The sequence below is a fragment of the Tribolium castaneum genome, chromosome 7 (genome assembly GCF_031307605.1).
Source record: "Tribolium castaneum strain GA2 chromosome 7, icTriCast1.1, whole genome shotgun sequence".
Lineage (NCBI taxonomy): Eukaryota > Metazoa > Arthropoda > Insecta > Coleoptera > Tenebrionidae > Tribolium > Tribolium castaneum.
The window spans coordinates 10,732,045-10,803,211 of NC_087400.1; the positions used below are offsets into that span (position 1 = coordinate 10,732,045).

The 71,167-nt window shown below is 30.2% G+C and overlaps 2 protein-coding genes, 2 long non-coding RNA genes and 1 other non-coding gene across 5 annotated transcripts; 2 read left to right on the forward strand and 3 right to left on the reverse strand.

Moving 5' to 3' along the window:
* Nucleotides 1-10,212: 10,212 nt before the first annotated feature.
* Nucleotides 10,213-13,765, reverse strand: LOC135266833 (uncharacterized). The gene is made up of 2 exons (XR_010335043.1): nt 13,392-13,765; nt 10,213-13,350 (listed from the first exon to the last, which is right to left on the reverse strand). It is a non-coding gene; the product is annotated as an uncharacterized LOC135266833 (long non-coding RNA).
* Nucleotides 13,766-24,797: 11,032 nt separating this feature from the next.
* On the reverse strand, nt 24,798-26,345 carry LOC103312936 (luciferin sulfotransferase). The gene is made up of 5 exons (XM_008194858.3): nt 26,120-26,345; nt 25,920-26,016; nt 25,671-25,851; nt 25,503-25,623; nt 24,798-25,298 (listed from the first exon to the last, which is right to left on the reverse strand). Exons 1-5 carry the CDS (start codon nt 26,286-26,288, stop codon nt 24,910-24,912), a joined length of 957 nt encoding a protein of 318 aa, XP_008193080.1. The 5' UTR covers nt 26,289-26,345; the 3' UTR covers nt 24,798-24,909.
* Nucleotides 26,346-50,122: 23,777 nt separating this feature from the next.
* Nucleotides 50,123-50,709, forward strand: LOC135266752 (uncharacterized). The gene is made up of 3 exons (XM_064358007.1): nt 50,123-50,162; nt 50,214-50,600; nt 50,684-50,709. The coding sequence occupies exons 1-3, from the start codon at nt 50,123-50,125 to the stop codon at nt 50,707-50,709; spliced, it is 453 nt and encodes a 150-aa protein (XP_064214077.1).
* Nucleotides 50,710-51,005: 296 nt separating this feature from the next.
* On the forward strand, nt 51,006-52,172 carry LOC135266805 (uncharacterized). The gene is made up of 2 exons (XR_010334976.1): nt 51,006-51,428; nt 51,494-52,172. It is a non-coding gene; the product is annotated as an uncharacterized LOC135266805 (long non-coding RNA).
* A 4,371-nt stretch (nt 52,173-56,543) lies between these two features.
* Nucleotides 56,544-60,421, reverse strand: LOC103313332 (uncharacterized). The gene is made up of 3 exons (XR_010334912.1): nt 59,455-60,421; nt 58,954-59,403; nt 56,544-58,894 (listed from the first exon to the last, which is right to left on the reverse strand). It is a non-coding gene; the product is annotated as an uncharacterized LOC103313332 (transcript).
* Between the last annotated feature and the right edge of the window lie 10,746 nt (nt 60,422-71,167).

A 71,167-nucleotide genomic window follows, 5' to 3' on the forward strand; every position in this document is an offset into this window, starting at 1 on the left:
CACTTGTAGTCTTATCGCCAATGTAATCAGATATAAAGTAGTTTTGTAGAAACGTGAATAAAATTTCTAAGTACAAAAAGTCGATCTTGAATTTCCTAGCAACATATTTCATGAAAAATAATAGTAAAGAAAAGGAAAGTAATCGAGAAAGAAGACATAATGAAACCATGAAAGCCCGAAACAATGCAATAAACGCAATTAGTGCAAAAATTGTCTAGCTAATTAAAACTTTAACCAAAAAATTCAAATTCAAATTCTATTCAAATGGTAATAACTGCATCACAAAAGTTGATTGAAAGAGTTAATAAAAACTAGTTTTTTTAAACAATATAAAGTTATTGTTCCATAATTGAATTAAAGTTTACTAATGAGTTTAATAAGTACTGTTTTTGATGAAAAAAATATAAATTTATTTTTCCATAATAAAGTTTATAAACATTATACGTTTCTAGTTGCATAAATATGTCTATATATTTCATTTCGACGATTTCTTCCTTCTACGACAGTATCTTCAATATTTTCTTAATCTTTATTGCCGTAACACGATTCAATCCTTAAACGTAATCTTCAACCATCAAGTGATTAGAGTTTAGACACATTATGCAGTACACATGCCGCTGTAACAGTTGCCAGTCACAGATCATTGCGGTTCATGTCAAGGAATTTGAGTCGTCGAAATCTACCAAACAGTAATGTAAAGGCTAAACAGTATTTAGGTCTATAAGAAGATTATAGGCCAAAATAGATTACATTTACCATACTTATGTAAAAATTGCCACACGCAAACCGTCGTTAACTTACCCTTACCTGGTTTTCAGCATACGCAGCTATCCTTCTCTAGAGTCTATAATACATCTAGAATGAGACCATGGTGATCGAATGAGTGCAATTCAGTTGTCAATCTTAAGTAACTAGTTCGCAATTTTATCATCCGTTAAATCTGTAGTTAGAAATACATTGTTATGTCATTCCCATTACTGATTACTCTATTAAAACCGCTTTTTTAATTCCTGCTAAATTCTGTAATTTCATTTTGGTGAAACTAATATAAGTATAAGATTTAAAGTTAAGTTTTTTTAAGTTTTAAAAGTTCGTTAGTGTTAGATTATGTTAGCGTAGACATTTGAGTAATTTACAATTTATAGTAAATAATTACAAAGAATTAAATAATATTAGAGAGTGTTTATGTTATTAACAGATTATGAATTTCTGAATTTTGTGTCTTTTATATCTCTTTGAGTTATTATTATTTATTATACAAAGCGATCAGATACTCCTTCTATCAAGTAGGCGTATCACTTGAGTACGTGTGTCCGATGTCGTGTATTGGTTCAGCCTGCTGTCAAAATTTAAACTAAAATTACCTCAAACGTAAACTCTTAGATACCGTGAATCCGTGACACAAATAACACCCGAACGCTACACAACCCGTAAATGGCGTCTATGGGGCAAAACTAGATTACAACAATAATTTAATTTCATCCAAATGTATTTTAAAATATAATTAAATGCAATGTAATTAGTTTGTACAATTAAGGTTAATTGTAAAATGAAGTGTTAGTTAAGCATAAGCCGATGCTGGACTTAGTTCGCACCCTCCTCAATCGTGACGTTAGAACCAAGCCAAATTTCCATCAAGTGTGAGGCAGCACTTGACTGACGTTACAAAATATCTACAGATTCAAGTTTGAAATCTGTTCATGGTCCTTCGAGGCGTATTTTAGACCGAAACGTTGCTCTACTCACTTCGCTTCCTCTTCAATAGTGACGTCGAAACCAAGTCATACTCCACTGAATATGCACATCAAAAGCATTATAGCATCAAAATGAAGGCAATTTAAAAAAAGTAATATAACATGTTTCACTTTCTAACAGAATCATTTTTCTTTTAAAATGAGTATTTTGTGTTTGCTTGGTGATCTATCAGTATCTTTTATGCTTAGTTGCCAAAAACACGCAAAAAATGCCTTTGTCGAACTGTTTACATAGATATTTTTTTATTTTTATAGAAATAGAAAATACTGTCCAAATAAAACTCGTAAAGAAAAGAGCAACACTTCTCTTCACGATCTTAGATGCCAACAACTAAATATGCCAACATTCAATATTCGTTCTAAATGTTCCCTTCGAAGATTTAAGATGCAATTACCATAATAACTTTGCTGTGATAGTGATATTATTTGCCTAATACTACTTCGAGTTTGGAAACGAAGAAGATGATGTGTTGTAATGGCTGAATCGCATTCGTATAGTCTTCCAACCGAATTAGTGACTAAAATAGTACATCATTGAAGAATGCTCTAGGGGACAGATGATTAGCCTGTAGTAAAATGAGAAAATTACTCAGTTCGTGGTCACTTTTCAAAACAGATGTTGTTGCAATACACCGGTACATCCTAAGCTGCTGACCTACGAGGTCCAAAATGTGTTTTGTTAATTACCGGTAATAGACGAATGATTTAGAGAGAGACAATGATTTACGCATTTTGAAGTCTAAATTGCACCAGTGGTGGGAGATTGAAACAATGACTCAATGCTGTGCATTTAGCTCATAATGAATAAGGTATGCCGCCAAACTTTGTTGTTACTTTTCGTCAAAATATCTCGTTTAATACCATCCTCTCCGTAGAGAGTGTCAATGTTCGTTACTACAGTACTGAAAATACCATGATTCGTAATACAATTAGTATGTGCGTCTATATTTCCCAATTATTTTAGATTCTTTGCAGCAACAGCATTCTTCATTTTGAGCAAAAATTATGCACTGTACAGTGTGTCCGGAAAGTCGCGCACCGCCGTGCAAATGTGACAGCAATGACAGCTGTGTCATTCGTAGTGGACAGTTTACAAAGTAATGGTACGCTCAAAATTTATACTTTTTTATTCTGCAGTGAGGTGTAGAGTTTAGTTTAATCCCAAATAACTCGAGAACGGTACATTTTGGCGATATGAAGCAAGAATACCTTTTTTATTAAAAAATAATTGGGCTTTTGATTTTTGGTATCAAAAATACGTGCTTATAGGCCGAAAAATTGAGTTATCACCTAAAAATTGGAAGGACCCCCTTGTCACCGGAGATGTATCTTTTACAAGATTTCCATTTACACCATACCAAAGAGCGTCTTTGTGTCTCTTGACATGCAAAATTTCATAATAATCGCATTCAAAAAACCATTTTTCCATACCAATTTTTGAAAAATTGTAATTTTCCAATTTTTTGTGGTGGGTCACTACTATTCTATCTATTCTTAATTGTAGAGGGGTATTTGTGGTTAAAATTATGCCACATATTTTTGAATCACCCGATATGCTCAGACCCGTGCCACCAGCTCAAAATCTGGATTTCTTATTATGATCTTCTTTGTTTGCGACCGTACCAGTGCCGTATCGGAAATTATCAACTTACTTACAAATTGAAAATGTGACACCAATGAAAACTGTTGTGAATATAACATTCGTGCATCATGATTGTTTTCTTACCTGCGTAGCTGTTTATCTGGATTTATCCACAGTTTGTAAGAAAGCGCTAAGCCCTTATAATGAATATTTAATTAGATAAGTAACCCATTTCCTAAAAATTGTCTTTTTCGTCCTAACTACTTTCTAACTAAAATGGATAACAAGTAAAATTATTACAAAGAATTTGTTTAGTTGACAACCGATCGTCTTCCGTGAATAAAGACAGATCTTTGTGCTAATGAATTTTTTGTGTTTATTATTTTATTGTGCTAATTTTAAGTGAACCTCGTTTTTTAACATATCTCGTCCATGGGAAAATAAAGAACAAACTGGTCCTTCTTAGAACCCACAACAGGTAGACGACGATATCAGCGACGAGGAAGAACTAACGTCAAAGAAAAAAGGCCTCATTTACATCCAGACGCTCAAGAAGTAGTTATGAATTTGTATCAGGGTTTGATCAAAGTGGGATACTCTAATTCGATTAAAGTTGCAAGTGAGTTAACCAGGGTACCCTACACAACTATTCAAAAAATCGTAAAAAAAGTTACGAGCAAAAACGAGAAGAGACAAAAAAGTTTACAAAATTCAGTGAATGTTTAGGTACAAAAATAAAGACTATCATTTACAGCATGTATAAAATAATGTGGTACCTACAACGGCTTCACTAAAACATTCTGGCTGCGACCTTGAGAGTTGTGATGAAACATTTAGATTGTATTTGCGAAGCATCGGATTTGGATTAAAACACTTTACAGAAGAATAGCCATTATGAAATCACCACGTTTAAAAAGATGAAGAATCGAATACATTGCAAGGATAAAACAATATTGTGATGAAGGGCGGCATATAGTTTATCTCGATGAAACGACATGATGTTAAAAAAAAGTATTACTGATGGTACATACCTCCGCCTCGCGGGAAAAGAAGTATCATTCTACACGCAGGAGGAAGCAATGAATGGGCCCGTAATGCACTTCTTTTGTCAGCAAGAAATATTAAAACTTGTTCGGCTGATTATCACCAAGATATGGACGCTTCATTGTTTGAAACATGGTTTACTAAACAGTTGATGCAATTTCTACCGCCTAATATCGTAATAGTAAACAATTGAACAAAAAAAAATAGGCGTATGGAGGTAATGTCATCACCCAAGTGCCGAAGTTTTCAGGTCGCATCTACAGCCTCTGACTTGACCTAATGACCATTAGTAGTGACCGGGACCGATGGCTTAACGTCTCCTCCGAAAAATGAGTTAGTTGCGATCTTTTGGCATTTTATTATCCTGTCACCCATTCAAGGTATGACCGGAGTCAGTGCTGCTTAACTTTATATATTAATTATAATCTATAAAATCAGCTAACCTATGCAACTAACATAGAACAAAAGACCTAATCAAACGACTAGAAAACAAGACATTATTGACTAATAATATCTAATAATATTGAAGTCCCAAAAAAAGCTACCAAAACAAAATTTTTGGGTAAAATTAAAAGTCTGAATATTCCAGACCAATACCGAATTGATGAAATTGCGAAGAATGAAGAACATACCGTATTAAGACTGCCTCCGTACTATTGTATTCTAAATCCTATTGAACTTATTTGAACTGATCTCAAAAATGGTATTAGAAGACACAATACTTCTCCAAATTTAGGTGCTAGTGTGGTGGACGTCATAAAGAACGAAATTGACAACATTACTGCAGAAAAGTGAGCAAACTGTGAAAAGCATATTATTGAAATTGAAAACTCATATCGCTCTCCAACTATAAGTCCTTTAATAGTTGATTTAAATTCCGATTCTGACAGTGACAATGAATTTCTAGAAAATATTAGTGATAGTGATTTAGAATAAGTCATAATATAATAATCTCCTAAATTAAGTGTTTATGTGGTGTAACAAAAAGTAGATAATCGTGACAAGTGTTAAATAAAGTGTAAATTGAATGTAAGCAATTAATTTTTATTTCGATTCTAATAGTGCTAGTGATTTAGAATAAGTTGTAATATAATAATCTCCAAATTTAAGTGTTTATGTGGTGTGATAAAAGTGAATAAACGTGACGAGTGTAGGTAAATAAAGTGTAAATAGAGTGTAAATAATTAATTTTAAATTCGATTCTGACAGTGCTCGAGAATTTCTGATAAATTTTACTTATAGTGAATTATAATATAATAATATCGTAATTTAATAAGTGCTTGTGTGGTGTGGCGAAAAGTGGATAAATACAACAAGCGTTGACAAAGCGTAAATAATTGATTTAAATTCCGGTTCTGACAGTGTTTGTAAATTTTTTGAATATTACTGGAACAATTCGTACGTGAGTAGCCTGAATCCAGTTCTGTACAGCTGCCTGCACAATGTGTTTGGGACAAATTTATGAGCTCTCTGGTGGTATTTGCTAAAAGAACCCCAACTGGTATATAATTCCCTCATTATTAGAGACAAAATGTTTTACTGGGGCCATATAACCTTATTCAACTGGGAGTACGGCCGGATGATTTGAAAATGTCATGCCAATAAACCCCAACATTTGGGATCGGTAGGTACTCCAACCGCAACCATCGGTGGCAATAAACTATGTCTAGTCGTAAACTTGAGGACACGAAATAATTTTAGTTTTCAACTTGAATACAATTACTTAAAATAACATTTCATTTAATATTTTTAGTAAATTTCAAAATCATTATGTTGACGAAATCCGTAATAGATGCAACTAATAATAAAGCTGATTCCCATTATAATTGTCATTTAACTCGTATTGAGAATAAAATTAATCAAAAATGGAAATTTTATTGTTATTTGTTGATTCCAACAGTTGACACGAATACAGTTGCTAAAAAGATCTGATGTTTCTAGTAAATTTAACCGTCGAAACCCTTGGCCGATGAAACCAATTTCAATAAAGATGTTGTTTAATTCGCGTTGCTAAATAAATTTGTTCTCCCTCTGGTATTCAGCGAAAACTAATTGCATCCCTTTTTGTAACAAAAATCCAAACACGATTACCAAAGTGACAAATTGTAAACAAACATCTACTAAAAAATTGCAAATAAGAAAACAGTTTTGTTTTTAACTGGAGCCATCTTTTCTTTTAATATATTCTGTTTCTTGTTGAAGAAATAATAATAATCATTGAACAAGTATGAAAATAGCTAGAGTTCTTAAAACGCACAATTCAAACAGGCCTTTAGAGGCAATCAATTTTTTTTTAATTAATTAATTAGTTAATTAATTTTATTTCACATTGAGAATTAAACGACGCCTTCATTAGAATCGAAAAAGAGAAGAGAATTATTGGATTAACGGGTTTGTTAACATAGTGATTTTTAAAATTACTAAGAACATTATAAAATTAAATCTTATTTTAAGCAGTTGGATTCAAATTGAAAAGTAAAATTATTTCGTGTTTATTTTTATTTTAGTTTATTGCCACAGATGTTTGCGGTCCGAGTACCTACCGATCCCAAACCGGGGTTTATTGGCATGACATTTTCAAATCACCCTACTGTACTGTAAATAGTACGTAATATAAACTCAGATGTTCAAAAACTTGAGCGCAATTGGTTCGTTACTGAGAAGCATGTGTATATTACAGGAAAAATCTTGAAAAACTCCTAGTCGTATTTTAAAAAATCTGAACCTCCATACTTATTTTGTTGACAGTTTTTTTAACAGTTAATTAAACCATCCCCAGCATACAATGGTTAAAAAGTTACCTACATCGTAAATTGAAAGTTAATTACATTTTAAAATTTAAAAACTAGTTTAAAAGTTAAAAGAATAGCTGACTGAGGGTTATGCTACCCTTGTGTTGATTTTGGTAAATTGTAAATTGACAGGAAATGTTATCTTTAAAGTAGAGGAAGACAAAAAAAGAGTTTACTGTTGAGTAGAAACTGGTGAGAAAACTTAATACCCATTTACATCAACACAGCTTATACTGAGTTTCTTTCTCTGTAGGTCTTTTGTATGTATGTTTTTTGGTAAGTGGGTATTTTTCTGTGTGCGCTTTTTTCCATGTGACTTTTTTTACTGTGCGCTTCTTTCCTTGTGAGCTTTTTCCCATGTGAGTCTTTTTCCATGGAAGTTTTTTTCGACGTGGACTTTTTTCTTTGTGAGCATTATTTCGTGTGGGTTTTATTATGGGTGTTTTTTTTTCTTGTGAGCATTTATCTTTGTAGGCTTTTTGTGACGCCCTCATGTTTAAACATTCTTGAGTGGATAATAGTTATTTCTCTTACAGGTATTAATAATGTTGCTGCTTATTCCATAGATACAAGTAAAAGTAGTACACCTTTATTCTACAAGTGGTTACTATAGTACATTATATCATTTAGGTATAGTCTGTTATTTTAATAAACAATTGTCAGGTGAGGTCTGGTCAATAGGTGAGCAATAACCTAGTTATATAAATTTCTTTAATTAAAGCCATACAACAAAAATTCGATAGAATTAAGTAGCCATTTGGTGATTTTTTTATTCTATCGGTGAAAAAATTTAACAAAAATTTCTCAATGTACCTATAAAAAAACGCTGTATTATACACGTAAAGAAAAGCTGGCATTATCTGCTCGTGATTCACAGATAATAAACAACTTTTCTTTACTTGTATAATAAACTATTATTCGACAAGTTTGAGTGTAAATCGGACGCTTTATTTTACGAATGGATTTTTAAACGTCGACTGATAATGAGAGGTTTATCATCCAATAAAGCCACCCAAAGAGAGTAATGTAGAAAATTCCAAAATCTTCCCGTGTCTTATCACAGTCGACGAAATTCCTTGTAATAATTATAATAAGAATTTAAAAAACTTAAAAAAAAATAGATAAAACAATAGAAAAATGTACATGGTTTGACGAAGACATGGTTGATTGCCACTATAGTAACAAAGATAACGAAACTGAAAAATCATCTACTTTCATAATATAGTATGTCGCAGGGTATATGGCAAGAAAATATCATCGATTTACCAAATGTCCTAAATGTATTGACTTCAAATTTACCAATCTTTTATCAAAAGGCTATCTGATCTGCCCATCAGATTTGTTATTTCATCTTATTAATAAATTAGAAGCACTTTTTTAAAACATAGTTTCGAAAAATAAACTGAGTAGTAATACTCTCCTAGAAATACACAAAAACTTGCAGATTTTAATTTATGTTTTATTGATTGCACAGAAAGCCTTACTGAAGCAGTAGTTAGATTTTTTCTTTTAACACAAATGTATTTTCTATGCAAAATTTTAACTAAACTTAACAAACAAGATAAAGAAAAAACGAAAAAACTGAGGAAATAATCGAAATTTGAAATTTAATAGCAATGCAGTTTTTAAATGTAATTGCATTTTGTTCGAAACTTGCTTAGAAAGTGCCAATCTTCACATTTGTTCACTCCACGTTTAGGTACTCACCGCTTTTCGCACACTTGCGTATGCTTTATTTTGTTTAGTTTTCTAACAACACCTCCTCTCGACTACGTGATTTATTTTTACCTATTTTTTTAGTTAAATATAATATAATTTCGAATACAAATTACAGATCCACTTACTTGTGGAGATATCAAACAATGCCAAATACAGCACTTGAACGAAAGTGAGGTCGCTTTCGTTACCTCGAATATGCATGGTCCACGCGCTTTGCTTCGTAGACAAACACGCAGTTCGAATTAACAAAAGCGGTCACTTTCCTTATTCTGACTGTAAATAAATACTGTTTACATTATAACTTTTGTATCATAATATGTGTTTCTTTTGAAGTCAAATCAGCGGCACGGCACCTAAATACGACACTTTCACTAATAATAAGAAAGAATGTGGATTTCAATCCATAGTAGAAATAAAGCACAAATTGAAAGTTTCTGTATAAGAAAATAATTCTGTATTAATAACTTTTTAAACTAAACAATAATTTAACAATTTTTTTGAATAGTGATTCATGATTTCTACTCCAAGAATTCGTTTATAAAATAAACATTTAGTGAATCTCACAGCGACAACTTTTCCTTTTGTAAAAAAATTGTAGCATATAAGATTGCTTTGGCACGTCAAGTTGTCATCACAAAAATTAAAATTTCTTCCTCTTTTATAAATGTCTTTTATAAATGTAGGTATAAAAAATAAGCAAACAATTTGTTATAATCACAATTAATGTTTACCCAAAATACAATTTTAAGAGCTCAAAACGGGAAAGATTCGAGAAGGGTCAAATTGGCTCCCACATGAGCAGATACAGCGTGCTCAAAAACTGGTGCACCAACTCAATGGTGTGTGGTAGAGAAGTGGTTACAAATAAAGGTAAAAATAGTAAAAAAATTCTTTGTATTAAAGTTATTGATAAATAACTAATTTTAGGTAAATGATATGTGGCAACGTTGTCTAACAGCCATAATCGCAAAAAAATTTGAGCAGCAATAAAAATAAATTATTTTTGAAACAGTTTCCTAGGAAATAATTCCCAGTGTTAGCACATCTACACATTGTGATTTTTTGGATAAATTTTAATTTTTTTAAATTAAAAAAACTCCTAAAATCTGATAGTAAATTTTAAAATAATTATTCATCGTTTTGTTACGGAACGATTACCTGGTATGAAACATAATAATATAAAAAAGAATGAAAATTAAAGAAGTTAACACAATAAGTTTGTAGCTCCAGATTTTTTAAAACATAACGTTAGGAATTTTTTCAACATTTTTCCTGTAATCTGCACTTGCTTCTCAATGACGTACCACTGAGTTGGTGCGCCACTTTTTGAGCAGCCTGTATAAAAGGATTAAGTCAATTATATTTTAGATTTAATGCTGGTAGAAATGTTCAAATAATTATTTTCTTGGCACTGTCTTATATTTGTTATTGCATATTTATAAACAACGTTCGAAATATCTAATAAAAGCTAATTTCATTCAAGATTATGACCCTTTACGTTGTCAACGCTTTATTTTACTATAAACAAATGTGCTATTTCACACCTCAAAATCAAGAAAATAAAGTGCCGTTTTTTTTGACAGTTTCGCACAAATTCCATTAAAATATACATACAATAAATAATATAAAAATGAGAAAAATATTTTTACTAACCACACACAAAGTCGCAATTTTCGACCGTTTGAAGACAAATTTGTTTTTTTGTGTGCCATCACTGCCAATGTCTTTAATCTAACTAGTCATTAGTGTCATTACTCGATACTACTCATAATAGGGTTGCCAACCGTCCTGACTTCGTCCGGACTGTTCGGTAATTTACTTTATTGTTCGTGCCCGGAACGAAGGACAAACTGAACAACAATTTGTTCGGTAATTTTTGCAAATAGGTTGTATTTTTGATAATTTTGTTTTCGCGCGCCATCTGTTAACTTTACCCAATGCTATGCGGAATTGCAGCAATGCCGAAAGTTTCCTTTTTGACAAGTGTTATTAGATCACACTGCAACTGCGTATATTTATTTCTAAAAGTGTAAAAATGGCAAAGGTTTGAGTTTGCTTAATGTTAATTATTTATTAATTCTTAAAAACTGTTCGATTTTAGCAACCCGAGGTCGGCAGTCGCAAAAGACTGGTCATAGTAAAGCATGGGAAGACTCTTATAAGTGGCTGACAAAGGACCTTAATTCTGATGAATTAGCAAAATGTAAAATTTGCGGTACCTCGTTTACCATAAAATGGGACGGCATAACTGCAGTTAAAAAACACCATACCTCACAGGGACATCAAAATAAAGAAAGAGCAGAAAAAGCTAATAAATTTGTGGATTCATTTCTAAGACAACCGGGAACTTCCGTAGACACGAACACCACTATAGCTGAACTTACTAAGACGTTTCATGGCATACATCATCATTCATATTTATCAATAGATTGCGGTTCAAAAGTTAACAAAAAAGTATTTTCAGATTCTGAAATATTCAGAAAGATGTCTTGTGGAAGAACTAAATGTGCCGCAATTTGTGAAAATGTTCTTGCACCATTCTCTGTACAGCTAGTACTAGAAGATTTAGAAACTTCTAGCTTTTTTTCTATTGCCAGTGATGCTTCTAATAAAGGCAATAGGAAATTATTTCCGCTTTGCATTCGTTACTTTGATGTGCGTGTCGGTATAAAAGAGCGAATTTTGGATTTCTATGAAGATGCTAATGAAACTTCACAGGCAATTTACCACAAAATCAAAATGATTCTTCAAAAATGTAATCTACGTATTGACAAAATATCATCTTATGCTGCAGATAATGCTTCTGTAAATTACGGAAAACATAATTCGGTTTTTATTCACTTAAAAAATGATGTTCCTGGTTTGATTTCGGCCAATTGCAATTGCCATGTAATTAATAATGCTGCTAAGTTTGCGGCAAAGGTTCTTTCAATGGATGTGGAAACTTTGATAATTAAGATTTATAATGAATTTTCTTCTTCTGCAACAAATGCTGAGTCGCTCAAAGATTTTTGTGAGTTTGTAGAGATTGAATAGGCTCAGATTCTTCGTCATGTCCCAACACGGTGGTTATCGATATATTAAGCAATTTGTCGGATAACGGAAAAATGGCCTGCCTTAAAATCTTACTTTCTCAGCCAAGGTGAAGATAATTGCGATAAGCTAATACGGAAATTTGTAATCGATGATGCAGAATCTGACCCAAGTGAGAATAATTTTTCTATTCCGGAAATTTATTTGTATTTTGTGCATCATATTAGTAGTTTATTCCACAATGTGGTGTTAGCTTTAGAGAATAAAACCTGCGCTTCTCCTGAGCTGTATGAGATTATTGAAAATCTTATTGTTAATTTGAAGCAAAAACGCCAGGACAATTTTTATGGGTATAAAGCCAATGCTGCATTGAGGCGTCTAAGTAATGCCACTAAGATAAATAAAATAAACTCCGAATTTGGTGAATTCTGTGACAGAGCAACCACATATATTCAAAAATATTTTAGTTTAGAAAATTCGCCATTCAAGCTACTAAAAATGTTTAATCTACGTTCTGAATTTGAGTGGCATACTCTTGAAAATTGTGTGGAGAGTTTAAAGTTGGCGGATCATATTGACGTAGATAAACTCCATAATGAGTTTGGAATTTTGAAAAAAAATTGCCTAAATTAGTAGCAATGAATAAATCAGCGGTTGAGAAGTGGATGGAACTTTTTGCTTGCGGTAATTTTCCAAATTTATTAAAGATTATTGTGCAATTTGTTTATTCCATACCAATCAGTAATGCTTATTGTGAAAGGGTATTTTCAATCATGGGAAATATATGAACAGACGAGCGCAATCGTCTGCGAACAGACACAGTAAAAGCAGAGTTGCAAACAAAACTAAATTTTGATATGAATTGCACGGGATTCGCAGATTTCATTAAAAAGTATCCAACTGTACTGAGTGCCGCAAAAAAAACAAAAAAAGTACATATTTTGAAATAAGTAATATGTATATTTTTGTTTTCATATTAATAGTCTTATTCTGTTTTGTTATTTGATGTTAAGTTAGTTGTGAGCGTATTATTGTTTGTTGGTTTAATAAATGTTATTATGTTATATAATAAATGTTTTGTTGTACAAACATGCACTTATTTATATTGTTGAAGTTTCAAATAAAACTTTTGAATAATGATTTCACTTAATTAATAATATAGATAATATTAATTATAAACAAAAAATATTTCTCAGCTTGGGTTGACGCAAAAGCGACAAACTGTCGCATGTCAGGGGTATTATTTTTATTATTATTTAGTGTTCGGTAATCGGACGCTGGCGACTTGGCAACCCTAGCGGCAACACTGGTTCTAGGGTTCTCATGGGTTCTCTGTTTCAATTGCAACCACACACAAATTCGCAATTTTCGACCGCATGAAGACAAACTTCTTTTTTTGTGTGCCAATACTGCCAATGCCTTTAATCTAACTACTCATTACTCAACACTACTCATAAACTTACCTACCGGCCCGGCTCCGCACCATGTGTAAACACATAACCTCAAACGAATCGTTAGAAAGTTCACTTGAAACGTAGAAATACTGTCAAACCAAAAAGATCACTTCGTAAATATAATTAAGATCGAATTGTTCACTTTAAAAAGTCAATACGTAAATCACAAAATACCACAGAATATAGCATAATACTTAACAATAATCACAACCACCGCTACAGCTGATTGCTTTGATCTGTCCTTGACGCGGCGAGAACTAGATAGAACTCACACATATCAGAATACACGGGGTGTGTGTGTTAATTTTACCACTAATAAAACTCAACAAGTACAACAACTTTTCTATACCTATAATATTTTGGAATCCATGAAATAAGCTCACACGAAAAATGCGCACAAGAAAAAAACCCACAAAGACAAAAGCCCACCTAGAAAAAACCCACTATGAAAAAATCCCACAAGAAAAAAAATCACGGAAGAATTAACACACAGGAAAAATCAATCTCTGTAATCGTGGGTAGATTTATAAAGGACTAGGCACACTTCTTATGGGAATTTAAGGACCACTCAAATTGAGTAATTTTTATATCAATCGATGCGTCATAAAAAACTGAACAAATCATATCATTGCGCCAAACGTCTAGCTTAAGGCTCTAGACCCTCTGGGAGCTGGCGCATACGTTTTACGTGTAAACTGTTTTTACTGTTTTTAGCCGCAAATTTAGACTTGAAGAGTTTCTTGACATTTGCAGTGTTTCTTTATAAGTAAATGTAGTTCCAAGAAACATTCTTGATTAAAATAAATGGCTAGATATTTTTTTATTAAATAAAATGTCTGTTAATGAAGTTGATACGAATTTTTGATAACGGTGCATTGTATTGAGAATTTAAAAAAACCATTTTATAGGAAATTTAAAAATACAGACCTGAGATATTTTAGATTTTTGTTAACTGTTCTTAATTGTTAGATATAAAGCAAAAATTAAATTGTAAGTAGGCAACTTTTAATGCATCCTTCTTCGAATGCGTAGCTAGCTGGAAGAAGATTTATGACGGGTTTAGGACGCACCGCTGGAGGTAACCACCATTGGGGTGACCCACAAGATAATAATTTTATTGCATTTGTTCAAGACAGAGAAATGTATCGGCACAAATAGGAATTTTAGCGATTTCTCTATTAATGGTATAAAATTAAAGCACATGATTTCGGAATTAATTTTTTTAACAAAATAATTAGGTATCTATAGATTTGCATTACGTTTTTTTTTAGACACTGCTATCAACGTATCTTATGAGATTTTGAAATACGAGTAATCACGTTCGCTATTTTTTGGAATACTTTTAACAATAAAATTATTCCTGTTTTAAAAAAAATATAAAAAAAGATGATTAAAACTTTGGTTGTACTTAGCTTCGTTCTGCACAGGTTTTGTGATAGAACTACTGAGCTCCCTCACCACGACAAGGTGTCAACCCACTGAGGAAGTTTTTTTTTACTTTTATTGTTCAAATTAAAAATTATAATTATTATTAAAATGCTTATCATCATATTATGTATTTATGTAAAAATCTCTAAAACTAAACTTGAAATATTATTTACAAATCCTTTTTTATTATGCTGCGTAATGGTAAATTGCGACTATGTCTTGAATCAATTATTTCTGGTAACATGGCATTCATATAAAAATTTTCAAGACAATCTATCATTCCTCCGTTCCAATATTTACTATCGTTTTTCTCAATAATACAATATTTTAAATCTGTAGAGGTGTACACTATAAAGTAACAAGTTTGGCGATTAGTAATGTGGAGCTGACCTTGTACTTGATACATGTAATTATCTTTTTCTTTTAAAACTATTTTACTATCATCTTGAGAATCTATTTCTAAGTATTTAATCAATTTTTGTTCTATGGCAGTTTTAATATTTGTGTTTCTTGCGCTAAATGGACATTTAATTTCAACAATAGCATTTGAACCCACTAACCCATCTGGTGTTGCACCTAAAAATTTTTTTTCTTTATCAACAAAAAAGCCGCATGAATCTACCTTTATACCTGTGATCTGTTCAAACTTCTCCTTTGCTTTCCCTTCATTATCAATTCCCCACTGTAGTGGTTCGGGTAATTTTTTAAATTTAGATAATCCCACACGATACAAGATATCTTTTACAGCATTCGCTGTATTGGTCGTACATTTCATATTAATAATTTTTCCGAAATTACTAGCCGTTAATCTATTATTTCTTTCTTTATCCCACTGCTCATTATTACGTTGACCAATTGTTAACAAAGGAATTTTTAAAATATCGCAAGCAGCCAAATCATTCAAGAACTCATTTTTTATTTTGTCATATGTTTCTGTTGGCGTTGGCATGTCTATTATGTCATTAGTCGCACCATAATCCGAATCTGCACTTTGAATACGAATTTTTCTTTTATTTAATTTTGTAGCTTGAAGTTCTTTGGTTTTTAATAAGCGATTTGAAAATTTTGTGGTGTAAATGCCACTATTCCCTGATATTTTCTCCATAATTTTAAATACAAATTTGTTTTAGTTATTTACATTTACGACTGCCGCAAAGCATCTTCCATGATAAGAACCGCGTTCTGAAAAATTTATTCTTTTACCCCCAACAAGTTTGTTAACTACTGAATTAAATGACTCAACAGAATTATTATCGACATCATACAATAGACTTGAAGATAAATTTGCAACTCGTTTTAATGCCTGCATGAACAACTCAAACAAGGAACTATTTTTAAAGTCAGAATATGCAACTGCATTTGTTATTTGACCAACTGTTTTACAAAAATACGTAGCGCACTTTGAATGATTACCAAAAATATGTGCAGGTCCATTTAAAATATCATTTTTCAGGTTTTCTGCTTTTTGATCGAAAGTACAGTTTTCGTTTTTTCTGTATTTTATCGCTGAAACAATTGCGGTTCTAAATTTCAAATAATTGTTGCGCAAAAAAGTTTTTATATTTATGTCAGAACGAGGAGTTTTAGCGATTTCTCTAATTTTAGTACAAAAATTTCGTAGTATATGATTTCGGCATTCAATTTTTTTAATAAAATAATTAGGCCCGTATGGTCTTGCATTATGAATTTTTTTGTAGACGCTACTATCACCATCTCCTATGAGGTTTTTAAATCTTACGTTATGCATGTCTACTGATTTTTTAAATCTATCCAAAATAATTGCTGCTTCCATTGAAGTTGAAGTGTTTTTCCAATTTTTAAAACATTTATGAGGGGGCGTCGTTTGGTTTTTTTTTCTTATAATACATACATTTTTTACAATTTTTATTTTTAACTCCCACGTATAAAATTTTTTTAGTCCTTGCACCGACTATTGTTGCAACACCAGAAGATGCGTTGTAATTTGATTTGTAGGAACGTTTAGACCACGCACCATCTACTACAACTGTAATGTAAGGTACTCCATCTTTATCAATCTCACCGGCTTCGATTGCCAACGCACGCTCTTTTTGACCGGCTGCTAACATTTCGTCTAGAGCAACGTTTTCCGCGATATGTAAAATTTTTCCTTCGGTTTTAATATATGTTTTTTTATTAAGTTGTGGAATGTTCAAAGCTGCGCAAAAAAAAAAGTACCAACCACCACCCTAAACCCTCCACTAAATACAAGTCTTATGACTCATGAGCTTATGAAAAACTTTCTAAACTTTCTAATAAACATTTTTGTTTACATGTGATTTCAGTTTCAGGTATCCGATCTTTAGCAATGTTTACTTATATTTTAAAGAAATACACAAAATTTATATAATGTAAGAGTAACGCAGCTATATCTTCGCAAGCTAGTTATAGAAAAATTGTATAAATTTAATAAAAAAACGAGAAATAATTCCCAAATTCTAAAATAACACATAATTATAAAAGTATCATTTATTTTACTAGGCGTAACGTAAACAAATTATATCCCTAAGACTGGATCTTACAATCTCTCGATACGTTATTTGTACTATAATTATTACTGGATATAGTTACAATAAATTTTTACAACAATGTATTTTTCAGAATTTATTACCTGGATAAAATTATCAGACGAAAAAGCGGGTTTAAAGAAGTTTTCATCATTTTAATGAGATATTCCTAGTAACTTTTTTAAAGTTAAACTGTTTTCTGAAAGAACAATAATGTTTCACCAATTAATTTTTTTATTTTATATTTTTTTAATGCAAGTGATCCAATTAGAAATACACATGACAGATAATATAGCGAACAGAATTCGGTTAATTAAAACATAAAACCTAATAAATAAATGGTGTAATGGTGTATTATTTTTTACAAAACTATGCTAGTATTTTATTATTCTTTAGTATCAAATTTTTTTAACAAAATAAAAAACGTATTTTTCACTGTATGTTGCTTGAATCTCTGAAATAAGAGAAACTATCGTGGGCGATAGTGGAATTCAGTTTGTTTACATTATTTGCATTTTATGAGAAGGGACAAGACACCCCGAGGCGAAGGTCGGATGCCTATCCGATGATTGACAGCTGTCACTGAAAACAGGTCTAAAAAAAGTATGCAACTTGTAGTACACCAATTCTCAACAATCGCTTCGGTACCCTGAAGCCTTAATTAGGAACGCGGGAAATTGCAATCAAAGTTAAGATTTATCCCATAAGAAAAGCATTGGGGCGGCTTTTCGGTGAGTACAAAGAGCTTGTAAATCTTCGAGAATTACAGCACTCCGGTATTACTACAATTACTGGATTGGGGGTCAGGTATAGGGAACAGACACTTTTATGGAAATAGGGTTTTAAGCGGACAGAAGTTTATATCTCCAACAATAGGAATAATTTAAATTCAATCGCGATTTCCGGCGCTCCTAATCAAGCTACACGTTTGGCGCAATGATATTGTCGGGAGGTACCAAAGTGACGTTATGAATAAAAGTAAGCGACGTCATATTAATTAATTACGTCGTCGCCTCGCGCTTCATTCGAAAACGCGAGGATGAAGGATTACCTCGGTGAGACCGAGAGGAGACGGTGGAAGTGCGTGAACGGAGCTGGTACCCCCCGAGAATCGACCCGAACCCCGAGGCTAAAAAATAAAAATTTATTTTATAAAATAAATTAAGTTATTTAACTGGTGCCTTCATCCGACCAAACTCCTTCCGTCCCGAGTGTTGTTTAAAGAGTCTAAGTCGCGCCCTGTTTCCAAAAACAAACAATGCGACATTTGGTGGAGGCGCCGCCGGTTGGTTTTTAATTTGATGTTGGTACCAGGTAAATTTTCGCGATAAAATTAATTGTGTCTCTGGACATCGGTGTACATACTTACATTAGCGGGTCCTGTCAATAAATCCCCACGACGTCGTAAATACAACGGGGGTGTTCAATAAAACCATTAAGGCTTCAGGGTACCGAAGGGATTGTTGAGAATTGGTGTACTACAAGTTGCATACTTTTTTTAGACCTGTTTTCAGTGACAGCTGTCAATCATCGGATAGGCATCCGACCTTCGCCTCGAGGTGTCTTGTCCCTTCTCATAAACTGCAAATAATGTAAACAAACTGAATTCCACTATCGCCCACGATAGTTTCTCTTATTTCAGAGATTCAAGCAACATACAGTGAAAAATACGTTTTTTATTTTGTTAAAAAAATTTGATACTAAAGAATAATAAAATACTAGCATAGTTTTGTAAAAAATAATACACCATTACACCATTTATTTATTGGGTTTTATGTTTTAATTAACCGAATTCTGTTCGCTATATTATGTGTCATTTGCATTTCTAATTGGATCACTTGCACTGAAAAAATATAAAATAAAAAAATTAATTGGTGAAACATTATTGTTCTTTCAGAAAACAGTTTAACTTTAAAAAAGTTACTAGGAATATCTCATTAAAATGATGAAAACTTTTTTAAACCCGCTTTTTCGTCTGATAATTTTATCCAGGTAATAAATTCTGAAAAATACATTGTTGTAAAAATTTATTGTAACTATACCCAGTAATAATTATAGTACAAATTTTACAACTACATATCGCGGAAAACGTTGCTCTAGACGAAATGTTAGCAGCCGGTCAAAAAGAGCGTGCGTTGGCAATCGAAGCCGGTGAGATTGATAAAGATGGAGTATCTTACATTACAGTTGTAGTAGATGGTGCGTGGTCTAAACGTTCCTACAAATCAAATTACAACGCATCTTCTGGTGTTGCAACAATAGTCGGTGCAAGGACTAAAAAAATTTTATACGTGGGAGTTAAAAATAAAAATTGTAAAAAATGTATGTATTATAAGAAAAAAAACCAAACGACGCCCCCTCATAAATGTTTTAAAAATTGGAAAAACACTTCAACTTCAATGGAAGCAGCAATTATTTTGGATGGATTTAAAAAATCAGTAGACATGCATAACGTAAGATTTAAAAACCTCATAGGAGATGGTGTTAGTAGCGTCTACAAAAAAATTCGTAATGCAAGACCATACGGGTCTAATTATTTTATTAAAAAAATTGAATGCCGAAATCATATACTACGAAATTTTTGTACTAAAGTTAGAGAAATCGCTAAAACTCCTCGTTCTGACATAAATATAAAAACTTTTTTGCGCAACAATTATTTAAAATTTAGAACCGCAATTGTTTCAGCGATAAAATACAGAAAAAACGAAAACTGTACTTTCGATCAAAAAGCAGAAAACCTGAAAAATGATATTTTAAATGGACCTGCACATATTTTTGGTAATCATTCAAAGTGCGCTACGTATTTTTGTAAAACAGTTGGTCAAATAACAAATGCAGTTGCATATTCTGACTTTAAAAATAGTTCCTTGTTTGAGTTGTTCATGCAGGCATTAAAACGAGTTTCAAATTTATCTTCAAGTCTATTGTATGATGTCGATAATAATTCTGTTGAGTCATTTAATTCAGTAGTTAACAAACTTGTTGGGGGTAAAAGAATAAATTTTTCAGAACGCGGTTCTTATCATGGAAGATGCTTTGCGGCAGTCGTAAATGTAAATAACAAAAACAAATTTGTATTTAAAATTATGGAGAAAATATCAGGGAAAATATCATTTACACCACAAAATTTTCAAATCGCTTATCAAAAACCAAAGAACTTCAAGCTACAAAATTAAATAAAAGAAAAATTCGTATTCAAAGTGCAGATTCGGATTATGGTGCGACTAATGACATAATAGACATGCCAACGCCAACAGAAACATATGACAAAATAAAAAATGAGTTCTTGAATGATTTGGCTGCTTGCGATATTTTAAAAATTCCTTTGTTAACAATTGGTCAACGTAATAATGAGCGGTGGGATAAAGAAAGAAATAATAGATTAACGGCTAGTAATTTCGGAAGAATTATTAATATGAAATGTACGACCAATACAGCGAATGCTGTAAAAGATATCTTGTATCGTATGGGATTATCTAAATTTAAAAAATTACCCGAACCACTACAGTGGGGAATTGATAATGAAGAGAAAGCAAAGGAGAAGTTTGAACAGATCACAGGTATAAAGGTAGATTCATGCGGCTTTTTTGTTGATAAAGAAAAAAAATTTTTAGGTGCAACACCAGATGGGTTAGTGGGTTCAAATGCTATTGTTGAAATTAAATGTCCATTTAGCGCAAGAAACACAAATATTAAAACTGCCATAGAACAAAAATTGATTAAATACTTAGAAATAGATTCTCAAGATGATAGTAAAATAGTTTTAAAAGAAAAAGATAATTACATGTATCAAGTACAAGGTCAGCTCCACATTACTAATCGCCAAACTTGTTATTTTATAGTGTACACCTCTACAGATTTAAAATATTGTATTATTGAGAAAAACGATAGTAAATATTAGAACGGAGGAATGATAGATTGTCTTGAAAATTTTTATATGAATGCCATGTTACCAGAAATAATTGATTCAAGACATAGTCGCAATTTACCATTACGCAGCATAATAAAAAAGGATTTGTAAATAATATTTCAAGTTTAGTTTTAGAGATTTTTACATAAATACATAATATGATGATAAGCATTTTAATAATAATTATAATTTTTAATTTGAACAATAAAAGTAAAAAAAAAACTTCCTCAGTGGGTTGACACCTTGTCGTGGTGAGGGAGCTCAGTAGTTCTATCACAAAACCTGTGCAGAACGAAGCTAAGTACAACCAAAGTTTTAATCATCTTTTTTTATATTTTTTTTAAAACAGGAATAATTTTATTGTTAAAAGTATTCAAAAAAAATAGCGAGCGTGATTACTCGTATTTCAAAATCTCATAAGATACGTTGATAGCAGTGTCTACAAAAAAAACGTAATGCAAATCTATAGGTACCTAATTATTTTGTTAAAAAAATTAATTCCGAAATCATGTGCTTTAATTTTATACCACTATTAGAGAAATCGCTAAAATTCCTATTTGTGCCGATACATTTCTCTGTCTTGAACAAATGCAATAAAATTATTATCTTGTGGGTCACCCCAATGGTGGTTACCTCCAGCGGTGCGTCCTAAACCCGTCATAAATCTTCTTCCAGCTAGCTACGCATTCGAAGAAGGATGCATTAAAAGTTGCCTACTTACAATTTAATTTTTGCTTTATATCTAACAATTAAGAACAGTTAACAAAAATCTAAAATATCTCAGGTCTGTATTTTTAAATTTCCTATAAAATGGTTTTTTTAAATTCTCAATACAATGCACCGTTATCAAAAAAGTATCAACTTCATTAACAGACATTTTATTTAATAAAAAAATATCTAGGCATTTATTTCAATCAAAAATGACTCTTCGACCTACATTTACTTATAAAGAAACACTGCAAATGTCAAGAAACTCTTCAAGTCTAAATTTGCGGCTAAAAACAGTGAAAACAGTTTACACGTAAAACGTATACGCCAGCTCCCAGAGGGTCTAGAGCCTTTTAATAATTGTAATATAAGTAAGACCCTAACCATTATCACTCGCGTAAATAAAAAAAAATCTGTTACTATCGTGGATTCAGGCTCAGAGGGATGTGTACTAAGAGACGGGTTCCTTTCAGATTATAGACCTAACAAAAAAATCTCAAAATTTTTATTAACAGCAGGAAAAGCAAAAATTCAGGATTTAGGTTCCGCGAAATTTAAAATAAAATTAGGAAACTTGACGACAAATTGTCAAGCATCCGTGATAGAAGAATTACCTGCAGATTTAATTTTAGGCATGGACGTATTAACAAAATTAAAATCAGTCATTGATTTAAAAAATAAAATTATAACCTTTGAAAATCAAAACGCTAGATCGACAGTTTCAGTATTAAAATACAATAATCACGTTTTTCCTAATAAATCTGAGACATTTTTCAACTACTCAATGCCAACTCAGCAATTGAACAAAACTCCACGTCATGTTACTGGTTCATTAGAGAAAATATCACGCAATAAATATCAGATAGACAGAAAATACTTATGTAGCAGTTATAGAAAAAATATAATACTGGAAATAACTAACACGCTGAATAAAATTATTTTATCAGCAAATCCGATAGATGATGATACCGCTAATGAACTTTGCAACCTTACGTATGAGAAATACAAATCAGCAAATTTCGATAAAGTTAATAACATCGGAAAAGCATTAATTACAGTCAGCAATAAACAGATAGGTCTGCCTCTAATTTACCAATAGTATTTTGGGAACGCGTATAAAGTAATGATGTTAAGTCAGGAAAAAATTTCGAAATTTCTAAAGATGCAGCTAAAAACCAAAAAAAGCAATTACCCAATTACCGATCTAGAAACCACCCTTACATATTTCGGCAAATCAAAATTCTACACGTCAATTGACCTTTTATCAAGGTTTCATCAAATGACCTTCGAAGAAAACACGAACCGTTACACGGCATTTGTAACTCCAGGTTATGGATTATACGAGTATAACTGCTTACCTTTCGGACTTTGTAATGCTCCATCGTCATTCCAAGCATTAACAAATTTTATTTTTCATGATTTAACCTGGTCGTGTTTGATTGTCTACCTAGATGACATCATAATATTTTCAGAAACTTCAGAGCATATTTAAAAATTGAAAATTGTTTTCGACAGACTGGGAAACGCTAATTTGACAATAAAAACAAGTAAGTGTGAATTTGCAAAAACACGAATCAAAATTCTAGGGCATGTAATAGACAATAACAACATCACACCAGATCCCAAAAAAATTATTGCAGTAAAAGAATTTCTAATTCCCACAACAAAAAAGAAATTAAAATGCTTCTTAGGTCTTTGTTCATTTTACAGAAAATTTATTAAAAATTTTTCAAAAATCGCTCGACCTTTGCATAAAATGTGTTCAGAAAAAATAAAATTTTCTTGGGGGAATGATCAACAACAGGCATTTGAAACGTTAAAATCAAAATTAATAAATACACCATGCTGAAGATCGCACTTTCAAAAATCATGTTTCAAAGATCTAGAAGTTCACAAGTCATAGCTATTCTCCTTCTCTATTTGATTACAAATTTTATACATAGACATAATTAGTAAAAATTTACATAAACTCTTAATATTTTATAAATACATGGGCACGGTGCCTCTCTGAATCGAACATTGCAGAATAAAATGACCGATTTTTGTAAAAGAACGATGAATAATACTTTGAATATTTGCGCGTTTTTAGCTTACACTTTTACACTTTGTACAGTTTTGCGGAAGTACTTTTTTGATACAGTCACGCTCCTTCACGTTAAAAGTTGTTCAAAGTGCAGTCAAATAGTTTTTACCCTTGAAGTGCATGTAACGATGAGTGTAATTATGCAGAATTCAATTGTTAAAATTTTCCAGTCAAATCCATAATTTTCAACAATTGCCAGTCCAGATTCAAAAATCCAAGATTCAGAAACTTCAAAACTATAAATATATCCTTATCCTACCTAATATCCGCAAATGGACCGATTGTAATCAAAGTGAAGATAATATCTTTTTTTCAGAGCCACCTTTACCACTGAGATGTTGCCCCAGGGCCCCATGCACCACTATTTTTGATTACATACACATTAGACTACTTGAAGAGCAAAATATTTTAGAAATTATTCTTTTATTTATATTATAAGCAAAACCTTCGGTACCTTAGACACCAGATCTCTTGTTGCAGCTTATTATACTCGTAAGTGTATATAATTAATCAATGTGTATATAATTAATAACTAATAACCCATGTTCTCTTATTAAGCATATTTTCCCACTCAAAACATCTGCTCGCATGAGAGGACATTGTTTAAACCTTGCCAAAGGGAAATTTCAAACAAAGGTTAGGCAATCGTTTATTCTAAATCGAGTCTTTAAAATGTGGAAATCCTTGTTTTCTGACATTGTTTCAAGTAACTCAATTTTGTGTTTAAAATTAAATATGCTTATTGTGCTTTCAACTGAACAGTAATAAGATTATAAAAAAACTTTATGGCTACCATGTTTTACACCCAACAGATAAACATTAGTAGTGTATACAATAACTATTTTATGCCTCGATTAAAAATTATATAATAATTATTTTAAACAACATAATCGCTTCCTTCTGTATTTCTTTTAATCCATTCATCAAATCGCTTTATCATTCCTGAAGACATTGTAACCTTATAATCTCCGATTTTTCCAGATCTGAAAAACTGTCCATCGGAATTTGTTAAATTATGTTTTTTGAATATATCAATCATGTCTTCTTTATTCACTGCAGGATTTTGCTTCATTTTCTCAAAACTTAAGTGTTCAAGTAAAATTTCAACCTGTTCATCATTCAAAGGACGTTCCAAAAATTCAGAAACCTTTTGAATCACTTTGCTTAAATCTCTTTTCATATCTTCATATTTTAGGAATAGGAAATTTGGTGTATTCCTCATTTTCCAATACGTCAAAACGTGATGCCAGTATGGTGCATATAATACTAAGAAATAAATATTAGTGGAGCGGTATATTTTATATGTTGTGATTAATCTCTCGGTGCCCCGGTATTTACATAAATCTCAATCACATTGTTACAGTATAATAGTGGAAGATACAGAGAGACTAATATTTTTTGTGTTTGCCTCTGGGTTCGCTTTATCGCGCTAAGATAGGCACCGGGAGACAGTCACAGCGCTTTTTATACCTTTTCCGTCAAGAAACAGTTCACAAAATTCGTCGAAAGTGCCGCTGTAACCGCTTATCAACTTCTCGTGATTAAAAAAAGAAACACAAACATCTTTTGGATTTCGAGCGACATAAATAATCTATAACAATTTTAGTGGATAAATAGTAAGTAAAATGTGTATCATACTTTTGGTTTTTTAACACCATTTTGAATTTGTTTTGGTAACAACTCCCAAGGTAAATGTGTCTTAATTACTTTTGGTCCTTTTTGATTTTTGACAAATTTTATTGAATCTAGTCGACTTTCTGGTATTTGAATATCTGGACAAGTTTTCATTAAATTTTGATAATCAATTAGGGTGCTTATTCTGTAATAAATGATTAGTAGAAAGAAATTTAGTGACTGTGTAACGCTTCAGTAAAATACAAAACTTACTCTAAAAATGGAGATCGGTCATTTAAATTTTGTTTTGCTTTTTCAAAATCCAAGTTATTAAAAATCAACCACACCATTTCTTGAGTCCACGTAGTACCTTTAACAAAGATTATAAATTATCGCATGACGGGTGTCATACAACACATCTTTTATAAACTAGCACTAAATAATTAAATATGTAAATTAATATGTATTATTACCTGACTTAGGAAAGGTTGAGATCCAAATATCATTATCGCTAACTTCAAAGTTATCAATTTGGTTTTTTGCTTGTTTAAATTGATCAGTAAGAGTAAAACCTTCTACTGGGACATATTCTCTCTTAGAAGGATTAATCCACTTGTCTTGTTCATTTCTGTGAGAACTCATGTTTTATCTATTCGAGAGTTAAAGTGAATCTGACTTACAATGGTAGTTAATACAAATTTTCATCTTATATTTATATACATATTGTGCTGCTTCACGGATAATTATACTCACAAACATAACGAGAAAAAATTAATCCGTTTAAACTGAAGGAGTTAACTCTATTTACAGTATGTAATCATATCACAATAGAAGTGGTACAAAATTGTAAACAGGAAAATTTTGATAACATTCATAACTATTACAAGGGCAACTCTCCATTAATTTCGTATCTCGTAATACTGGATTGCGATTCTTGCTCTTTCTTGATACAAATATTAGCTATTTCAAAACTATAAAAACGCCAATGTCGCATTTTACCAAATTATATTTTTAAATAAAATTGACAAAATTGCAAAATAGTTATTGATGATTAGATCTCTCCTTGAAAGTATAAATCACATTAATTAATATGTTTTTGAAGGGCATGAATTATTTATAACAGGTAATTTTGAGAGAAAATGCGACGTTAGCGTTTTTATAGTTTTGAGACAGCTAATAATAATAATAATAATAACTATTATTATTTATTAATTCTAGCATTATGCAGTTATACATGGAACAGGTCATACAATTCATAAATTACATAAGTAAAATAAACACATACTAACAAGAATACACACACACTAAAAGTCAAAAAATTCGCTGACTGGTAAAACGCATTACTAATTAAAAATTGTTTCACAAAACACTTAAAATTATTAAGCACAGTAATCTCTTTCATGCGGTCTGGAAGATTATTATACATTAACATATACGAGTAGGGTGGCGACTTTTCGAACAGACTAGATTTGTGAAGCATAACTCTAATATCTCCTCCAAGTCTGGTGGAATATTCATGACTCTCATTATTATTAACAAATTTTTAACGATGTTTAAATACGTATCAACAACACCTGAAAATATAAAGAGATGCTACAATTAAAATCGCATGTTCTCTTCATAAATCTAATGGCTTTAAGTCATATAGTAATCTGAGAATTTTTTTTTTTTTGAATAACAAAAACCTTGCTGATATCTACTGCTCTACTCCATATAATCACATGATTATATTATATGACATGATATGACAATAAACTAGTTAATAATACACTGTCATCAAAGCTTGACGTGATAAAATCGGTTTAAGTCTACTTAAGGCGTAATAAGCAGAATTTAGCTTTTTACAAACTTGATCTGTATGATAATTGAATTTTAAACTGCAATCCACTTGTTGTCCGAAGAATTTTGTTGCAATAACATCCTAATAGGTATTTGCATTAGATATAACATCAGATACCTACGGGTATCTAGGTAACAGATACCTACTTTACCGATATTCGGTACTTTGTACCATAGAAACGAAAGACTACTTGCATAAAGTTTGGTATAATTTGATTTTTCACTTTGTTGAATTGTTGCTTGAATTTTTTTATAGAGGTTATTCCATATATGAGAGGTTTAGATAAATTCCATATATCCAATTGGAGGTTTAGATAAATTACAGCAAAAACCCAAATGGTGTATTTGAGTTTAAAAAAAGTTATTATTCTTCAGTATATTTTTTACCAAAATACAGAACACATCAATAATATTTATATTTTGGGTACCTACCCCCATGTATGGGTCGCTTATTTTACACTTTGTTGAATTGTTGCTTGAATTTTTGAAATAAGACAAATTGGTCGGCAATACATTATTTGCATTTTATGAAGAGGAATGAGGCAGTCCAAGGTGAAGGTCGGATGCATGTCCGATGATTGACCGTTATCACTGAATGCACGTCTGAAAAAGTATGCAACTTGTACTAAATCAATTCTCAACAATTGCGTCGGTATTTATGTTTTGAAATCTATATCTTAAAAAAATATTTTTTGCTTCTCCTGTAAAAGTTACATTTTGTTACACATCCCCTGCTTCCGTCGAGATTTTCAACTTTACAAAAATAAATAGAAATTTTTGTTTTTCGGTATTTAGTTAGCATCTGTAGCGAATTCTGTGCAGTAGTAGTTGAACTAAATATAGCTGAAACCACCACATAAAAAATCCTTTATTTCATTTTGGTTTGTAGCTTTTTAGGCAAGCGTGATTTTAATAGTGCAACTTTATAAGGATTTCCTATTTTGGTAATGCAACGTTTTGTTGTGTACTTTTTTATAAATGAACCATTTTAGTCGATTTCATTTTTACTTATTCACAATTTTCGTTCCACGAGTTTTTAGAGACATACGCTTTCAGGCCGTTGCTGTTTTGATTGTGCGCGCCTTCAGCTTGAAAATTTATCATGTGTACGGTTTTGTCGAAACACAATTTTAATGCTACCATGCTCCCCTCCAAAGAAAACAAAATTTCATGTTTTTTTAAAAAATGTGCCCATTTGGTGTCTAAAAACATAAAATTACATTAGTTCGTAAAACGATCATCAAAAAATTCATGAATAAAAAATCAGGTATCAATCTAAAAAATTGTAATGGCCATATATCATACTTAAATGTATTTATAAATTGATAAATAAATAAATAAAAAACAAACTAGAAGGTACGGAAATTTTAATTTCGTATCACAAAAATGAAATGGATTCAACCCGTAGGCACCTCGGTTTTATTTCAACCGTGTTAATTATTTGCTTTGTTTCTAAAAAATAATTTAGTAATTTAATTTTTGACTGTGTGTCTAAACACCCGGCACCGGTATTCACTCCAATGTCGGCAGTGTCATGAAGATTAAAAGTGACGTCATCAACGACCAGGATTTGTCTTCAATACCGGCTTTCAGCACATCCGGCGCGATAATCAACAATATCAACGGGCAATCATGAGTTGCGGTAACGGCCAGGGTAGAAAATAATCCTTTACCTGAATTGCGGTGAGCGACCCTCGGCCCCATCGGACGGATTACAATTGCCATAAAATATCTTTTCTCGAATTTTTGAATATACACATTCGTTTTTGCAAACCGAAGTCGGTTTATAAGTCCACAAATAGTATTTGTAAATAAATATAAGATGAATTCGTCATTAAGATGTTCACCTAAAAACAAAAACCAAGAAAACTTACAAGATATTTATTTAAAAAAGACAAGACACATTGTAATGTAACCTTTTTTTTGAATTTTCTACTGGATTATTTTTGTATGAAATACATTTTATAAAACTTATTCTATCTATTTTGTTTTGTAAATATTGTAAAATTTTATCGCCAACCGTCCACAGATGCATGCATTACCATATTTCAGTAGTAAACAAACATTTTATTATACTGTACAAATAGAGCATAGGTGGTTACAATTTAAAATTTCAAAGTTGGCGCCAATTTCTCATAGTTCCTGAAGCTCAGCTTGATTTGGAGCGTATACAAAATTTAAAGCGCTACCTATATTAGAAGTTAAAAAATTTGTAATGTAGGCTCTAAAAGAATCTGCCTGTATACACTTTAATCTTTTTGGAAGAATTGAGATGACCTAAATAATAATTCAAAATTTTCTGTGAAAAATAATGAAAGCGCGACGCGCGGCAGGATGCGCTGGAGCCCTTACCGCAATTGAGGAATTATATCCCCTACGGTAGACAGGTCAAGATTCTGACCATTATTGCAACTAAGGTGTACCGCAAATAATATTTGGCAATTAAAGTTTTATAAATCGACTTCGGTTTGCAAAAGAAAAAGCGTATATCCACAAATTCAAGGAAAGCCAATTTACTGCAATTTACACAAAGAATTATTATTTTCTACCCTGACCGATTTAGCAACTCAAGATTGCCTTCCCCTCCCCCTTTTTCCATAATAATAAAATAATAATGAAAATAGCGATCGTCTTGTTGCTCACTGCTCTTAAATGCTCTCAAAATAAAATCTAATTCATTTGAAATTTAAACGTACCTGAACGAAAAAATATTTCAACAAGGTTTAACAGCCAGGCAGCATTTTCCTAGAAATAAGTAACAAACAGCATTCCAATGTGACGTAGAGGGTAGCTACAAAAGTATTCTTTAAAATTGCAGGTAAGAAGTTGTGGGAAGTGATACTGATAACAGTAACTAATAAACCTACTTAAAATTCCACTTTTATGGAAGGAACAGGGGAGTGAATAGGACTAGCAAAATCTATAAAGGACAGGGGTTTCCTAATATTTGGTTATTTCATGAAACTTTGTTGTAGTGACAATTTATGTCTCGTTGGAGGTAACTATTTTACTTATTTTGCACTTTCACGTATGTTAATAATTCGTTACAGAATGAACATTTTCTACGTTCCGTTTTTACTTTTGACATTAAGTCATTCGATCTCTGGAAATGAAAATCTAAATCCTATAGAAGCTTCGACTACCGTTTCTCCACAAGCAGTTTATCAACCTCAGAACCCGAGCAGATACGTACCATCGAGTTTTCATTATCCAGATATGTATGGTTCTATTTCGCCCTATGAGGGTTACCTGTATCCTTCCGCTGATTATCCGCTGTCTTCATCAACATTTAATTCAATGACGCAGGTAGGCATAATTATTTAAAGTAGATATAAGTTTTAGGAGGCGTTTTATCCACGGAAGATTATTTAAGCGGGAAGCGAAATTGTGTATTTAATGTAAATAACTGGATAAAATGCAATTAGACGCACTTGCAACCATTACAAATTAGATCCAAAATTAACTCCTAAGTGACCATAATTTATTACAAATAATAATTCGATAATTTAGTGTCAAATTATTAATTAATTGGCAAAAAACTTACTTGATCATCGAAAAATACTAGGATTAACTTTTGGATGGTCTCCTTGACTCCTCTTTGCTTTGCGTCATTCATAAAATATGGTGTGATTATTTGAGTATGTAATTATTTAATTAAAGTAGGCGTCTTTTTTGTGATTGGATATCTAGTGCATCGTGTGATATACTCGAAAGTAAAAGTTTTTGGAAATTGCAGATTCTGAAAGTAGACACAAAATGATGTCTAGTACTATCGGTCTGAGTTTTTTTTAATCGGTATTTTTTAGTAATAATAGAAAATTTGCGCTGTGACGTAAGCAATGTCTCGACTAATGATTCGTTTCTTTCGCTGCATACAACTAACGCTGAGACCTACATTTGGGTTGGTAAACGTCAAATACAAATGTCTTTCGATTGTGATTGTGTTGTGTGCTAATATTTTGCAGGAGTTTGTGTTTTAGTAAAATGACTGCGCCTGCAGCTCATCTGAAGTTGTATGTAAAGCAACAGAGGCAGAGATAAAGAAAAAACAGGTCTTTCAAGCTATCTTTGTTGGCAAGTTTTCTATCTCTAGTTCTGTGACTGGCTGATTCAAAAAGAAACATTGCTGACGTCAGGCCAGGAATTTTCACCTTTTCAATTGTTTTTCTCAAAAACGTTAGTGTTTTGGTTGCAATAAAAAAATATGGGTAGCCAATTTTGTTGTTGGCTATCCATATAAAAAATTTTATTTTTTCGTATAACACTCCATTAAGGCAAAAAACGTGTAGTTCTAAATTTAATTAAAATAATTACTTAACCCGTCAGCCTAACCTAATTATAGTTTCAGATGATCGCTTACTATTTTGTATTGTTTCTCATACATTAGATAACAACACAGCTTTTGCAATTTCTTGTATAGTTTCTTGAACTGCAGGATGTTTTCGTTTGGTACTTTATATCACTTTAAATGTGTTTTTAAAAATTTTCTTTTATACGAAATGACAAATCTGTGTTAATGTTTGTTTACATTACCATGACCATAATACACCATGAGTTCGTTTTGCTAGAAATAACGCATTCGATAAAAAAACCTTTTTACGCCTTTTTATAAAATAAATTAGAGACAATTAGTTAAAAATTTTCATGTGAAAGTGAAAATATAAGTTTGTACTCGACACATTTTGCAATTATTCTTCAAACATTTAACTCGACCGTAAAGATTTTATTTTCCACGCAATTCAAAATACTTAGTTATTTATGTGTATCCACCCAAAACTATTAAAAATGCCATAAAGATCGCGATTATTACGTTTTTCTTATCCTATTTACATTATGTATAATATATATAATTTTGAAAAAGTTCAATATCTGAAGGTTATTTTACACAAATAATGTGCCAAAAAGTGACGGGCTGTTAAGACTCATTTTAGGTGGCGCTCTGCAAAAAGTGCTGGTTTTGGTAACTCAAAAAACAATGTTTTCTTAGTTCTGGAACTGGCTATCAGTTGTCGCTTCAAATTCGAGCTGTCTAAATTGTCACTCAAGGCAAAATATTTCGTCGGGTCTCCTCAGGTAGAGGAGAGTGGAGAGTCAACCCATCATTAATAATTTTATTTGTTCTCGTTGTAGTGGCAAAGATGAGTAAATAAGATCATTTCGATACACACTGCTGGAATTTAATCAATTAATTTATAAAATCAATAAAATTTTGATTTTGGATTGTGGATTTTGTTCGATAAATACGCGAAAAAATGCACAAAAGGATATGTATGCCCAAAAATTTGCTCAAAATTTTTTTACGAAAACTAAAGTGCTATCTAAAAAAATAATTGTTTATAAAATGTTTGACAAAAACAAAATTCAACAAAAAATCAATTAGTATATCGTCAAGTACCTAAAAAAATGTAAACATTTTTTTTAATTCTAATTAGTGTTGGTGTTATTGTTTTTTTGTAATTGGCCGTCATTTTGATTTTAATAGACATATTAAAGCAAGTAACGTCATCAAGTACGATGTCTTAATGGTCATTATTTGACGGAACATTTTATGAAAATTTTTAAATAGGCAGGAAGCAAATTTGAGAACGTATTTTTGCCAATTGCACAAATTTCACGGGGCGTTTATAGAAGATTACTTTCATTACATTGACACTCCGGTGTTTTTGACAGAATTTGGATAAAACAAAAATAAACTAAATCAATTTTTAAATTGAGACATTATCAATCGTCGTAAAAATTTCAAAACTGATTGAAATAATAATTTTTGTTTAAAAATGGCAAAAAGGGAGCAAACGCACTAAATGGAAGAAAAAATTAAATACCTTCCGAACGGTTTAAGCAAATTGCAAAAACTAAATAGATTTGTAAAGCCTAAAATGTGTATTATGAGTATGTGTGTACAAAGATACAGAAGGTGCGGTGCCATTTAAAAAAACTATGTTATAGGCTGCACTATAAAAATTAAACAGCTTGTGTAAGGCAAAATAATCTTAGAATCCCATGTGCTGTACCTTTTAACTCATTTCGACATTATTGTCGGTGTAAGTGTAATGCCCATGATTCACCCTGTACAAGATCTAGCAGAATAGCTGAACAAATTATTGTAAAAGTCACCTATAAATTTTAAACGTGATGTGCCGCTTAATAGAAATTGTGAATTCTGTCAGAAGTGATGGATTCGTCAAAAAAAGCAAAAACGCTTTAACCAGATAAACGACAGCTCACACTACTTAAGCAAGCACGAGAATGTAAAACTCAAATTAAGACAATTCCTACAATTGAAATGACAGTCGAAAAATGCATAACAATGAGAAAGCAACTAATCAAAAATTCTAGAGCGATGACATTTCTTGGAAACTACAGTAGTTATTTGAAGCGGCACATTAATTTAAATTCCATAGTGGACTTTTTGAAGAAGAACCATTTTTGAACAGTGTAATTAAGTAGTAAGTAAGTACTATGTATCTTTACGATAACTCAAAAAAATTACACAGCTGAACTTATGGTCAAAATATCTTTTATTTACGATATCATAAAGGGAATCATGCTATTTAAAATTTTAAAGAGATGTTTGTATTACAAAGAGAGTTAGTGTCACAACTTTCAAACGTACACTAAAGTATTGAGTATACGAGTGGCAACGTGATGTTCTTATGAAAATACGCAGTTATACCTACTAACGTACTAAAAAGAGCAATTAATTGTTGTAAAAAACTGATCGAAGTGGCAACCTCAGAGGGACTTACCTGTTAGAGTGCATTACCATGAACAATGAACAAAACTAATTAATCATTTTAAACATCAAAATCTTGCCGGTGAGGATTTTTTGTCGCGGAGTGCTTTGCTCAAAACTAGTGGTTGTTGGTTTTATCATTCTTTAAGACAGATGAGCTTTGTTACAAATAGTAACATCTATGTAAATTATTCCCAAATTTTGTAAATACAAAAAATAAGTTAATGAAATAAGATAAATGCTCCAATACATTCTAGTGCTTCAACAATGTTTTTGAAATTTGCAGCCATTTTGTTGCACAGGTAATAACGCACGATCGAACATCATTACGTGCGATGTTTTAATAATCATTATTGTTTTTGATGTCATTTGTATTTGCAACTACCCAGATAAGCATGTTGGTGATTGCCGTGTTAAACTAAAATTGAATTTTTTCAGGGAGCTTTTCAACTGCTTCTGAAATTTTTTTCCAAGATCAGTCTATTTTTGTTGGGTGGTATGGTTCTTCTTCTTGTGGGAGGATTATTTACAACCGCAGTCTGTTCTTTTACACCTCTATGCAATATTACTTTTAATGGATTTAGTAATATTGACAAAGAAACAGTTCGCGCTTTTATGACCCCAGAAAAACTATCAACAGCTGCAGCACTTGTTCAAGACGCCATTGGGAAATACCAACGCCTGCAAAGATCGAGAAAATAATTAAACGTCCACACGGATGTAAATATATTTTTAATAAATACATAGCATGACTGTAGTGTTTTTTAATAGAAATATATGTATAGTTTCTAATTTCTCATAACTCCGGAAGCTCAGCTTGATTTGGAGCGTACACAAAATTTAAAGCGCTACCTATATTAGAAGTTAAAAAATTTGTAATGTAGGCTCTAAAAGAATCAGCCTGTATACACTTTAATCTTTTTGGAAGAATTGAGATGACCTAAATAAAAATTCAAAATTTTCTGTGAAAAGTTATAAAAGCGCGACGCGCGGCAGGATGCGTTGGCGCCCTTACCCCAGTTGAGGATTTATATCCCCTACGGTAGACAGGTAAAGATTCTGACCATTACTGCAACTAAGGTATACCGCAAATAATATTTGTCAATTAAAGTTTTATAAATCGACTTCGGTTTGCAAAAGAAAAAGCGTATATCCACAAATTCAAGGAAAGCCAATTTACCGAAGTTCACACAAAGAATTATTATTTCCTACCCTGACCGTTTTAGCAACTCAAGATTGCCTTCCCCTCTCCCCTTTTCCATAATAATAATGTAAATTGCGATTGTCTAATTTTGTCGATGTGTTTTTTAAATCAGCTTGTTGCTCACTGCTCTTAAAAGTAATCAAACTAAATTTTTTTAATTGAATCTTGTGAAAATATTATGAATCAATGTAAAAAATACAAGATTCAAAAACAAAATCGCTTCATAAATTCTAAACTCAAAAAATGAACATCAACGGTTCTGTTGAATCTAAATAAAGTAGGAATATATGCATTTATTAACAGTCGGCTTTTTTGTTTTACCATTTTATAATGTTGAATTCACATTCTTGACACAATATTGTGGACAATATATGCTAGAGTATCCGAGTCACTACTGGTAAAATTTCAATTAGGTGCAGTTGTTAAATACAGGAAATCGTCAACATCTCGATATAGTCTTAGTAAAACTCAAAATAAAATCTAATTCAGTTGAAATTTAAACGTACCTGAACGAAAAAATATTTCAACATGATTTAACAGCCAGGCAGCATTTTCCTAGAAATAAGTAACAAACAGCATTCCAATGTGACGTAGAGGGTAGCTACAAAAGTATTCTTTAAAATTACTTTAAATAATTATGCCTACCTGCGTCATTGAATTAAATGTTGATGATGACAGCGGATAATCATTGGAAGGATACAGGTAACCCTCATAGGGCGAAATAGAACCATACATATCTGGATAATGAAAACTCGGTGGTACATATCTGCTCGGGTTCTGAGGTTGATAAACTGCTTGTGGAGGAGCGGTAGTCGAAGCTTCTATAGGATTTAGCTTTTAATTTCCTGAGATGGAATGACTTAATGTCAAAAGTAATAACGGAACGTAGAAAATGTTTATTCTGTAACGAATTATTAACATATGTGAAAGTGCAAAATAAGTAAAATAGTTACCTCCAACGAGACATAAATTGTCACTACAACAAAGTTTCATGAAATAACCAAATATAAGGAAACCTCTGTCCTTTATAGATTTTGCTAGTCCTATTCAGTCCCCTGTTCCTTCCATAAAAGTGGAATTTTAAGTAGGTTTATTAGTTACTGTTATCAGTATTATAATAATTACTGATAATAATAATAATAATAATAATAATAATAATACTTTTAAAAATAAATTTTTTTCTAAATCTAAGCTTAGTTTTTCTAAGCAAAAGCTTATTTTGTGTCATATGAGCGTTTTCTCATTTCTATACAAAAGATCATCTGTGATCTGTGTTTTTAGGCAATGTAAGTATTTTGTAGTTTTTAGGTAAGAAATTGTTTAATGTTAAACACTTTTCTCTAAACTGGTATATAAATATTCAGTATAGGAATGCAATGATCGGTATTTAATAATAATAATAATAATAGCAATAATAGAAGTAAAAGTAATACAAATATTAATATTCATCACAATTTTTATCAAAATAACAATAATATTAGTTAAAACAATAATAATAATTATTATAATAAATTGTTTTTAAAACTAGAAGCTTAATTTTTCTGAGCAAGGGTAAAGCTTATATGAGTGTTTTTACATATCTATGAAAATGATTATTTATAATCTAGGTTCTCAGTTAAAATAAGTTATTTTCTAGATTTTATGCAAGAAATTGTTTAATGTCAAGCACATTCGGCTGAGCTGGTGTCTAAACCATTCACTATAATAGAAAGTTATAATCGGTTTTTAATAATAATAATAATAATTGTAATAATAGTAGTAAAAATAATAAAAATACTACTACTAATAATAATAGCAATATTAATAGAAAGATTAATAACGATAATAATAATAATAATACTAATAGTACTAAACTTGCTTATAAGCAAACGCTTAATTTTTTTAAGCTACAATAGCTTTTTATCTGTTTTATGAGTGTTTTTTTATCTATAAGCAAAGATTCGTTTGTGAACAGATATTCTCATATCTGTAAATTGCCTAAGAAATGGTATAATTTTTCTCTCAATAATAATTAATTATTATTAATTAATTAATCAAATTAATAATGTTTGAATTAACAATATTAAACCGATTGAGTGAGGTTGGTAAATAAAAACAAAGATTATTGTCAAAATTATATTTGAAGATTTAATTAAGTTTACAGTTTTTCGTTTTTTGCTTATATCTTGAAAACAGTTATCCTATCAGTTTTTAACTTTCTACCGAAATTAAAGCTAATAAAATTTCCTACAAAATAGTTATTTGCGTTTATCTTATAGGACTAACCACAAGCGGGTTATAGAGTTAGATATAAATAATCTTTAAAAAAAATGTGCTTTAAAATAAAATGTTTGAAAAACTGAAATTAAACTAAATTAATTAGGTCTTACACTTTAGTTGAGTGTCTACATTAGTGTCTATATTACACTATATAATTAAACATTAGTATACCATAAGTATTTATATCGCAATTGTGCGTGTAAAGCATCTCCCAACTAAAAAATGTGCAAAATAAGAAAAAAAATATATTCTTTCCTCGGGCTTTCCAATTGAAGACCACAATTTAATATCTGAAGATGACTCAGAAGACATGATAGAATGAATTGTTGGACTCAATGCATACAGTTTATTAAAAAATTTATTCAAAATATGTATATACAATTAATTATATAATATTTGACTAAACAAAAATGTAATTCAGTTTCCAATGTTTGAGACGACGACGAGAATGCAGCACCTAAAGACGACTCTGAAGACTTTAGTGAATTCTATGTCTCTTCCTTTCTCCTGTATTAAAGTATTGGACCCAATAAATTTATTTTATTTTCAGTTTATTCAAATATTTTCTTTAAAGCAATTTTTTTTTAAAGATTATTTATATCCAACCTTATAACTTACTTATGGTTACAAAGAAAATGCAAATAACTATATTGTAGAAAATTTTATCAGCTTTAATTTTGGTAAAAAGACAAAAAATAATAGTAGTAACAGTTTTTGAGATATAAGCAAAAATCCAAAAAAAACTGTTACCTTAATTAAATCTTTATATATAACTATATCAATAATTTTTATTTTTATTTACCAACCTCTTTCAATCGGTTTAATTTTAATAATTTAAACATTATTAATTACATTAATTAATTAATAATAATTAAATTATTCAGATTTTTATATATTTTACCCAAATTATTTTTGAGAGAAAATTTATTGTATTTCTTAGGCAATTTCTCACTTTAAAACTAAAAAATGACTACCATAAATATCTGTTCAAAAATAAACCTTTGCTTATAAATAAAAAAACACTCATAAAATACATAACAAGCTATTGTAGCTTAGAAACATTAAGCGCTTGCATATAAGCAAATTTAGTACTATTAGTATTATTATTATTAATGTTATTGTTATTAATATGATTATTACTCAAGTCAAATTAGACAAATCGTTCAAAAAATTCAATAGAGAGTTGAAGTTTTTTTTAAACATTTCTTTACACTTGGGTAGACGTATATCAAAATTTCCTGAGAAAGAGAGGAAAGAGGGGGAATAGGTTAAAGAAGTTTTTTTATGGGTTTTTGCTTATATTTCGAAAACTATTACTTCAATCAATTTTTGTCTTTTTACTATAATTAAAGCTGATAACATTAATAATGCTCATAAATAGTTATTTGCATTTTTTATGTTGGACTAATCATAAGCGAGATATAATTTTGAAAATAATTAATATTTTAAAAAAATGTGCTTTAACAGAAAATGTCTTGTGATTTAAAATACACTAAATTTATTAGGTACAACACTTTATTGGAGGAAAAAGGAGGAGACCTAGAAGTCATTGTCTTCAATGTCGTTTTTAAATGCTCCATTTTCGTCTTCGTCTCAATCATTGAAAACTAAATTACATTTTTGTTCAGTAACAGTTACAGTTTTTCCTTCTTGGTTTTTTGCTTATATCTCGAAAACAGTTACTCTTATCAATTAATAACTTTTTTCAAAATTAAAGCTGATAAAATTTTCTACAAAATAGTTATTTACATTTTTCTTGTAGGACTAACCATAAGCGAGTTATAGAGTTGGATATAAATAATCTTTAAAAAAAATTTGCTTTAAAAATGTTTAAAAAACTGAAATTAAACTAAATTAATTGGGTCTAACACTCTAGTAGAGAAGAAAGGAGGAGACATAAAAGTCACTAAAGTTTTCAGAGTCGTCTTTAGACGTCATATTAATAACAATAAAATTAATAATAATAATACTAATAATACTAAATTTGCGTATATGCAAGCGCTTAATTTTTCTAAGCTACAATAGCTTTTTATGTATTTTATGAGTGTTTTTTTTATTTATAAGCAAAGTTTCATTTGTAAACAAATATTTATGGTAGTCATTTTTAAAGCGAGAAATTGCCTAAGAAATAGAATAAATTTTCTCTCTAAAATAATTTGGGTAGGATATATAAAAATCAGAATAATTTAATTAATTATTATTAATTAATTAATGTAATTAGTAATGTTTAAATTATTAGAATTAAACCGATTGAGAAAAATTGGTAAATAAAAAATTATTGATAAAGTTATATTTGAAGATTTAATTAAGGTAACAGTTTTTTTTTGTTTTTTTGCTTATATCCCAAAGACTGTTACTCCTATCAATTTTTTGTCTTTTTACCAAAATTAAAGCCGATAAAGTTTTCTACAATATAGTTAATTGCATTTTTCTTGTAGGACTAGCCATAAGCGAGTTATAAGTTTGGATATAAATAATCTTTAAAGAAAATATTTGAAAAACTGTAAGTAAAATAAGTTTATTAGGTCCAACATTTTATTAGAAGAGAAAAGTGGGAACATTGAAGTTACTAAAGTTTTTATAGTCGTCTTTAGGTGCTGCATTCCTGTCGTCGTCTCAAACATTGGTAACTGAATTACATTTTTGTTTAGTCAAATATTATTATATAATTAATTGAATATACATATTTTGAATACATTTTTCAATAAACTGTATGCATTGAGTCCAACAATTCATTCTATCATATTTTCTGAGTCATCTTCAGATGTTGAATTGTGGTCTTCAACTGGAATGCCTCAGGAAAAAAAGTATTTTTTTTTATTTTGCAAATTTTTTTAATTGGGAGATGCTTTACACGCACTATTGCCATATAAATATTTATGGTATACTAATGTTTAATTATATAGTGTAATGTAGACACTAAATTTTGAAAGCTATTAACTCGCTTACGGTTGGTTCTACAACAATGAGGCTAGAACTTTTTTCTAAGAAGTTTCATCAACTTTAATTTTGGTCAAAAATGTTTGAGACAAAGACGAAAATGCAGCACCTAAAAACAGCTCTGAAGACTTTAGCGGCTTCCATGACTTCTCCTTTCTTCTCTAATGTAGTGTTGGACCCAATTAATTTATTTTTTTGTCAGTATATTATCTTGCCTAAAAACTATAAAATGATTTACATTGTCTTAAAACACAGATTACAGATGATTATTATTATTTTATTATTATTATTATTATTATTATTATTATTATTATTATTATTATTTATATTACTATAATTAATATTAAAACCGATTATAACTTTTGTATTATAAATGTTTTTTTACTAGTTTTAAAATGAGTGATTAATTTTAGACAATTTCTTGCCTAAAAACTATAAAATGGCTTACATTGTCTAAAAACACAGGTCACAGATGATCTCTTGCATAGAAATGAGATAACGTTTATATAACACAAAATAAGTTTCATTTTTGCTTAGACAAACTAAGTCTTGATTTAGAATGGAATTCATTATTAAAAGTATTATTATTATTATTATTATTATTATTATTATTATTATTATTATTATTACTATTATTATTATTATTATTATTATTATTATTATTAGTATTATTGTTATTATTAATATTATTATTACTATTATTATTATTAAAACTGATTATAACTTTTGTATAATAAATGTTTTTATACCAGTTTTAATATGAGTGATTAATTTTAGACAATTTCTTGCCTAAAATCTATAAAATGGCTTACATTGTCTAAAAACAGAGATCACAGATGATCTCTTGCATTGAAATGAGAAAACGCTCATATAACACAAAATAAGCTTCAATTTTGCTTGAAATTTATATTAAAAGTATTATTATTATTATTGATAATATTATTATTATTATTAATATTATTATTATTATTATTATTATTATTATTAAAAACCGATTATATCTTTTGTATAATAAATATTTTTATACCAGTTTTAAAATGAGTTATTAATTTTAGACAAATTTTTGCCTAAAAAGTATAAAATGGCTTACATTGTCTAAAAACACAGATCACAGATGACCTTTTGCATAGAAATGAAAAAACGCTTATATAACACAAAATAAGCTTTATTTTTGCTTAGAAAAACTAAGATTTGATTTAAAAGGAAATTCATTATTGAAAGTATTATTTTATTATTTTTATAAAAATTGTAATAACTATTAATATTTGTATTACTTTTACTTCTATTACTACTATTATTATTATTAAATACCGATCATTGCATTCCTATACAGAATACTTATATACCAGTTTAGAGGAAAGTGTTTAACATTAAACAATTTCTTGCCTAAAAACTATAAAATGACTTACGTTGCCTAAAAACACAGATCACAGATGATCTCTTGCATAGAAATGAAAAAACGCTCATATATACAAAATAGGCTTTATTTTAAAAAAACTAAGCTTTGATTTAGATAGAAATTTATTATTAAAAGTATTATTATTATTATTATTTTTATTACTATTATTATTATTATTATTGTTATTTTTAATATTATTATTACTATTACTATTATTAAAAACCGATTATAACTTTTGTATAATAAATGTTTTTATACCAGTTTTAAAATGAGTGGTTAATTTTAGACAATTTCTTGCCTAAAAACTATAAAATGGCTTACATTGTCCAAAAACGCAGATCACAGATGATCTCTTGCATAGAAATGAGAAAACGATCATATAACACAAAATAATCTTCAATTTTGCTTAGAAAAACTAAGCTTTGATTTAGAAAGAAATTTATATTAAAAGTATTTTTTTTAAGGGTGGAAATCTTTTATGGACACCATACGCTTAGTTTCTATCGCGCTCTGGTAGTGTCAGACTCTGCTTTTTCCATATCCCTACTGATTAAAACTACCCTCCTGTCTCGCACCGGAATCCATCTAGTTCAGATATTCATCAGGATATCAGTGCTGGTCTCATTTTTGTTCTTCTGTTTTCTTCTATCTACTTTTCATTTCGTCCTGTCTGTTAAGTTCAGCCTTTTCCTTTTTACTCATTATATGTTTGATCATGTTCTAAATTGTATCCCAGGTTGTTTTGTTGTCAATCATCTTCTGCACAAGATTTCCAGGTTCTAGTGTGCATCCCTGTTGGTTGTAAGTGCTCTCTCTAATATTATTCCATTTTTCACATTCAAAAATAGTATGTTCAACAGTGTCGTTTCTACAGCAGAAAATGCATTCTTCCACTGTGTCTTTCGCAAATCTTTTGGCGTAGCTTCTAAAAACACCATGTCCTGTAAGAACTTGCGTAAGATAGTAGTCCGTCTGCCGATGTTTGCAATTAAGCCAGATCCTCAAATTTGGAATTAATCTTTTTGTCCATTGTGCTTTATTCGTTTCTCTCATCCACCTATTTTCCCATTGCTTTAGAGATCTTTCTCTAGCGGAGATCTCAGTTTGTTTTTTATCCTCTAGCCTATGTTGATACATATATGACCGTTCTTGTACCATAATATCTATAGGGAGAATGCCCGTGACGGTTTGTAGCGCCAGCCCAGATACGGTTTTGAAGGCTGAGGCAACTCGCAATAGCATCTTTCTTTGTAGCTTGTGTATGGCTGTGTATTGCTTTTTGGTTTCTAGTGCTTTCTCTCAAACTGGCGCACCATACAATACAATGTTATGGACGGCACTGCACAATATTTTTCTTTTGCTATCTCTTAGACCTTCTATGTTTGGTAAGATTCTAGTTAGAGTAGATATGTTTTTTTCCGCTTTTAAAATAGCTGTCTCAACATGACTTCTAAAGGTAAGCCTCTCATCAATTATAATTCCAAGGTATTTTAACGTTTTGCTCGGTGTAATGTTGACTCCTTCAAGCGTAAACATAATGCGTTCCCTCTTTTGCATACCTCTAAGTAAAACTACCTCGGTTTTATTAGGAGCTAACTGCAACTTGTGAGATTTCATCCACTTGTTAATTCTTTTCTCTTTGGATGCTCCAACAATTAGTGCAAGGTCATCAGCAAACCCTATAGTTTTAGCATCACTAGTAAGTTCAATGCTTAAGATTTCATCATATAGAATATTCCATAGTGTTGGTCCAAGGACCGAACCCTGTGGAACTCCAGCCGTCACCTTTATCATACTTCCCGGTTTAATCATAATCTTTCTATTTTTTAGGTAGTTTGAGATGAAATTTATCAAGTATTTTGATATTCTTTTTTCTTGCAGTTTTTCAATAATAATTTTATGACTAGCTGAGTTAAAAGCGTTCTTCACATCAATTGTTATAAGTGCGCAATATTTTCTGTTAAAATCTCTTGCAATCGCTAGTGCCTTTTCTACTGCTTGATCTCTTGCAATCGCTAGTGCCTTTTCTACTGCTTGAATAGTGGATTTTCCTTTTTGAAAACCGTACTGTCGTGGATGTAATCCACCTCTATTAACTAATTTACTTTGTAGTCTGTTTTTAATGAGAGTTTCCAGCAGCTTGCTTAGAGAGTTTAGCATACAGAGTGGTCTATATGAACTTGCTTTTTCTGTTGGTTTGCCAGGTTTTAAGATTAATACAATTTTAGCTATTTTCCATTCATCAGGAAAGTTTTGAACTTGAAGTAGGCCATTCATTATCGACAACAGCCAGTTTGGGGCACATGTTGCTACTATTTTAACTGCATCTGGTGGTATTTTGTCTACTCCTGGTGCCTTCCCGCATTTTATGCCAACCGCTGCAGTTCTCAGCTCCTCTAGTGTGAATGGTGTTGGTTTGTCATCTATTTGAAAGGTCGCCCACTCTTCCTTTTCTGTTGGGAAAAGATCTGTTACTACGTGCTTTTTCTTTTCAATATCTAATTCGTATGGTCTTAAGGCATTTGCATTTTTTGCTACTATCTGAAAGGCTTTTCCCCATATATCGTTATCAAGCTCTTGAATCAAGTTCTTCCAGTGTCTGTTTTTAGAGTCCCTAACTAGTTTGCTAAGTTCTTTCTTACATTTTTTATAGTCGATTTTTAGTCTCTCTATTTCTTCCCTGGTTACTGTCTTGTTTTTTGCGGCTCGTATCTGTTTTCTCCTGATCTTGTTACATTGCTCTCTTTTTACAGCAATGTCTCTATTCCACCAATAAGGCGTTTTCCATTCTAGGTTACGTAATTGTATACAATTTTTGTATGCTTGTTTTATCAGCCTGGTGCTTGCTCTATAGTCAGTATCATATCTGTCTCTTGTTAACAACTCTATAGCTGTTTTGTATGCGTCCCAGTCTGCTCGTTTGTTGCCCACATCCCTTATTATTTTTTCCGAATTTGTCCTAATTTCAAAGTAGATGTATTTATGCTCTGTCAGTGTCTCGATGTCCAGAACAAAAAGTACAAAAGTAGGTCTTAGTCCAGTATTCAGAACAACCATGTCGCGCACCGAGATCCACTGCACCCAGTAGTCGCCCTTTTCATCTTTTTTAGGTGATCCCCATAGCGGAGATTTGCCGTTAAAATCTCCCAATACTATGGTTGCTCCATATTTAACTTCCTTCATTATGCTATCTACCTTTTTTTGGTAATCTTGTATTCCTATATTGGGTGATATATAGCATCCAATTATACTAAGTTTTTTTGTTTGGATCATTAAGTAACCGTCAAAAATAGTATGGCTTACGATACCAACATTCTTTGTTAGGACTAACATTGCCACGTCTCTCCTTTTGTCTTTAATCCAGTTTGAGTTTTCTATTCTTTTTTTATTTGGTTCGCTGATAACTAGCAAATCAGCTTTTAGCTGGTTTGCTGTGGCACAGACTAGATCTTGAGCTGCATATGCTCGTCCAACGTTGGCTTGTAGTATTTTTAGAGTCATTTAGGGTATTTAACGCGTCGGGCATGCAGCACTTGCATGCCTTCGTCTATTATCATTTGTTGCTTTAGCTTGGTCTTTTAATAACTTACGATAGTATGGGCACTTGGCTTGTTCCGCTCTGTGGCCTTCTTGTTTACACTTAAGGCAGTAGCTTGTGTTTTGGCATTCTTTAGCTCGATGACTATCTTTGCCACATTTAAGGCATATATTTGTGTTATCGTTTCCAGTGCAGTCCTTGGTGTGATGTCCAAAGTCTAAGCATCTGTAGCACCGTAGGAGGTTTGTGCGTGCTCTTACTTTGCACGGCACCCATCCTATCTTGATAACTCCTTTATTCAGCAGTGCATTTGCTTTGCCTTTTTTAACAGCAACAGTAGCAGTTTGATTACCTCTCTGGTTTGTTCTACATTATTATTATTATTATTATTATTATTATTATTATTATTATTATTATTATTATTATTATTATTATTATTATTATTATTATTATTATTATTATTATTATTATTATTATTATTATTATTATTATTATTATTATTATTATTATTATTATTATTATTATTATTATTATTATTATTATTATTATTATTATTATTATTATTATTATTATTATTATTATTATTATTATTATTATTATTATTATTATTATTATTATTATTATTATTATTATTATTATTATTATTATTTTTATTACTAAAAACTTATATTAAACAGAAAACGTCGTATTCTGTCACAAATGAGCTAATTATGTATCACTTTAAATAGAAGCACTTTATCCTGTTAGTTTCTTTGCTTACATAAGAGCAAACTTTTATAAAGCGTAACTAAAACCACATATTCTGACACAAAAAAACGAATTACGTTATAGACTTGACGAGAACGGCGTATCTCGGACGATTCTATGCTTCGACACAAATATATTTTTATATTCAATGGATGCAAAACCTTATATTTTGTCTTATAGGAACAAAAAGTATCAGTTTGGATTAAAACAAATTATTTTTGTTGACTCTCAATCCGAATTGTTCATCAGTTCAAACAAAAACGGCTTATTTTAGACGATCTTTTGCTTTGAACAAGAAAACTTACATCGAACAGACTAAAACGTATAAATCTGACATAAAAGAGCAATTTATGTATCACTTTGTATAAAGGCAGCTAATCCTATTCGTTTCATTGCTAAAATAGACTAAATTGTTATTAATCCTAACAAAAACGCAGTATTTTGGCACAAAAATACTAATTACATTATAGTTATGACGAGAATAGCTTATTTGGAATGATTCTATGCTTCCAAACGAGTAAATTTTTATTAAACAGATGCCAAACATCATGTTTTGTCCTATAATGACATTTTATATTGCAGTTTATATTAAAACAAAGTATTTTCGTTGATTCTTTGTTTGAAGCAGCAAACCTAACATTAAAGAATCTGAAAACTTTGTATTCGGACACAAACCACCGAATTTTGTATCAGTTTAGACAAAAACGGTTGATTTTCGACAATATTTTGCTTTAAACAAGAAAACTTATATCAAACAGACTAAAAACGTCTTATTTTAGCACAAAACAAAAGATTTGCGTTATAGTCTTGACGAGAACTGTTAATTTCAAACGATTCTATGCTTTGAAACCAGTATACTTTCACTAAACAGAGGCAAAACGTCTGATTTCGCCTTTGAAAAACGATTTATGTCACAGTTTGGATTAAAACAAATTATTTTCGTTTATTCATTGTTACAAACAAGAAACCTTACATCAAAGAAACTGAAAACCTCTTATTCAGGCACAGAAAATCAAATTACGTTTCAGTTTGGACAGAAACTGCTTATTTTAGACGATCCTTTCTTTTGAACACGAAAACTTACATTAAAAAGATTAAAAACGTCTTATTCTGGCTCAAAACTGCAAATTATGTATTACTTTGGATAAAAGCAGTTTATCCTGATTACTCCTTTGCTTAGAATAGGGCAAACTTGTATAAAACTTAATGAAAACTTTAAATTTCGTCTTAAATAAATAATTTACGTTATAGTTTTGACCAGAAATGTATTAATAATATATTAATATATAAATATAATATAAATATATTAATGTTCAATAACATTAATAATAATAATACTAATAGTACTAAATTTGCTTATATGCAAACGCTTAATTAAGGTAACAGTTTTTTGGTTTCTTGCTTATATCTCGAAAACAGTTACTTCTATCAATTTTTACCTTTTTACTAAACTTAAAGCTGATAAAATTTCCTACAAAATAGTTATTTGCATTTTTTATGTAAGACTAACCATAGGCGAGATATAAGTATGAAAATAATTAATATTTAAAAAAAAAGTGCTTTAACAGAAAATGTCTTGTGATTTAAAATACACTTAATTTATTGGATCCAATACTTTACTAGAAGAAAAAGGAGGTGACATAAAAAATCAGTAAAGTCTTCAGAGTCGTTTTTAAATGCTGCATTTTCGACTTCGTCTCAAACATTGAAAACTGAATTACATTTTTGTTCAGTAACTGTAACAGTTTTCACTTTGGTTTTTTGCTTACATCCCGAAAACAGTTACTCCTATCAATTTTTATTTTTTTACTAAAATTAAAGCTGATAAAATTTGCTACAAAATAGTTATTTGCATTTTTCTTGTAGGACCAACCATAAGCGAGTTATAGAGTTGGATATAAATAATATTTAACAAAAATTTGCTTTAAAATAAAATGTTTGAAAAACTGAAATTAAACTAAATTGTGTCTAACACTTTAGTAAAGGAAAAAGGAGAAGACATAAAAGTCACTAAAGGTTTCTGAGCCTTTTTTAGTCGTCATATTAATAACAATAACATTAATAACAATAATACTAATAGTACTAAATTTGCTTATATGCAAACGCTTAATTAAGGTAACAGTTTCTTGGTTTCTTGCTTATATCTCGATAACAGTTACTCCTATCAATTTTTATGTTTTAAAATTAAAGCTGATAAAATTTCCTACAAAATAGTTATTTGCATTTTTCATGTAGGACTAACCATAAGCGAGATATATGTTTGAAAATAATTAATATTTAAAAAAAAGTGATTTAACAGAAAATGTCTTGTGATTTAAAATACACTTAATTTATTGGGTCCAACACTTTATTAGAGGAAAAAGGAGGTGACATAAAAGTCACTGAAGTCTTCAGAGTCGATTTTAAATGCTGCATCTTCGACTCCGTCTCAAACATTGAAAACTGTATTACATTTTTGTTCAGTAACTGTAACAGTTTTCACTTTGGTTTTTTGCTTGTATCTCGAAAACAGTTACTCCTATCAAATTTTATCTTTTTTTTTTTAAATTAAAGCTGATAAAATTTCCAACAAAATAGTTATTTGCAAATTTTCTGTAGGACCAACCATAGGCGAGTTATAGAGTTGGATATAAATAATTTTTAACAAAAATTAGCTTTAAAATAAAATGTTTGAAAAACTGAAATTAAACTAAATTAATTGGGTCTAGCATTTTAGAAGAGGAAAAAGGAGGAGACATAAAAGTCACTAAAGTTTTCAGAGTCGTCTTTAGTCGTCATATTAATAACAATAACATTAATAATAATAATACTAATAGTACTAAATTTGCTTATATGCAAACGCTTAATTAAGGTAACAGTTTTTTGGTTTCTTGCTTATATCTCAAAAACAGTTACTCCTATCAATTTTTATCTTTTTACTAAAATTAAAGCTGATATTTGCTACAAAATAGTTATTTGCATTTTTCTTGTAGGACCAACCATAGGCGAGTTATAGAGTTGGATATAAATAATCTTTAACAAAAATTTGCTTTAAAATAAAATGTTTGAAAAACTGAAATTAAACTAAATTGTGTCTAACACTTTAGTAGAGAAAAAAGGAGAAGACATAAAAGTCACTAAAGGTTTCAGAGTCGTTTTTAGTCGTCATATTAATAACAATAACATTAATAACAATAATACTAATAGTACTAAATTTGCTTATATGCAATCGCTTAATTAAGGTAACAGTTTTTTGGTTTCTTGCTTATATCTCGAAAACAGTTACTCCTATCAATTTTTATCTTTTTACTAAAATTAAAGCTGATAAAATTTCCTACAAAATAGTTATTTGCATTTTTCATATAGGACTAACCATAAGCGAGATATAAGTTTGAAAATAATTAATATTTAAAAAAAGTGATTTAACAGAAAATGTCTTGTGATTTAAAATACACTTAATTTATTGTTACAGTTACTCCTAAGTAGATAACGAATGGGGGGACAACACAACACAACCTTGACTTTGAGTTTGACCCCGCCCATTTCCCCTCTCTTTCTTTCAAGGCCACTCGTTCTCTCTCTTACTTTTTCAAGGCCAACCCCTCCCACTTCCCCCACCACTTCAAGGCCAAGGCATTGTTGGACCTTGATGTTTTCAAGGTCAAGGCCATTCATGCTACTCCCCACTTTTGCAAGGCCAACAACTCCTCACTCATTCAAGATGAATCGCGCAATTGTCCTTACTCATTTTCCACCCCAAACTGTATAAAAGTTAATGTGTTGTGTTGTGTAACACAGTTCTTGTGTATATCTGCAATAACAAGAAATTCTTTAAAAAATGGAAGCCATCAGAAAAAGTTCTATTTATAATACTCCTGGTAAGTTTAATATTTTTTTAGTAGTTTAGTTGGAAATAATTTTTTTTTCAGAGGATATTATAGTTTGTCCATACGACAAAAACCACGTTCTTCTTTGGTTTCGGCTCGAAAGGCACATTTGGAAGTGTCATCGGGCCGATAAAGAAAAACGAAGGGCCTCAAGTAAAGTGATGGTGCAAGAAGAAGAAGAGGAGAACTGGGATCATTTCAATGAGCCCAGCTACCTCGACTTCATAAGGAGTAAAAAGAATCATAATGTCATAAGTAAAGTGATGATGCAAGAAGAAGAGGAGAACTGGGATCATTTCAATGAGCCCAGCTACCTCGACTTCATAAGGAGTAAAAAGAATCATAATGTCATAAGTAAAGTGATGATGCAAGAAGAAGAGGAGAACTGGGATCATTTCAATGAGCCCAGCTACCTCGACTTCCTAAGAAGTAAAAAGAATCATAATGCCTTAAATTAAAGAAGTAAGTTTTATTGATTCTTTTTCAACAGTAATTTATTGTGAATTTTTTAGGGCCGGGGTTCTTTCGTAGAGAATAATGTAGTTTAGCTAAGTAGTAGTCGTAGTAAAATATAAATATTATATTATTGTATAAAAAAATAAAAGTTGTAAAAAAAAGCTACATGTTTTTATGTACACCTATTTCAACCTACTGATACAAGTAGGTGTGACCAGCAAGCAGAGTCGCTCCCTGTTTCAAGACCAGTCATTCCCTTTTTATCTTTGATGTTTTCATCTCACTTTTTCTCATTATCTCACTTTTTCAAGGCCACAATATTGATGCATTTTCATTCAAGGTTAAAAAGTGGGGGTATAGTTAACATATAGAATTTAGTACAAGTTTGATAGCAGTCAGTACTGATTTAATCCTCCGAGAAATAAGAATATAAAAAAGTGCATATATCTGTGTTAATGTCTAAGAGTATTCGCTGCTGGGTCATGGATGTATTGAATCGAATCGCTCGATGCGGACAGAAGCCCATTTTAAAAGCTGGTGAGCTAGAGTTGAACACAAGATTCCGCATACATAATATTAGACGCACAAAGTCTCTGTTCGGAAATTCAGTGCTTGTTGAGTTGGACAATTATGCAGTGTTTCTGCCGAGAAGAACAAGTGATTATTTGACTGAGGAGAAAATTGATGAGTTATTACGAGGTCCACGTCCACTATATTTAATATATTTGGGAAAAGAAGATGCTACAAACCCGACATCTGCACATTGTTTTGAGTTTCAACGTGTTGATGATGAAATATTAGGTGAGTGAACATAATGTAAAATGGAGGATGAAAAGAAATTAAAGAAATGTATATTTCATTTACAGTTAACGAGGGTGCCGAAGAGTAGGATGAAATTATCGGAAAAAGACTTATGTGTGTGAAGTAGTGTGCGTTTTGTGCTAGTGATAGTTTCTTAAAATAAATAAATAAATAAAAAATCATGTGTCTAGACGATGGACAATATGAAAAAAGTTTATACGAGTGTTTTGATAAAAGACTGTTATGATATAAGAACTGGGTACATTCATACCCATCTCCATGGAGTTTAGCAAAAGCGGGATTGTTTTATATTCAAATATCTGATTGTACCCAGTGTTTTGTTTGTGGAGTAATAATTTCACGATGGGAAAAAAGTGATGATGCGTTTATGGAGCATAAAAAACATTCTCCAAAATGTGGATATGTGAAATTGCTTTCCACAGACAAAACTACAATTCAGAAATTCAAATGAGTTACTAAAAATAGCATTGTTTTAGTTTTATTTTTTATAGTATTTGTATTCATATATTATTTATGTGCATAGGTAATGTGATGCAGACTTGTTAACCTTGATCAGTGTCGGGCGCGCGTCAAAGGCGAGGTAAACTAAAGGTTTCAAGAGGCGTCTTGATTTAATTAGTTTATAATTAAATAAGTGGTAGAATAATATGGAGGATTTATAATAGATTTAAGGATATTTAATGTACTACCTATAATATTGATGAAATAAAGTGTTTTAATCGATTCCTTTTAGTTTATTTTATTAAAAAAAACAATTCATAATAATAATAATTATCTATGTAATATCCGATGAATTAATCCAAGAGTTATGAGTTTTATCCATTCCACTCCACTTGACGAATAAACGGTTACCTTTCTTTCGTAAAACTTTCTCAACGAGATATACATTCGGATATTTAACTTTTTGTAATTCTTCTGTGTAGAAACCTCCTCGTATTGTTTCTCCAGAAACATCTTGTAGCAAATAAGTTCTAGGATTAGTATTTTGAATCTTCGAAACTGTAAATACTTCATTACTCCAATTTGGGGTGTACCCTTTCTTAAAATGATGTCGATGTTTACTAATTCGAACAAAATCACCAACTTTAAATTTGGGTTTATAAATGTCCATTGTTTTAAGATGACTATAAACTTGATCCAAAACTTTGCGTTCGTTTTTCTTATTTATTGAAATCGGTTTTAAACCAGTAGTCCTATGTCTGGTATTATTGTATTTTTTTATTATGCCAGGTAAAATGTTTATCCAGTTGTAGTGACCTTGCACCGAAAATTCTTTATACATCATTCCCTTGATTGTGCGATTCACGCGCTCGACGACACTACTTTTTAAATTCGAATAAGAACTGTAGTGATTAATTTTGTATTTATTCATTAATTGTTGAAAATGTTTATTGTAAAACTCCTTTCCCAGATCTGTTTGAATGTTTTTAGGAACGTTTAAAGCCGACTTATTCTTTAATAGAACAGCCCATACAAATTTAGAAAAAACATTGATAACCATTAAGATATACTTAAAGCCTTTATTGACGCGTGAATATGGTATCATTTCAACCAGATCGAGTTGCAATAAATCATTTAAACCTTTCACTATCACACGTCGTCTTTTAAAGTTCACTCTCGCCGGTGCATGTAGTTCATTAACAACTTGACGCTTAATATTTAAATCACTACGCTTCATGATGGATTGGTACTTTTAAAACTATTTCTATATATATCGGTTTAGCTTCTGATGTTTTGGGTCCATATTTAAATGATAGTTTGTCACCTTCACGTAAAGTTTGACCAATTAAATTCGTAGTTTGTTTCGAATTAATTAATGCAATCCACCCGCTCGATGGACTACCATTTACAGACGTAATCGTTGCTTCTTTTAATGGGAAAATATAATTCGTACCAATATTAAATAATACAAAAAGTTTTTTAGCTGGATCCAATGTCCCAAAGAGTGAGATTGTGGTATATGAGAAAGATTTGACACGTTGTAAAGTTGTCCGAATTTTGTGTTCACTAATGTGTTCACCAAATTTATCTAATGTCATATTCTTGTCTATTGAATGAATAAAGTATGTAGAAATACTAACTATAAAATATAAGGTGTTTGCAATATATACAAGTCGTCTCTAAATTATTAACGAATTATTTTCGATTCACGCAATTCTGTTATGATGCGATTGATTTCATTCATATGATTATTATTACCAGCTACTGTCGATGATAATAAAAGACGTAGTCTATTTACGAGTGTGTTGGGATTTTTGTAGGGAACAAATTCTAAATTTTTATCTGTTAAAGCCAATGTGCGAAGAATACTACCACCCTTAACTCTTTTTGATATTGGTTGGATACTACTTGTCGGAGTTGATTGTTCATGACCTTGAGCCTGCAATCTTTGTATTGCAGGTATGTTGCGAAGTCGCGGATACTGTTTACGTGCTGGTGGTACGAGAATTGAAAGGCTACTACTGCGGCTTCGTTGCTGGACGGGAGTCGATTGACCTTGATCGGTATCAAGGCTTTCTTCAGTATCACTGTAAAATGGCGGCGACTGAGATGCACGGTGTTCCTGAAGCGGTAGTGGCTGTCTCGAGAAATGTCGAATAATTGTTTTATATTTGTTCCCTACATTACCCAGAATTTGTGCATTTGGTTTATAGTTTTTTCTGTCTGCATTGGTTCGAATGACAATATTTCGATAAGTTTCTAAATCTGATTGAGTATAATTAGTTGGATTTTTTTTAAATAATAATTCATACAATCCAGGTGTATCAGGATAAGCTACATTTTGAACGATTACATGATCGTCTTTGAAATCAATTTCAGAATTGCCAATAAAAAATTTATTTGCCTCGGTTCCATGTCTCACACCATATTGATGATCAAATTTGTTTTCTGTGTCAATAATCATATCTTCAATGTACTGTCGAGGTAAACCGGTCCATTGTTTAAGAAAATGGCGAAATGCATCGGTTTTTGACAAATTTATTAATGTTTCTTGCAACTTTCCAATGGTCACGTTCCTGAGTGACTCTCCCTCCTCTCTGGGTGTGCTAGCAGCCGCATGTTGTCGCATTAAACTGAATCGTGGATCGAGCGATGTAGTACTACGGCTTGTAGTCGTTGACTCAAAAAGTCGCTTCGCCTCCGGTTGTTTGATCTCATGATGAATTGATATTTTTTCCTGTTTTGGGACAACTTCGCGTTCATGTTTAATTTCAGAAATTAAACTTTTTATTGGATCGGTTAGAGGTTGAATGTGGGTTGCGAAACGTCTTTGCGAACTTGCAATGTGTGAAGATAATGATCGTACTTTTTGTTTAACGTGTCGTCTTGCCTTATCCAGCTCTAAAGCTAAACGTTTATCCATGTCGATCGTCGACTAATAAATAAATCTTTGACAAACATTTACATTTATATTTTAATGAACTGATCAAAACCGTTACGATAACGCCCATTGTCTTGTTCAGCATCCTTATCAATAGTAACAAATCCATACGGTTTTCGCCAACACTGTGAACACATTTTCTGAAAGGTTTCAAATGACATATCTGTACCAACGTGATCATTAAAAATATGTTTTAAATTTAATACATCCTGAGGAAAGATAATTATGAAATTAGAATTATCACGAATTAATTGTTTCTGAATGGAAGAATACGTTTGGCTAATATATATACAATCAATATTATAATGCCTACCAAAGCAAAAATAATCACGTATTATATTTTGGTTACAAGTGACTACATCATCAAATATTATTATGGAATAGGGTTTGATTTCTTTAGGAGGAGGAATTTCGGCACCATCTTCATATTCATAGTAACCGACTTTATCGAGAGGTGCCAGAACCGATTTTAAAAATTGATATTTTGGTTGTTGTAGGGTTTTTGAAAATAAGTAAATGTCTGTGAAGCGTAATCCATTTGGATGCAGCAAGAGACTTAATATCACATTTGTTTTTCCACATCCAGAACGTCCAACCACTAGTCCTCTTTTTACACTATTGTTGAATAAAGTATTATGTTTAGGAAAGTGTTGATAGGGTACACAAACTGAATAGTCGTGATTAGAAATTTTTAATAAATCTTTTTGTTGCACAAGTTTCATTGTTGACTTACAAAATACAAATAAAAATACTTTACACATTACATCAATTATAAATACATAATAATAATAAATATGTAGTATAAATAAACAGTTACATATCGTTACATTTCTACAATAAGGTAAAATTCAATCAGTGGGTTCCACATATTTTTGCAATTCTCTAATTAGAGAATCTAAATTTCGATCTCTATCAATATCGTAATGTCCCCAGGCTAATGTATCAATTGAATTACCTAAAATGTATCGTTTATCATCGAAATTAGACAGTGCTATTTTATTCCTTAATTCGGTATACATATTATGTAAATAAGATTTGAAAACGTTCATAACACAGAAAACTGATGAAGATGAAGGATTTGTTGCAATTGCCCGATATTGTAACAGTGTTAGAGATTTATCAATTACATGTTTACTTACACCTTTAGCCTTTTTAATTAAATCATTCACTGTTTGCACACAATATGCTTTGGCACCGGTGCCATAAAGTAGTACAATTGGTACACCAGCATACTCATCTTTCATTTTACCGATAATAGACACAGTTTTAGGAATATCATGAATATTATTCTTGGGATAATTTGAAGTATCAAACCGATCGATATTCTGTTTAATATCATTATATACGTTTTCCGTATAAATTTCTAAAATTAATGAATCCGTATCCGTATACAAAAGCTGTACATTATTTCCATACTTAACTTTAAGGAAATTATAAAAAAAGTCATACATTAAAGTTTTTGAAATTTCCAATATACTGAATCCTACATAAATAGGTTTATCATATGTTACTTGAACTTTATTCATTTCTATTGCAACTAAATTTTCAGTAAAAATAGAACAATTTTTGAATTGTGGTTTGGCTATCCATGTCTCTGCTCCATACTTGTGACCGTTTTTTTTCCAATGTGTAGCCAGTTTAATATCTACCCGATTATCGACATTTTCCATGGTTTTTCCATACACGCTATTATTCATGAGTTTAAATAAATCTTTTTCAAACTTATTTTTAGTCTGATTTCGTAATTTCGTATTTAAATCAATATATGGTTTGAGCCATGACGATTGATTGAATTTTAGTACTCTATGAATTTTTGTCAATTCTAGTCCATTTTGTAGAGCTTGTTTTAAATTTCGATAGTGTATTATGTAGTTTGTCTTAGCACATAGATTTGGAATGAGTTTAGCACATTTTCCGTTTGGTGGAATTAAATTTTCAGGTAGAAATGGCATATCATTATGAGAGTTGTGTAAATGATGAGGATAAGAGATATCTACTTCAAGGACATAACCTTCAGGTGTGGTATCAGTCAAATCCATAATACTAAGTGAATTAATTTCGTCTTGCGTTAACCAAGTAAATCCACCTAAAGGGAGTACTTCACTCATAGCCCAACCATAGAGATTTGTTGCATCGAGATATAAAATGTATGATGTCGGTTTCGAAGGGTCATAATTTGGAAGAAATTTATTATTTGCTTGAGCCGCTCGTTTAACACATGTACTAACTCCCCCACGAATCCCTTTTTTGAAAAAATGCAACATATCTATATCAGTCAATAATTCTAATTTTACATGGGTAAATTTAAGCATAGCATTCCAACTAAGAGATGGTGCTGTCACGTAATGTGCTGGATCAAGTTCATAATGCTTAAGGCACATGTTTCGAAAATTCTCAAAGACATCAGCTAATAGTAAAATATCACTTTTTAAATAGAGATCAGAATATTCGCCTAAAGTCTGACAATGGAATGTATTCCATACGGTATTAGCTCGTTGATAATCATCTTCAGAAATATGCTCATCGCGAAGTTTATCGTAAAAATCAATTTTTTGTGGTAATTCCTTGAGATCTAATTTAGAAAAATCATCGATAAATGAATATGGAAAAACCCCTTTCTGTCTAATTAACTGAAATTCTCTGTCAACGGGAAAGTATCGTTTTACTTCCATACATTGAGCATCATCCAAGGCTGCTGCCAGTTTTTCTAATGAACATGCCAAAAACTGAAAACTATCTATAAAACGCAAGTGTAAGTGCTCCTTGACTATTCGATTGTTTGAATTTAGATATTCGCCTACACAAATTTTTTTCAAAAATGTAATATATTTCTCTTTAGTTTTACCAAGGATATTAATTTCACTTTCTTCAAGGGCCAACTCTTTAATGAATAAGTGACTATCATAATTTGTTAAATTATGAAATACTATCGGAATAAAATTTGGAATTTGAAAATTCAAGTTACAATTACTGTGCGCGGCGGACCTATAACGACCCGTTAAATGACAGTGATCTTTTACTTTAATATCATTCTGTTGAAAAGGTTTTTGACAAATATGACATTTCGTTGCTGTAAGATAATCAAACTCTTCTTGAATAGTTAATGGAAGCATTGGTTGTACAATACTTAAATACTTTTTATAAATCTCTATCAAATCTATTTCTAATGCTGTAATAAAGTCAACCACAGATGACTGTCCTCGAAAACTTTGGAATTTAGATAATTGATCGTTATATGAACATTTAATGTAATATGCACATGAATATGGTTGATGGAGAAAAGTTTTTATCGAAAATGATTGATTTGGATTTGGTGCAACTGTACTCATAGGTTTCAATAAACATTCGAAATCAGCATAAACAATAAATGGGATAGTCATTTTATGATGATAATTTTGAAATTCTAATACATTAGCGGGAACATTATAACCAAATCTATTTGTTATTAATTCATTATTTGGAATTCTAGCATAAAGTTTTCCACAATCAGTCGAAGAATGTCTATCTAATAAAGCTTGGGTTGTGAAATATTGTAAACATCCATCACAGAAAAATTTTGAATGATGATGTTTTGAGAGTTGGGAAGATACTAAACGTGGCAAATTAGTTATTGTACAGTAATGTTGATTACCATCGTTATCACTCAACAATAATAAATTTATGTGTACCGGTTTCTTAAAGTTTGTAAAATATAATGGTCCCACAATTTCAAATTTTACCTTATTGTTTACATAAAGTAATTCAAGTCCGTAAACATTAATAGAGACATTATTTTGACTTTCAAATTTTGCAATACTATCCAGTTTTACAGGAAATTCAATACCTTGGAAATTAAAAAGTGTCGACCAATGTGGATATGAACTGGGTAAATGTTCTGGTCCCATAGGTAGACACACTGCTGCTACGACACTCCAACCAAAACAATGAATATCCTGATTTTGAACATTAACTATTGCCCTCTTCATTTTCACGCTTGGCGGTAGTGGGATATACGATGACGCTTTCAATGGATTGTAATAGTTTACATTTAATTCTAAATGTAAGATTTTCACAAGTGTCCAGCCTAAAACAAAGAAGCAAAAAAATAATTGTATTATAAAGATTTTTACAATATATAACTACCTGAATCTCGTTCCAAATAATCCATCATTTTTTGACTAATAACTTCTTGAAAGTCATGCAACATATTCCTAATATTCGTGCCTAAAGTGACAATTCTGTTAGTAGTATTAAAAGATTTTACATCAAATATATTTTTTGATTCAATGGTATACAATTCAAATAATTCCAAATTAATTTTGATTGTACTAAATTTTTCAATTTGTGAAACAATAAGTCTAAGTAATTTATTGTGAATTTTATCCATAAATTTATTTAAATCGATATAATCGCCCTCATCACAAATCCTATATGAAGCGATGCGTGATTTAAATGCACTGCTGAGTGCAAACACCCCATCCTCCAAGGGAGTACTTTGACAATTATTTCTATGCTGTCTACTTCTCTCATGGGCCGTAATAAGCTTTGGAGCAATTTCTTGATTACATGTAACGCACATATAATTGTTGCTAGCTAGAAAAGAAAAATAATTGAAAAATAGAGTACCTATTAGTTATAACTTACCAGTTGAATGACATATTTTCTGTTTTTTGGCGGTCGGTCCTCCATTTTCCTGTTTTTTGACCACTTGACAATAGAGCTTTTCGTGGCGTAGTCGTGATTGACGGGTTGTAAATTGTTTATTACAATTTTCACAGTGATGCATTTTCTTATGAAAATATGAATCAATAAATTAAACAGGTTACTAACAAAGTTTAATTATAAATTGGCTGCCTTCTGTTACTATCTTTGAAAGACTTTTATTTATACTATATAAATATATATTTTTTTGTGTTCAAAGATAGGTATCCAGCAAGACCTCGAGGAGGAGCAGCATGCTTGCCATCGTGTTGTAGGTAGTATGATGTTAAAATTTGGAAAATCGCGTCCGAATTAAATGTACTTGATATGAGTGTGGGATGGAAATAGGATTTATTAATATTAATTATTAATATTAACATCATTAATATTAATATTAATATTATAATTATTAATAATTAATATTAATGGCGACTTTCGCGAACGTCTACGAGGCTTTCTAGGGCGCCGACGCCTCCTTGATCGTGAGTGAGGGGGAGTGGGTGGAATGATGTCATCGTCGTCGTCATCGTCTCCACCCTCCACCCTATTCTCAATCCTATTATTTATTTGCCCTAGAATGGGTGACAATTGAGAGGGTTGAATGATGTCATTTTCAACATCCATCTCTTCACCCTGCCTCCTCTCTTCAACCCACGGCTCTGCCAGTGCGTCAATGACAGATGGTTGTTGAATGTCATTGACGCCCTGTGATAATATTATGGGTGACGGTGGTGGTGATGGTTGTGGTGACCGAATGATGTTATTTTCGGCCTCTACCACCACCAATCTCTCTGGCAGAACATCATTTTCCTCAATAATCGGTGAATTGGGTTGAGGGGGATGTTCAACGTTACCATTGATAATGTTTTCCACCTCAACCCAAGGCTCCGATAAAGCGTCAATGATGTCCTGCGATGTTATCATAGGGGGTTGAGTTAATACCGCGGGTGCCGCTTCAGGAGATGTTGGTGTAACAGGGCGGGTAAACACTGGCTCAACGAAGGGGCTTTGTGGTGGTAGTGGTGGACTGGGAGAGATTGGGGGTTCTTCCACCACCACCACCATATCATTATCAAATACATTTAACTCATCGGTAATCGAATTATTGATGGGACAAGTTCCTTCATCCACAACCGGATTGGACGCCGCCTCGTCTTCGTTAATAAACTGGTCTATTAAGGTCAACGAGATGTCGTCCGAATAATCATTTTCAATACCATGTTGAGCCAGGTATTGCGTGAATGGTAAAGAAAACGATAATTCACTATCAGATTGTGATGAAGGAATAACCATAGAATCATCATCATCCTCATCAACGATTTGAACAATATTAGCAACAGCGTGATTAGCTAATTGCTTCTCTTTCACACTTAACTGACTACATTCAATCTCATCCTCTTCAAAACAATCTTCCCTCAAAGATTGACTTAAAGACGACTTGGCAAATTGTTCAAATTGTGTCTCATCATTTGTGATTAATTTTGAATAAGCAGGTCTAATAATTACATCAGAAACGATATTGATTCTAGGTTTATCCCTATTAAAACCACTACGGTTTTGATAGGGATTTGCAACTTTTCCCTTCAATACTTTAAATAATAACTTTGATGACTGGTTACTTACAGTTGTCTTAGTTGAGGGACCGGGACACTGACAACACTCGTCACCATGAGTGCACGGTTTAAAATTAGCAAAATAATTTGAACACATTATTTCGTACACAGACTACCTGTACAACACAGAATGAATTTCTGCATGCACTCTCTGCAAATTTATAAATTGTTAAAAGCTCCTGTCAAGGTCAACTTCTTTGTAAACACTTTAGTAGAGGAAATAGGAGAAGACATAAAAGTCACTAAAGGTTTCAGAGTCGTCTTTAGTCGTCATATTAATAACAATAACATTAATAATAATAATATTAATAGTACTAAATTTGCTTATATGCAAACGCTTAATTAAGGTAACAGTTTTTTGGTTTCTTGCTTATATCTCGAAAACAGTTACTCCCATCAATTTTTACCTTTTTACTAAAATTAAAGCTGATAAAATTTCCTACAAAATAGTTTTTTGCATTTTTCATGTAGAACTAACCATAAGCGAGATATAAGTTTGAAAATAATTAATATTTAAAAAAAAAGTGCTTTAACAGAAATTGTCATGTGATTTAAAATACACTTAATTTATTGGGTCCAATACTATATTAGAAGAAAAAGGAGGTGACATAAAAGTCACTGAAGTCTTCAGGGTCGTTTTTAAATGCTGCATTTTCGTCTTCGTCTCAAACATTAAAAACTGAATTACATTTTTGCTCAGTAACAGTTACAGTTTTCTTATTGCTTTTTAGCTTATATTTCGAAAACAGTCACTCCTATCAATTTTTTTTTTTCAAAATTAAAGCAGATAAAATTTGCAATAAAATAGTTATTTACATTTTTCTTGTAGGACCAACTATAAGCGAGTTATAGAGTTGGATATAAATAATATTTAACAAAAATTTGCTTTAAAATAAAATGTTTGAATAACTGAAATTAAACTAAATTAATTGTGTCTAACACTTTAGTAGATGAAAAAGGAGAAGACATAAAAGTCACTAAAGGTTTCAGAGTCGTCTTTAGTCGTCATATTAATAACAATAACAATAATAATAATAATACTAATAGTACTAAATTTGCTTATAAGCAAACGCTTAATTAAGGTAACAGTTTTTTGGTTTCTTGTTTATATCTCGAAAACAGTTACTCCTATCAATTTTTATTTTTTTACTAAAATTAAAGCTGATAAAATTTCCAACAAAATAGTTATTTGCATTTTTCTTGTAGGACCAACCATAAGCGAGTTATTGAGTTGAATATTAATAATATTTAACAGAAATTTGCTTTAAAATAAAATGTATGAATAACTGAAATTAAACTAAATTAATTGTGTCTAACACTTTAGTAGAGGAAAAAGGAGAAGACATAAAAGTCACTAAAGGTTTCAGAGTCGTCTTTAGTCGTCATATTAATAACAATAACAATAATAATAATAATACTAATAGTACTAAATTTGCTTATAAGCAAACGCTTAATTAAGGTAACAGTTTTTTGGTTTTTTGCTTATATCTCGAAAACAGTTACACCTATCAATTTTTATCTTTTTACTAAAATTAAAGCTGATAAAATTTCCTACAAAATATATATTTGCATTTTTTATGTAGGACTAACCATAAGCGAGATATAAGTATGAAAATAATTAATATTTAAAAAAAAAGTGCTTTAACAGAAAATGTCTTGTGATTTAAAATACACTTAATTTATTGGATCCAATACTTTACTAGAAGAAAAAGGAGGTGACATAAAAATCACTGAAGTCTTCAGAGTCGTTTTTAAATGCTGCATTTTCGACTTCGTCTCAAACATTGAAAACTGAATTACATTTTTGTTCAGTAACTGTAACAGTTTTCACTTTGGTTTTTTGTTTATATCTCGAAAACAGTTACTCCTATCAATTTTTATCTTTTTTTCAAAATTAAAGCTGATAAAATTTTCTACAAAATAGTTATTTGCATTTCTTTTGTAAGACCAACCATAAGCGAGTTATAGAGTTTGATATAAATAATCTTTAACAAATATTTGCTTTAAAATAAAATGTTTGAAAAACCGAAATTAAACTAAATTAATTGGATCTAACACTTTAGTAGAGGAAAAAGGAGAAGACATAAAAGTCACCAAAGTCTTCAGAGACGTTTTTAGTCGTCATATTAATAACAATAACATTAATAATAATAACACTAATAGTACAAAATTTGCTTATATGCAAGCGCTTAATTAAGGTAACAGTTTTTTGGTTTCTTGCTTATATCTCAAAAACAGTTACTCCTATCAATTTTTATCTTTTTACTAAAATTAAAGCTGCTAAAATTTCCTACAAAATAGTTATTCGCATTTTTCATGTAGGGCTAACCATAAGCGAAATTTAAGTTTGAAAGTAATTAATATTTAAAAAAAAGTGCTTTAACAGAAAATGTCTTGTGATTTAAAATACACTTAATTTATTGGGTCCAATACTTTATTAGAAGAAAAAGGAGGTGACACAAAAATCACTGAAGTCTTCAGAGTCGTTTTTAAATGCTGCATTTTCGACTTCGTCTCAAACATTGCAAACTGAATTACATTTTTGTTCAGTAACTGTAACAGTTTTCACTTTGGTTTTTTGCTTATATCTCGAAAACAGTTTCTCCTATCAATTTTTATCTTTCTTTCAAAATTAAAGCTGATAAAATTTCCTACAAAATAGTTATTTGCATTTCTTTTGTAAGACCAACCATAAGCGAGTTATAGAGTTGGATATAAATAATCTTTAACAAAAATTTGCTTTAAAATAAAATGTTTGAAAAACCGAAATTAAACTAAATTAATTGGGTTTAACACTTTATTAGAGGAAAAAGGAGAAGACATAAAAGTCACCAAAGTCTTCAGAATCGTTTTTAGTCGTCATATTAATAAAAATAATATTAATAATAATAATACTAATAGTACTAAATTTGCTTATATTCAAGCGCTTAATTAAGGTAACAGTTTTTTGGTTTCTTGCTTATATCTCGAAAACAGTTACTCCTATCAATTTTTATCTTTCTTTTAAAATTAAATCTGATAAAATTTGCTACAAAATAGTTATTTGCATTTTTCTTGTAGGACCAACCATAAGCGAGTTATAGAGTTGGATATAAATAATATTTAACAAAAATTTGCTTTAAAATAAAATGTTTGAAAAACTGAAATTAAACTAAATTGTGTCTGACACTTTAGTAGAGGAAAAAGGAGAAGACATAAAAGTCACTAAAGGTTTCAGAGTCGTTTTTAGTCGTCATATTAATAACAATAACATTAATAATAATAATACTAATAGTACTAAATTTGCTTATATGCAAACGCTTAATTAAGGTAACAGTTTTTTGGTTTCTTGCTTATATCTCGAAAACAGTTACTCCTATCAATTTTTATCCTTTTTTAAAAATTAAAGCTGATACAATTTCCTACAAAATAGTTATTTGCATTTCTTTTGTAAGACCAACCATAAGCGAGTTATAGAGTTGGATATAAATAATCTTTAACAAAAATTTGCTTTAAAATAAAATGTTTGAAAAACCGAAATTATACTAAATTAATTGGGTTTAACACTTTAGTAGAGGAAAAAGGAGAAGACATAAAAGTCACCAAAGCCTTCAGAATCGTTTTTAGTCGTCATATGAATAAAAATAATATTAATAATAATAATACTAATAGTACTAAATTTGCTTATATGCAAGCGCTTAATTAAGGTAACAGTTTTTTGGTTTCTTGCTTATATCTCGAAAACAGTTACTCCTATCAATTTTTATCTTTCTTTTAAAATTAAAGCTGATAAAATTTGCTACAAAATAGTTATTTGCATTTTTCTTGTAGGACCAACCATAAGCGAGTTATAGAGTTGGATATAAATAATATTTAACAAAAATTTGCTTTAAAATAAAATGTTTGAAAAACTGAAATTAAACTAAATTGTGTCTAACACTTCAGTAGAGGAAAAAGGAGAAGAATAAAAGTCACTAAAAGTTTCAGAGTCGTTTTTAGTCGTTATATTAATAACAATAACATTAATAATAATAATACTAATAGTAATAAATTTGCTTATATGCAAACGCTTAATTAGGGTAACAGTTTTTTGGTTTCTTGCTTATATTTCGAAAACAGTTATTCCTATCAGTTTTTATTTTTTTACTTTAATAAAGCTGATAAAATTTCCTACAAAATAGTTATTTGCATTTTTCATGTAGAACTAACCATAAGCGAGATATAAGTTTGAAAATAATTAATAATGAAAAAAAAATGTGCTTTAACAAAAAATGTTTTTTGATTTAAAATACACTTAATTTATTGGGTCCAATACTTTATTAGAAAAAAAAGAAGGTGACAGAAAGTTCACTGAAGTCTTTAGAGTCGTTTGTAAATGCTGCATTTTTGAAAGAAAAATAAAAATTGATAGGAGTAACTGTTTTCGAGATATAAGCAAAAAACCGAAGTGAAAACTGTTACAGTTACTGAACAAAAATGTAATTCAGTTTTCAATGTTTGAGACGAAGACGAAAATGCAGCATTCAAAAACGACTCTGAAGACTTCAGTGACTTTTATGTCACCTCCTTTTTCTTCTAATAAAGTATTGGACCCAATAAATTAAGTGTATTTTAAATTACAAGACATTTTCTGTTAAAACACTTTTTTTTTATATATTAATTATTTTCAAACTTATATCTCGCTTATGGTTAGTTCTACATGAAAAATGCAAATAACTATTTTGTAGGAAATTTTATCAGCTTTAATTTTTAAAAAAAGATAAAAATTGATAGGAGTAACTGTTTTCGAGATGTAAGCAAGAAACCAAAAAACTGTTACCTTAATTAAGCGTTTGCATATAAGCAAATTTAGTACTATTAGTATTATTATTATTAATGTTATTGTTATTAATATGACGACTAAAGACGACTCTGAAACCTTTAGTGACTTTTATGTCTTCTCCTTTTTCCTCTACTAAAGTGTTAGACACCATTAATTTAGTCTAATTTCGGTTTTTCAAACATTTTATTTTAAAGCAAATTTTTGTTAAATATTATTTATATCCAATTCTATAACTCGCTTATCCTTGATCCTACAAGAAAAATGCAAATAACTATTTTGTAGCAAATTTTATCAGCTTTAATTTTAAAAGAAAGATAAAAATTGATAGAAGTAACGGTTTTCGAGATATAAGCTAAAAAGCAATAAGAAAACTGTAACTGTTACTGAACAAAAATGTAATTCAGTTTTCAATGTTTGAGACGAAGTCGAAAATGCAGCATTTAAAAACGACTCTGAAGACTTCAGTGACTTTTATGTCACCTCTTTTTTCTTCTAATAAAGTATTGGGCCCAATAAATTAAGTGTATTTTAAATCACAAGACATTTTCTGTTAAAGCACTTTTTTTTTAAATATTAATTATTTTCAAACTTATATCTCGCTTATGGTTAGTCCTACATGAAAAATGCAAATAACTATTTTGTAGAAAATTTTATCAGCTTTAATTTTAAAAGAAAGATAAAAATTGATAAGAGTAACTGTTTTCGAGATATAAGCAAAAAAACAAAGTGAAAACTGTTACAGTTACTGAACAAAAATGTAATTCAGTTTTCAATGTTTGAGACGAAGACGAAAATGCAGCATTTGAAAACGACTCTGAAGACTTCAGTGACTTTTATGTCACCTCTTTTTTCTTCTAATAAAGTATTGGACCCAATAAATTAAGTGTATTTTAAATCACAAGACATTTTCTGTTAAAGCACTTTTTTTTTAAATATTAATTATTCTCAAACTTATATCTCGCTTATGGTTAGTCCTACATGAAAAATGCAAATAACTATTTTGTAGGAAATTTTATCAACTTTGATTTTAGTTAAAAAATAAAAATTGATAGGAGTAACTGTTTCCGAGATATAAGCAAGAAACCAAAAAACTGTTATCTTAATTTAGCGCTTGCATATAAGCAAATTTAGTACTATTAGTATTATTATTATTAATGTTATTGTTATTAATATGACGACTAAAAACGACTCAGAAAATTTTGGTGACTTTTATGTCTTCTCCTTTTTCCTCTACTAAAGTGTTAAACCCAATTAATTTAGTTTAATTTCGGTTTTTCAAACATTTTATTTTAAAGCAAATTTTTGTTAAAGATTATTTATATCTAACTCTATAACTCGCTTATGGTTGGTCTTACAAAAGAAATGCAATTAACTATTTTGTAGGAAATTTTGAAATTTTATCAGCTTTAATTTTGAAAGAAAGATAAAAATTGATAAGAGTAACTGTTTTTGAGATATAAGCAAAAAAACAAAGTGAAAACTGTTACAGTTACTGAACAAAAATGTAATTCAGTTTTCAATGTTTGAGACGAAGACGAAAATGCAGCATTTAAAAACGACTCTGAAGACTTCAGTGACTTTTATGTCACCTCTTTTTTCTTCTAATAAAGTATTGGACCCAATAAATTAAGTGTATTTTAAATCACAAGACATTTTCTGTTAAAGCACTTTTTTTTTAAATATGAATTATTTTCAAACTTATATCTCGCTTATGGTTAGTCCTACATGAAAAATGCATATAACTATTTTGTAGGAAATTTTATCAGCTTTGATTTTAGTAAAGAAATAAAAATTGATAAAAGTAACTTTTTCCGAGATATAAGCAAGAAACCAAAAAACTGTTATCTTAATTTAGCGCTTGCATATAAGTAAATTTAGTACTATTAGTATTATTATTATTAATGTTATTGTTATTAATATGACGACTAAAAACGACTCAGAAAACGTTGGTGACTTTTATGTCTTCTCCTTTTTCCTCTACTAAAGTGTTAAACCCAATTAATTTAGTTTAATTTCGGTTTTTCAAACATTTTATTTTAAAGCAAATTTTTGTTAAAGATTATTTATATCTAACTCTATAACTCGCTTATGGTTGGTCTTACAAAAGAAATGCAATTAACTATTTTGTAGGAAATTTTATCAGCTTTAATTTTGAAAGAAAGATAAAAATTGATAAGAGTAACTGTTTTCGAGATATAAGCAAAAAAACAAAGTGAAAACTGTTACAGTTACTGAACAAAAATGTAATTCAGTTTTCAATGTTTGAGACGAAGACGAAAATGCAGCATTTAAAAACGACTCTGAAGACTTCAGTGACTTTTATGTCAGCTCTTTTTTCTTCTAATAAAATATTGGACCCAATAAATTAAGTGTATTTTAAATCACAAGACATTTTCTGTTATAGCACTTTTTTTTTAAATATTAATTATTTTCAAACTTATATCTCGCTTATGGTTAGCTCTGCATGAAAAATGCAAATAACTATTTTGTAGGAAATTTTATCAGCTTTAATTTTAGTGAAAAGATAAAAATTGATAGGAGTAACTGTTTTCGAGATATAAGCAAGAAACCAAAAAACTGTTACCTTAATTAAGCGTTTGCATATAAGCAAATTTAGTGCTATTAGTGTTTTTATTATTAATGTTATTGTTGTTAATATGACGACTAAAGACGACTCTGAAACCTTTAGTGACTTTTATGTCTTCTCCTTTTTCCTCTACTAAAGTGTTAGACACAATTAATTTAGTTTAATTTCAGTTTTTCAAACATTTTATTTTAAAGCAAATTTTTGTTAAATATTATTAATATCTAACTCTATAACTCGCTTATGCTTGGATATAAATAATATTTAACACAAATTTGCTTTAAAATAATATGTTTGAAAAACCGAAATTAGACTAAATTAATTGTGTCTAACACTTTAGTAGAGGAAAAAGTAGAAGACATAAAAGTCACTAAAGGTTTCAGAGTCGTCTTTAGTCGTCATATTAATAACAATAACATTAATAATAATAATACTAATAGTACTAAATTTGCTTATATGCAAGCGCTTAATTAAGGTAACAGTTTTTTGGTTTCTTGCTTATATCTCGAAAACAGATACTTCTATCAATTTTTATCTTTTTACTAAAATTAAAGCTGATAAAATTTCCAACAAAATAGTTATTTGCATTTGTCTTGTAGGATCAACCATAATAATAATAATAATAATAATAATAATAATAATAACAATAATATTAATAATAATAATAGTAATAGTAATAAAAGTAATAATAATAATAATACTTTTAATAAGAAAAAATGAAGTTTATTTTGTGTGTTACATGAGCGTTTTCTCATTTCTATGCAAAAGATCATGTGTGATCTGTGTTTTTAGGCACTCTAAGCCATTTTATAGTTTTAGGCAAGAAATTGTCAAACATTAATCACTCATTTTAAAACTGGTATAAAAATATTTACTATACAAAAGTTATAATCGGTTTTTAATAATAATAATAATAATAATAATAATAATAATTATAAAAATTATAATAATAATAATGATAATAGTAATAAAAGTAATAACAATAATAATAATAATAATAATAATAATAATACTTATAATAATGATTTTTTTTCTAAATTACCGCTTAGTGTTTCTAAGCAAAAATAAAGTTTATTTTGTGTTATCTGAGCGTTTTCTCATTTCTACGCAAGAGATCATCTGTGATCTGTGTTTTTAGGCAAGAAATTGTCTAAAATTAATCACTCATTTTAAAACTGGTATAAAAACATTTACTATACAAAAGTTATAATCGGTTTTTAATAATAATACTTATAATAATAATAATATTAATAATAATAATAATAATAATAATAATAATAATAATAATAATACAAATAATAATAATAATAGTAATAGTAGTAATAAAAGTAAGCATTGTTTTCTAAGCAAAAATTAAGCTTATTTTGTGTGTTACATGAGCGTTTTCTCATTTCTGTGCAAGAGATCATCTGTGTTTTTAGGCAAGAAATTGTCTAAAATTAATAACTCATTTTAAAACTGGTATAAAAACATTTACTATACAAAAGTTAATAATAATAATAATAATAATAATAATAATAATAATAATAATAATAATAATACTAATAATAATAATAATAATAATAATAATAATAATAATAACTTTAGAATCAACCATAGGCGAGTTATAGAGTTGGATATAAATAATCTTTAACAAAAATTTGATTTAAAGTAAAATGTTTGAAAAACTGAAATTAAACTAAATTAATTGGGTCTAACATTTTAGTAGAGGAAAAAGGAGGAGACATAAAAGTAACTAACGTTTTCAGAGTCGTCTTTAATCGTCATATTAATAACAATAACATTAATTATATTAATACTAATAGTACTAAATTTGCTTATATGCCAGCGCTTATTTAAGGTAACATTTTTTTGGTTGCTTATATCTCGAAAACAGTTACTCTTATCAAATTTTATCTTTATTTCAAAATTAAAGCTGATAAAATTTTCAACAAAATGGTTTTATGCATTTTTTTGTAGGACCAACCATAACCGAGTTAGAGAGTTGGATATAAATTATCTTTAACAAAAATTTGCTTTAAAATAAAATGTTTGAAATACCGAAATTAAACTAAATTAATTGGGTCTAACACTTTAGTAGAGGAAAAAGAAGGAGACATAAAAGTTACCAACGTCGTTTTTAGTCGTCATATTAATAACAACAACATTAATAATAATAATAATAATAGTACTAAATTTGCTAATATGCAAACGCTTAATTAAGGTAACAGTTTTTTGGTTTCTTGCTTATATCTCGAAAACAGTTACTCCTATCAGTTTTTATCTTTTTACTATAATTAAAGCTGAGAACATTTTCTACGAAATAATTAATTGCATTTTTCATGTAGGACCAACCATAAGCGAGTTATAGAGTTGGATATAAATAATATTTAACAAAAATTTTATCAGCTTTAATTTTAGTAAAAAAATAAAAATTGATAAGTGTAACTGTTTTCGAGATATAAGCAAGAAACCAAAAAACTGTTACCTTAATTAAGCGCTTGCATATAAGCAAATTTAGTACTATTAGTATTATTATTATTAATGTTATTGTTATTAATATGACGACTATAAGCGATTCTGAAAACTTTGGTGACTTTTATGTCTTCTCCTTTTTCCTCTAATAAAGTGTTAAATCCAATTAATTTAGTTTAATTTCGGTTTTTCAAACATTTTATT

Bases quoted from the DNA above. Each gene is read 5' to 3' on its own strand.
- LOC103312936 (XM_008194858.3), bottom strand. From the start codon at position 26,288: ATGAGTTCTCACAGAAATGAACAAGACAAGTGGATTAATCCTTCTAAG. The intron at 26,017-26,119 runs GTAATAATACAT...TCTTTGTTAAAG, and splicing joins CTCAACCTTTCCTAAGTCAG to GTACTACGTGGACTCAAGAA. The intron at 25,852-25,919 runs GTAAGTTTTGTA...CATTTATTACAG, and splicing joins GACCGATCTCCATTTTTAGA to AATAAGCACCCTAATTGATT.
- LOC135266752 (XM_064358007.1), top strand. From the start codon at position 50,123: ATGGAAGCCATCAGAAAAAGTTCTATTTATAATACTCCTG. The intron at 50,163-50,213 runs GTAAGTTTAATA...TTTTTTTTTCAG, and splicing joins TTCTATTTATAATACTCCTG to AGGATATTATAGTTTGTCCA. The intron at 50,601-50,683 runs GTAAAAAGAATC...TGAATTTTTTAG, and splicing joins CTACCTCGACTTCCTAAGAA to GGCCGGGGTTCTTTCGTAGA.